Raw genomic sequence first — 72,089 nt, forward strand, 5'->3', positions numbered from 1 at the left:
GGAGAGGAGCAGTGGGTGCGCCGCGCGCTTTTCGGTACATGGGAGAGGACAGTTGTGCGCATGCGCCGTTACCATGGCAACCGGAGAGGAGCAGTGGGTGCGCCGCGCGCTTCGTCGACGCCGTCGCCGCGCTCCCGCTCCATCGTCGAAGGTGAATGTGTCGTCACGAAGATGAGCAGTTGTGCGCATGCTCTGATACTAGAGAGTTTTAGTTTCTCGTACATAGAGGCTTCACGTACGTAGAGCTCTTACGGGTGACCAGTGCGCATGCACAAAACGCAAAGGGTATACGCGAGTCTCACGTACGTACGTGAGATTCGGATTTTTACGTTGCGGTATTTGCGTTGCTTGCGTACGTAGCGTTGACAAACATGGCGGCGCCCTGCCCGCCGCTTCACAGCGATAACAGCTTCGTCGCTAATCCCTCGACGCGATATCGTGTTCTAAACTGTTGTATTCGCCTTCAATTTGCCCATTCTTACCCTCGCATAAGGTTTCAAGCGGCAAAGAGCTTTTGTTTTTCGGACAGAAGGCCGATTTTTCAGCTTTTAAGCCTGACGAAGCAGCGCTCCGACGCAGTTCGACAGGCTTGGCTTTGACTCGTCTTGTCTTAGAGTGGATACAGCAGTGTCTTCATCTGTCATCAGAAGAACGCGCGGCGTATGTCGCCTACGTGCAACTAAAAGGGTTTGAAACTACATGCGTGTATGCTACGTAGACTTCTCACGTTTGCGTACGTGAACTCTGTACGTACGTGAAACTAAAACTCTCTATTATCTCAACCAGAGAGACCCCGCACCTGCGCCGCGTTCGTCAGCACCGCCTCGCCTCACGCCGCTGTATAACTCGAACCGCGCGTCGCCGCATGCGCACCGTTGCATATAAAAGGCGGAGATGTAATCGGCGGCTGTATCGCAACGCTTGATATGGATGCACCGAAGAAGAGTCCAGCCACTGCTAAACGGCGGTGTGGACAAGAGAATAATAACTCTTCCAATCCTGAGGTTGTCACCTGGCAGTTGGCTACTCAACAAACAGAATGAATGTCGGAAAGCGAAGAGAGCAGCGGAGACGCCCGAACAGAGAGAGGAATGCCTCGCCAAACGGAGACGCCAGACTGCCGAGCGTAATAGACGCCGCATAGCCGCCGAGATGGAGTCTATGGAAGGCGTCTGTCAACGGTAGCCAATCGAAGAGGATGTGAAGGCCTGTCGAGTGACTGATCACACCATTCGAGTTTCCAAGAGGGCATCTGTGACCTGGACATTTGAAGCAGACTTCGTGAACAATCCGTTTGTACACATTTGTAGAGTGTGCGACAGACTGCGGCACCAAAAGGACTTTACACCAGTGAGTAATCCAATCGATGACTCTTTGCGTTTGGCATTACCAGAACAACAAACTCAGGCAGGGAATCGTACCATCCCGCTACGTGTATCCTTGCATAGCGGAGCTAAGCCATTGCCAATTTTTTTCAGACTCAACTTTGTTCAATGACACAGACAAAAAAATAAAAGAATTTCCTCGCTCCTACACAGACATAAATACAACTCGCCTCTGTTGGTGTGCTACAGTCGCAGCTTGCTAATTGTTTTCGAAGGCAGAATACAGAAGATTGAAAAGAGCATTTGCTGGGTGGCAAAATGTTCATCTATGCGGGGTACTCTCGCTATGCCGGATAGAGCCAGGAAATCGTAATATACTGATGATATGCATCTGCGTAGTCGTCACATTAGAAAGTGCATCGGCAACGAGTTTCATTACATTCGCTAATTATTCTCAAGTCTTAGAAGGGTATCGTGAATACCCTCCCCCTTCCGAATTTCTGGTAGACGGTGTAGAAGGTCTGTGTTTGTCGATTGCCGATTTGTGCGTGAATCAGCGAGAGGCTTCCAATACGAACAAGTATGCGCGAAGCAGGTTGCCGAAATTTAGACTGAGAAGCTTGCAAACAGTGAAGCAAAGAACAATATACCCTCCGACGTACTGGTAGTTACTGCGTAAGGCAAGCCGTGCCCGCAGATTATAAGCTATCTGAGGGCTCATCCCAGATTATAACCTTCTACTACTGCGTGCACATCACTAGTGTCTGTACACACGTTATTAATTACAGATCACTTTGTGCCGCTATTTTTATAACTAGTCAGTGCAATGGTGCCGTTATCATTTTCGCTTACCTGTCTCAGAGGATTCTCAGAACTGTTTTCAGGCGAAAATCTTCAAAGTCGCTCTGTTTTCTTTTTTTTTGTCTTCTGAGCTCGTGCAGCCGACATAGACCTCGAAAACCTCAACCTCAAAATTTGAGATTGAGGTGATGTTGAGTGAGGTCGCCAGTTGCCTCAGGATAAGTGAGGTGAGGGCGTCTCAGGTGACCTAAAGCTCAACCAATGAGGTGGAGGTGAAGTCGAGACTATTAAGGTCAAATGCCCTCCTCTGAGGGAGAGTATCTGATTCGGCCTGGATTGTTCTGCTGTATTCCACTCCCGTGTGCTATTCGATATCAGCGCGTGAAAATTATTTTTTGGGGGGAAAGGAAATGGCGCAGCATCTGTCTGACATATCGGTGGACACCTGAACCGCGCCGTAACAGAAGGGTAAAAGGAAGGGTGAAAGAAGAAAGGAAGAAACAAGTGCCGTAGTGGAGGGCTCCGGAATAATTTCGAACGCCTGTTAAAATATTTTGGGGGTTGAAATTATTCATGTGTTCTTCACTACAGCAACTCCTTGTGTATTATTTAACTGCCTCCTTTTAAAGCGAAAGCTTTACTGGCCGCGAACTTGTTCTTTCGCAGTGGCGGTGCTCCCAGGAGGCACATGACGTCACAACGCGCGCCTCGCTGCGGATATTTCTCTCTCTCGCTCGTTCGCTCCCTAGTCTCTACTGCGCATGCGCCACTAGTAGCTCCGAGCCACATGTGTTCCGTCGCTGCGCAGCGCTGTGCCTTTCCTAAAAATCCAACTTTCAATTTTCAGTTTTTTTTTCTTCCCTCTCTCCTTTACCACTTCCTTTACGGCGCGGTTCGGGTGTCACCGAGATATGTGAGACGGTTTCTGTGCCATTTCCTTTCCTCATAAACCAAACAAAACAAGTGAGCCAACGGCGTTCACTGCCTTTGACAACTTTGTAAAGGTCGTTCTTTTTCACGAAAGGGAATAATAATAATAATTGGTTTTGGGGGGAAGGAAATGGCGCAGTATCTGCCTCATATATCGTTCGACACCTGAACCGCACCTTAAGGGAAGGGATAAAGGAGGGATTGAAAGAAGAAAGGAAGAAGGAGGTGCCGTAGTGGAGGGTTCCGGAGTAATTCCGACCACCTGGGGATCTTTAACGCTCACTGACATCGCACAGCACACGGGCGCGTTAGCGTTTTTCCTCCATAAAAACACAGCCGCCGCGGTCGGGTTCGAACCCGGGAACTCCGGATCAGTAGTCGAGCGCCCTAACCACTGAGCCACCGCGGCGGGTCCGAAAGGGAAGGCGCAATACCGGCTCCCTGGGTCAGTGGAGACCTCAATCTCGCTTTCATGCACGTGGCGTTGATTTCCAACTGCAAAATCCTGCTTTGACTGCGTTCCGCACACTGGATAGGCAGCGCGCCCTCCCTGCCACCCTAGGAGGTGGCATGCAGTTAATGGTTGATCGCGAGAGATTGGTCCCCAAATGAACGCTGCAGCCTAGCTATTGCTGCAGTGCCTCATGTCAGTCACAACGCTGTCAGCGCGAATGATTTAAGGCCACATATCCCTCTCAGCACCACCACATGTAGCAAAGTACGAATGAGGCGTCTGCATATCCAGGGAGCCAGTTATGCGCCCTTCCTTTCCTCACAGCCATCGCCGTCTAGAACATTGTGAACGCCAGCGCCAATGAACACAGTGAATGCTGACATCTTTCGCTTTGCATATCCTGGATTAAGCGAGCTAATCCACATTAACTTTTTTCTATTCCCTCAAGGAGCGATTGAGCTGTCCACCGTTAAATGACATAGTTACTGCGCTCATTCAATCCAAATAAATGAAACCATTGCAGGCCCACAATCAGTTTTGAGTTTCAAATCAGCTATTTTCTTTCTTTTAGCTGCTCCGATGGCATATTTATTGTACAAGCCTTGGGCAACCAGCGGAGTGTTAGAATTTTTTTAGTTGCCATATATATACCCAAGAAAAAAAATTACCCGATCACCTAAGCCTCCTTACATGGAGGAATGCGAAAGCGTGGAACTTTCTCGAACACGAGTGTTTTCACGAAGGCAGTACGGGAACTATTTTTTGCGTGTTTTTGTTCATTTCTTATTTTTTATTTACATTTTTTTATTTGTTTCTGTTATGATTATTCATTATTTATTTCACTTTTCACGTCCAAGTGTAATGTCGACGTTTCTAGCTATTTTCACGTCCAGGTGCTGTGTCGACGTCCGTGGCGATTGTGTCCTCGAACGCGCAATTAATTAACTACAATTCATCAAACCAAATGTTTCCCAGAGCAAGATCTCAGCGCGCACTAACACGAACTATTGCTCATTTGTCTTCGCAGAAGGCGTAACCGTGCGGAGGAAGTTTTGCTGACACGAAACAAGGGACATAAGCCGGGCTATTTTGACGATAAAAAGAAAATGAGGTGCTTAATTAGGTAATTACAATTCGTCAACCAAAATTTTTTCACAGGAAGATCTCATCAAGCACTATGCATCGTAATCAAACTTTTGCACATATAATTTTGTAGAACGATACAATCGTGCGGAGAAGCTATATCGACGTCCATGGCTATTGCGACGTCGAAGTGTAATTTTCGCGTTTAATTAATGGGCTAATTATAAGACATCAGCCAAATTTTTCCCAAAGCGGTATCTCAGCACACACAAATACAACCAAACTTTTGAACATTTATCTTCACAGAACGACGTAATCGTGCGGAGAAAGTATTACAGACACGAAACTCGGGACAGAGCCATCCAATGCTTTCGCATTAACATTTACAGGAGCCGCCGCGGTGGCTGAGTGGTTACGGCGCTCGGCTGCTGGCCCGAAAGACGGGGGTTCGATCCTGGCCGCGGCGGTCGAATATTGATGGAGGCGAAATTCTAGAGGCCCGTGTACTGTGCGATGCCAGTGCACGTTAAAGAACACCAGGTGGCCGAAATTCCCGGAGCCCTTCTCTACGGCGTCTCTCATAGCATGAGTCGCTTTGGGACGTTAAACGCCCATAAACAAACCAAAACAATTACAGGAACCTCTCCAAGTAACCAGTGTACTGTAGACTGCAGTGTATCTGAACGTCAGAACCCTTCGGTGGATATGGCTGGCTTCAATCGCTGACCTTTGTGTAAACTTTGGTCATTCGGTCTGCATTAACGTACAGGGAATGTTTCCACCGATTTTGAGATTCATCTGAAAAAAGGCAGCCGGGGAAAAAAAGAAAGTCAGAGTAAATACCTCTGCAGACTACGCAAGGAATAAATACAGTGCAAGAGCATAGACTGCCCAGGGTGCACGAAAATCGCGTCACAAATAAGAGAGAAGGAAAAAAAACAGTACTTAAAATATAAGTGAAACCTTCCTGGGAGTCTCCTAACTAAAAAGCCCTAAGCCCTCCCCACCAACTTGCCCTGGTCGGTCATCATGAGCTGTTCGAAATGGGTGGGACAAAGATTGGAAATGAGATGGTAGTGGTAGTGGTTTTATTAAAAATTATAGTAAAAGGGAAGGAAAATATTTTTGCTAGCCCCTGCATCTGCCATCGATACTGAAGCACCTGAGCTGAGGCAGCGGAAATAAAGGATAGCAGGCAGAATGGAGAAATGAAGTGAAAGAGGTGAGGGGACAGGAAGAGAGGATAGGGGAGAAATAATATGTACAGATTATTTACACAATATGAAATGTGTCCAGGTTGTACGCGTGATTAGTTCATTTTAGAGGAATTAAATCATACACGCGCACAGAACTGTGTTAGTTACAACTGGAGTGGGGCTTCCAGTTATTAATCGTTCAAGGTAGAACTCGCGGAGCGTTCGATCACTGCGTGTAACTACCTGACGGAGAACAAACGGGACGTCAAGCCCGTGTGTACGAGTAATGCACAGAGGCTCACCAAAGTTCGCTCACGAGTGCGCGCACTGCCCTGCGGCCACAATAGCGTCTTGATGGAGTCTGGTATTATGCCCTGCGCCCTATAGGCCGCGAGCATATCGCGACGAGCATCTGCGAACGCGGTACAGTGAAGGAGCAGGTGTTCTAGTGTTTCCACTGCATGAAATTGGCTTTTGGGGAAAGGACATAGCTCTGTATCTGTCTCACATATCGGCGGGCACCTGAACGGCACCATAAGGGAAGGGATAAAGGAGGGAGTGAAAGAAGAAAGGAAGAAAGAAGTGCCGTAGTGGAGGGCTCCGGAATAGTTTCGACCACCTGGGAATCTTTAACATGCACTGACATCGCACAGCACATGGGCGCCATAGCGTTTTGCCTCGGGAATACTCATAAATAGTGATAGAGTGTGACGTAACTGCAGGGCTCCACAGGTGGTACCGCAGAAAGCAAAGATGGTGGGGCGGAACAAGTGGTGGCACAGCACATGGGCGCCATAGCGTTTTGCCTCGGGAATACTCATAAATAGTGATAGAGTGTGACGTAACTGCAGGGCTCCACAGGTGGTACCGCGCAAAGCAAAGATGGTGGGGCGGAACAAGTGGGCCAACTGAGGGGATGGGGTTGAGTTGGTTGAGTGGGGAGGAGAGTATCCGATTCGACCGTGATCATTCTGCTGTATTCGACTCCCGTGTGCTCCCCAATATCAGTGGGCGCTAAAATTCTTTGGCGTTTGAAATTATGAGTGCTTCACTATGCACCTGGTTATGGCGCTCGGCTACTGATCCGGAGTTCCCGGGTTCGAACCCGACCTCGGCGTCTGCGATTTTATGGAGGCAATACGCTAAGGCGCCCGTGTGGTGTGCGATGTCCGTGCACGTTAAAGATCCCCAGGTGGTCGAAATTACTCCGGAGCCCTCCACTACCGCACCTCTTTCTTCCTTTCTCTTTTCACTCCATCCTTTATTCGTTCCCTTACGGCGCGGTTCAGGCGCCCAACGATATATGAGAGAGATACTGCGCCATTTCTTTTCGACCAAATCCAAATATTATTATTATTCACTATGGCAGCTCTTCCTTTCTTGTTTAACTACCTCCTTTCTCTCTTCCCTCAATAAGCAATTGACGTCTCCACCGTCAAGTGACACAGTTACTGTGCCGTATACTTTCCTCTAAAACTAATTTTATCACTCGCATTCAATGCAAACAAATGAAACCATTGGAGGCCCCACATTTAGTTTTGAGTTTAAAATCAGCTATTTTTGGCTTTTAAGTGCTCCTACGGCTTATTAATGTGCGTGCGCAGAGCAGTGCTGAACACCAAGTAGAAAGGACCCAGGTGATTGTATAATCCATGTGACCGCACTTGATGCGAACTGCTGGGGATCGAAGAGCAAAAAACGAAGGCGAACAAAGGTAAGGCTGCCGCACCCAGCGGAGGCAAAGCGAGAGGCGGGCCCGCTTCGGCCGGAACTATAGGAGCTCTGACAGATACGTCCGTACGACTCGAACGCTTGCAGTAGAATCCAGAGGCTTGAAACTCCGCCACCTTTCAGGCCATTGGCCCCGGGATATCACGCGCCCACTGGTCATGAGCCCAACAGCAGAAGAAAAAAAAAAGCCTTTTTTTGCGGCGCTCGCCTCCTTTTCCTCTCATTACCGTGGCCGAGTTTTATGTAGAATGCGTCTTGAAGAAATTTGGAACTCGTGTTCTGCATAAAAGTTTGGTAGTGGTTTTTCTTATTAAGATAAGAGTAAAAAGGAAGGAAAAGATTTTTTCTAGCCCCGGCATCTGCCATCGACACTGTAGCGCCTGAGCTGGGGCAGCGGAAATAAAGGATAGCAGGCAGAATGGAGAAATAAAATGAAAGACGTGAGGGGACAGGAAGAGAGGATATGGGGAGAATATGTACAAAGTATTTACACAATAAGAAATGTGTCCAGGTTGTGCGCGTGATTAGATCCTGTTGGAGGAATTAAAACACAGGCGCACAGGCACTGTGTTGGCTACAACTGGAGTGGGGCGTTCAGTTATTAATCGTTCAATGTAGAACTCGCAGAGTGTTCGGTCACTGCGTGTAGCTACCTGACGGAGAACAGACGGGACGTCAAGCCCGTCTGTTTGAGAAAGGCACACAGGCTCACCAAAGTTCGCTCACGAGTGCGCGCACTGCCCTGCGGCCACAATAGCGTCTTGATGGAGTCTGGTAGTATGCCCTGCGCCCTATAGGCCGCGAGCATATCTCGACGAGCATCGGAGAACGTGGCACAGTGAAGGAGCAGGTGTTCTAGTGTTTCCACTGCACCGCATCCGTCACACACATCACTCGTCGCGATTCCGTGCCGCACCCGTCGTTCCCCGGGCCACACGCAGCCAATGCGCGCGCGGAGGATCATTGCACGTTGCGACCGAGTAAGTGTGCGACAGCCGGTGACACTGTCGATGCGCTCACCTCCCGCGATGCGTGGGTCGGGGTGCTGCTTTCGGGGATGGTTGTGGATGGCCGCACGCACGTGCTCCAGCGCAAGGGGCAGATCGCTGGCAGGTAGTTGGTGTGCAGCGGTCGTGATGTCGTCAGCTTTTACATTGCCGGCGATGCCGCAGTGACCGGGCACCCACTGTGCACGCACGGCACATCCTCTCTGCGCGAGGCGCACGGTGCGCGAGCGAATGTCCCGCACTAGTGGGGTACAGCGGCCGTTAGATTGCAGGCGGCGGAGGGCGGGGCGGGAGTCGCACAGCAGAGCACTCCTGGGCGGCGGAGGGCCGAGGGTGAGCAGCAGGTCCAGCCCGAGCCGGATCTCCATCAACTCCGCCGTGGTGGAGGAGCCCGGGAAGGTTGCGTGTTGCTGCTTGTGCAGTCGCAGGGCGGGGATGGTTGCCGCCGCTGCAAGGGAGCAGCTGTCGTGGGCCACTGAGCCGTCGGTGTACACGAGGAGATGGTCCTGGAGCTCCTCGTGTATGACGGCTCTGGCCAGCTGCTGCACAGCACAGATGGGTATGCTCCGCTTTCCCGCAATGCCGACGATCTCTCGCTGTACCTCCGAGGCAGCAGGCCAGGGCGCGCAGGAGCCGTAGGGCGGTGGGCCTTGTGTCAATTGCTCATACTCGAGCAGCGCCGCGCCCATTCGCGAGCGCGGGTTCAAGCCCACACGCTGCAGCAGCGAGCCGCCGTCCGGTGCGCGGTGAAGCTGGTCGATGTGATTCAGTGCCCTGCACGCTGCTTGGAGCTCAAGTGGCCACGCTCCTGCTTCGGCCAACGTTGCGGCGCACTGCGAGTTATTGGGCAGGCCTAGGCACTCGCGCAGGGACTTGCGGTGTTGGATCTCGAGTTTCTCCAGCACGGCTTGCGCACCGTGACGAGCGGCAGCGCATAGAGCACCGCCCCCAAAGCTGCGGCTCTGTATAACCGCAGCGCGGCTTGCTGGGAGATGTCCTGGCCTCGAGCGGTGAGCTTGTACACGGCGGCGGTGATCCTCTTAAATAAACGTTTCAAGGAAAACATTGAGGTGGCTGTTGCAGCAATATAAACGTGTTCCCCAAGTTCTACGTAAAAATGCTAGAAACGGGGTGCAAAAGTGTGTGTTCCACAAGTAAAAGCTAGAACGAGCCTCGATGCAGATCAGATAAGTAGAGCAGAGCTTTTACCCGAGCTTATGTGTGACCACAAGAGTGTATGTGCAACCAAGATTAAGAGAGTACGCACGGTCACAGGAAAGTGGCAGCGGATATATAACATTAGTAGTACAGGGCACAAATGGAATACGATGCCGTACGAGCAAATATTCTGCTCATGGGTGTCAGGGAACGTGGTTTTGCCGAAACAGGACAATTTTTCGGTAGCGCACATTACAATTCTTACACCCATTTAAATTTTCGCCGCGGTGACGGAGTGGTTATGACGCTCTGCACCTGACCCGAAAAAAAGGGCAGTGGCTTAGCTCATCCAAGATATACGTAGCGAGAGCTTCAAACGCGCGTGCGGCACTGGAACTTTCAGTCAATCTGATCACGTTCTCAGTCACGCGCCGTCCCTTCACGTCGTTTTCTTCGGCCGTATCCATCTCGCCCCGATTATCCAGTAGGGCCAGGGCACGCCGCTGATTCCGCTCCACGTCCCGGCGTCTGCGCTTGGCGAAGCGCTCTTTCTGCTCCGATGTCTACCCATCTCTCTTGGCCCTGCGCCGCTCGCTTTTCCTTGCCTGGACGACTAACTGCCAGGCTACAACCTGGAGGTCCGACGACTCGAGTTACTCCTGTCTCCTAGGCCACACAGTGCCGGCCTCGCTCTCCTAGGCCGCCATGACAGTGTTTTTTCCACCGCCACATCACCAATATTTATACACCGCGACCCTCCTCCTCCCCTTGCTGCGCATGCTCAGTAGAGCGCGGCACGCCAGCGGCGGGTAGCGCAAGCGTAGTTTCTCAGTCGGAGGCGAGCGGCGTCGGCGCGCGGCGCCATAGCTGTGTCGTCACTCGGCGGCTCCTCAGTCGGAGGCGCGCGGCGCACCAGCTGCGTGGCTGTGACTTCACTCTGCTCCTCGCGCATGCGGACAAGGGGCGTCGAAGGCCCACAGCTAAACGGCGAGACTGCGGGTAATGTAGCTCTCCCTGTAAAACTCAAGTTCCCGGCCGCGGTGGTCGGGTTTCAATGGAGGCGAAATTCTAGAGACCCGTGTACTGTGCGATGCAGTGCACGTTAAAGATCGAACCCCTGCTGGTCGGAATTTCCGGCGTCCTCTACTACGTCGTCCCCATAGCCTTAGTTGTTTTGGGATGCTAAACCCCCATTACCGAAACCAAACATCAACTTTATCTCCTATATTTTTAGACACTGCGAGAGCTTGTGAGTGTAAGGCGCCACCACAACTTCGCTGAAACCTTTCCCCTTATTTTGTCCCGGTACTTTTTCTTTCTTCTTTTCGTTTCTTTGTCACGCTGACTCATGGCTTCTGTGGTCGTTAATAGACCGTTGCAATAAGGGCTCCCTGGGCTCTCCCACATTGTTCGCTGAACTCTCGCACGTTCCCCCCCCCCCATTTTCCGACAGTCCAGAGAGGAGGCGTTCGGACAGCTCCCTCGCCCGATCGGTATATACAATGTGTCTGGAGTAACCTGCTTCCAGAAGGCGATTGAACTGCTTGTCAAAACATTTCATTAAATATGTACAAGACTTATCCATGGCATTTGAAAGAAGACGCACCTTCGCAAGTATAGTGCAGTTACTTGTTTGTTTTGCGGAACTTGTCCTTCAACGGTTAAGTTAGAATTTTTCTTGTGCATTACTGTAAACTACAGTAGGAAGTTATGACGGCGTCACGTCTTACCGTCTTTGTCCAAGCTTTCTTTTTTTTAGGAAGAAATAAGTCTTTGCATCATGATTAAATGACGAAAGCCACGATTAATCTCTGTTCATGAAGAATGCATACGCCGTTTCTCTGCAAGCTACACGGAATGTTAAAAGCTATGTTAGGACTCGGACTTTGAGGACGGCTAGATTTATTTCTTGCATCAAAGAAGAAAAGAAAGCAAGTTACGTCTGTTCTCAGAAATTGAAGGACTCTTTGTACGCATGCGCTGAGGCCGCTCTTTTCTTCAGCATTCGTAGGCGCATTTGTATGGAGCCTTCAGTATCCTGGAGTACAATGGAGTACGATACGGTATTGTAGCCAGGAGGGTATAATTTAGTGATGAGTAAAACCCAATACTGTAAGGAGCTTTGTGGCACCACGCAAGGACTTTTGAATTTTGATTACAAGCACCGAGGTCGACACAACACCTACATGAATGGATCCGTTCGTACCAGAATATACCTCGTCATAATGGTGAAGACATCTTCCTTGACGTCTTAGGCGGGTGCATAACTCACTGCAGTATGTGTTTTCGTTGAGGTTATTGGCAAAAAGAACGATAAAAATGCTGAATATTATGTTACAGTAAGCATACAATGGCTTGCAAGCTGCACCGAAGCGCTGATTAACGAAAAATATTCTCTTAAATACAAGAGTTGCATTGCGGTGCCATGTGAAAGGATACGGTATATTGTTTCAACGGCTTGTAGCACACTGCGACAATATTGGAAATTACTCGGCAAATGAAGCCTCCCGATCTGCCCCAACGAAGCTAGACACATTACGAAGTCAACGTCCACAACACTTGCAGCCCTGATGCGCCACAGCTACGCGCGGCGCTCAGGGTCAAAGGTTGGACCTCTGACGACTGTACAAACACCTGCCTGCGTACTTTAGACAGTTGTGGCTTCTGCAGGAGCAACGTAGGCAATAAGCGTATATTTTTTCTATGCCCTCGGGTTAGTGCGCAGAATTCAGCGCTGTAAACAGTATTTTCAAATCTTTTACCCGCTCTTACCGAGAACAGGTTTGTTGGACAGTTTCAAAAACGGCAAGCTATCATGTAGAAGGCTTGCGTCCTTGCTCTTCGAGGTACACGGAGACTTAAAAGCTAAGTAAAGATTCATATTTTGAAGGTGGCTGTTTCAAATATCTTGTATCGAAGCCAGAAAGAAAGTTTGCGTCTAGCCAGAAGAACGGAAAAACTGTTCGTACACAATCGCGGAGAGCACTATTTGCTTCGGCATTCGCAGGTTCATTCCCAAGCAACCAGTACCATGGTGTCCACTGGTATATGATTGGGCATTTTCTTATAGGCGCAACTGCGGCATAGAGACGCACAAAGTCCAATACGCAATGAGCGCTGCCTGTAGAGGCGCCATGAAAACCCTCTTGGGCCGGTTCTGAAAACAACGGTGGAGTCCGTTGGCAGCCCTGCCCCGGGCTGGCACGTGTTTGCTGGCCACGCTACCGGCTTGTCGGGGCCACTGTGGCTCAACTTAGTGCCCAAAATTTCCTCGTGTTTTTCAGTGAAAGCCATTTCTAATGCTGCAGAAAGATGTTGAGATGGATCGTTGCTCAGCGAGAGTGGTCGCGTCTTTGACGGCGCTGCAGTATGGCGAGCCCAAAGCGCCTGTGTGCTAAGTGCTTTTGGCAAGGGCAATACTCCAGACTGCGAAGCACACTTGACGCCATTACCTGTTTCTGAAACTTCCCAACAGCACGTATATGCTGCACGTGCTGCGAAGCCCCGACACGTCAAGCCACTGTCGAATACTTCCTTCGTATTGCCCAACAACCATGCGCCATGGAGCGCCTGCTCTGAATACCCGCATGTCGCACTGCTTATAGCAATTGAATGTCTTGCCGGAAAATTACCACGCCAATGCAAAAACCACACCTTTCGGCACAGTTCAAGAGTTTTGACGAAAGAGTCTGATGCGCGATGAAATTATTTCATGTGGCGCCACTGTAACCCGGTCAGTTACTGACACTTGAGCAGACCGAATAAAAATTACAGGATTGCACGTAAGTCAGCTTAGCAGCACTATTACGAAAGTGTTTCCCTGTCCTCGTTGCCCTTCATTTTTCATTTTCTGTATTTTTATTCTTTTTGGTTATGTATTTGTTTTATTTCTTTTTCATTTAACTTTTTTGGTTTTATACCTTTTTATTTTGGGTTATTTCATTACATATACTTTGCTCAAGAACTGTTGCTTAATCAACTTTTATATTTTTGTTTTATTTACCAATCAAATTATGATTGACAGTTCGTGTAGACAACTTCCGTCTATAGCTTCCGTCTAGAACTTCCGTCCACGCCACTTATCAGCCAAGAAAGGCTTTCGCCTTAAAAGGGAGTGAGGGGAAAATGATCCAAGTACAATGATACGGCACCGCAGCGATACAATGTGCAAGGTCAACACTCTCCAGCGCTTTGCAAAGCAGCTGTAGCGTTTGTTTTTATTTATAATTCCCGCACTAGCAATAAGATGCAATATTAAAAAAAACTCATGGTAATAAGCCATACCTTTCAAAATATACTATTTTAGACTGTAACTTTTCGAGCTCCTAACTGCTGCTGTACAGGCGCGTAATGTATGCGTAGCCTTTTTCACTCGGTAATTCTCGGTTGAAAAAAGAAACAACCTACCAACTGCACCGAGTTGTTCATTTACGCCTGATATCTGTCAGCTGTTGTGATTTGGAAGCACTAGTCTACGGGGTCGTAAATGTAACTGGCGGGTACGCTGGGCTCTTGGTGTTAGATTTCTTTCAATTAACAAAATGCTATCTAGAGACCTCGCTGTTTTTCGTTACACTCAGGGACAAACATTGTTTCATAGTCGTCTATGAAACCTGCTAACATTATCCACCTTGGTGGCTCGGCCGTTAGGCCTTTCATTACCGACATCGTCACAATAAAGCGAAAGGGTGACAGAACAAAGCCCTGCGGCACGCACAGTTCAACCGGACGAGGCGCGCCCTGTGCATAACCTGTACTTAGCGCAACAGCCCTGTTCATAGCGCAACAACCGTTTGCTCCCCCGTGGCTAGCGAATGATGTAATCAAATCCCAACCGCTGTGATAAAAAAAGGCAGCGCGCCAGAATAGCATGCTTGTCCGATTATCAAGTGGTACCCTGAAGTGTGCACATGGTGGCACATGCAATTATGCAGTCTTTGTTGGAGACGCGTAAGTGAAAGTCCAGCTGACAGCAGCAAGCCAGCGGGAGCAGCCCTGTCGCTGCTTCGCAATAGCGACAATAGGTGGCGCAGCCGGCGCTGGCCTCTTGGCCACTGTAGGGCTTCACCCCACAGTGGAAAGCAGCAGGGCTGATTTATCCAAGGCATTGAGGTTTAAGTACCGTGAATGGAAAGTAGAGTTTAAACGGGTAGAAGTAACCAAGCGAAGGTTATCTGATTGGTGGCTGAAATCAACAGAGGAGTAAAATTTCATGTCATGGCTACGTGGCTTGAACAACCGCCCGATTTAAAGGGTTCAGCCTTAGCCATCCATCCATCCATCCATCCATCCACCCATCCACCCATCCACCCACCCACCCATCCATCCATCCATCCATCCATCCATCCATCCATCCATCCATCCATCCATCCATCCATCCATCCATCTATCCATCCATCCATCCATCCATCCATCCATCCATCCATCCATCCATCCATCCATCCATCCATCCATCCATCCATCCATCCATCCATCCATACATACATACATACATACATACATACATACATACATACATACATACATACATACATACATACATACATACATACATACATACATACATACATACATACATACATACATACATACATACATACATACATCATACATACATACATCCATCCATCTTGGCGTGTAGTGGGAGGAGCGTTGTTGCAGTCGCACCATGCAGGGCGATTTTAGAGAGAGAAAGAAACAGGAGGACAGCAAGGCGGGGAGGTAAACCAGGCAATGCCCAGTAGGCTACAATACACATGGAGAGGGGTACATAAGGAAAAAAAGGGAAGAAAGAGCGGCAACAAAATTAGTTTTTCACGTGTCCATCGACCACTATGACAAGGGGACAGAGGGCGCACAATTAAAGCTGAAAATTTATAGTCGGGAAATCCGCCAGTGTGATTTTAAATTTGCGCTACATACACTAAGGCTAATGCTCCATTTACATGGATGGATCGCTTCATGCCACAGCCACAATGCCCCTCTTCCTTGGTGTCTGCGACAGATGTCGAACTGACTTCAGTCTGTACATCTGGGTAGTTTATTGGTAAAGACAAACGTCAACAATACTTGATATTCTGTGAAGCTAAGCGCCCCACGGCCCGCAAGCTGCATCGCAATACTGACTCATGCAAATACAGTCGTTCAAATCACAGATCTGCTTCACGATGCCATGTCGCCGGATACGACATCCTGGGTCAGCGGCTGCTAGCGTACTGCTACATCGCTGTAAATTAGGCTGCAAACGAAGCCACCTTATCTGCCCGCCAAGAAGCTATATGTATTACGACGTCGGTCTTCCTAACAGCCGGAGAACGTAAGCGACAGATATACGCGCGTGAACTCAGGTTTACAGCTTGGACTTTGTGAGCGATTATACTAACTCCCGTCTGCGTGTTTTCGGCAGCTGTGGTGCCTGTAACAGCAGCGTAGGCAACAAGCGTGCATTTTGTGAATGCTTTCTGGTTAGTGCGCAAACTTCGGGGTTTTATGTACCGCATTTCAAAAGCTGTGTTACTCGCCCTCATGGAGAACAGGATGCTAAGAGTGTAACTTCCGCGCGCGAGATGCTTAAACGACCGAAATTACTGCTTTGTTCTGCTTTTCGCCCTTACGGCTTAGCGCTTGCGCGACAGTTTTGACAGTTCCGCACTAATCATGAAGCAATATTTTTTTTTCTCTCTAGTGTTTCGCCAAGGACAGAGTGTACAACCGGAATCCCTTTTCGATTAACCGTCTTTCATGTCCTTTCTGTACTATTTTTCCAGACTACAGCCTTATGCAAGTTGCCCCAATTCTTATGACCACCTTTTGTAAGAGAATAGTTATGACCGGCGAATATTACTGGCTCAAACGTCTAGAGAAACTAAGTAACCACTTTTGGGTACAACTTCGTCTACCATTTCTAAGGCGCTCAATCGATCTTTTTTCAGTCTCAACACAACTTTCTGCATGGCGGTGTCGTGACAAGCGGCATATGCATCCGGTGTAATCTCAGCCTGGCCTGCATAGAGGAGCACGGACATATTATGAAGCATACAACCACCCCAGTAGCACAAACGGGGCTCTGAATTGCGGGCCCTTGTGGGCCCGGCACGGGCTGCCCACAGGGGCCCGACGTGGGATATGTGCGGGATTTGCAACTCGGCATCGGGGGGGATCCACAAGGGCAGCCCAGTGGGCTTACTGCATAGCCCCACGCAGCTCCGCGCTGGATCCCCTTGGGCTAGCCCGTCCCGGGCCCACGCGGGCTAGCCCACTCCGGGCCCACGCGAGCTAGCCCGTTCCGGGCCCACGCGGGCTAGCCCGTTCCGGGCCCACGCGGGCTAGCCCGTTCCGGGCCCACGCGGGCTAGCCCGTTCCGGGCCCACGCGGGCTAGCCCGTTCCGGGCCCACGCGGGCTAGCCCACTCCGGGCCCACGTGGGCTAGTCCGTCCCGGGCCCACGTGGGCTAGCCCGTCCCAATCCCCCTTGAGCTAGTCTGTTCTGGTCACAGTAGGCTTCTTAGGAGACACTTGCGGGAAGTCAACAAAGGTAACCCATATAGAACCCATAGCCTTTAAGCCCACCTACCCAATTAGACTTAAGGCCCACCTGCCAACCCAGAGAGGCTTTCTTCACTTCAGTATTTTTTGTGTACATATTACTACTGAAATTACATTCCACATATCTGACAATACAACGCAAGTAAGAATTCTTATTTATTTGTTTTTGCAATGCATATGGTGGGCATTAAAAGAATGCCTCAATTACTGGGGTGAAGGGTCCACCCCCTTCATCCGAGCCCTCCGACCGCCATCCCGGTCTCTCGCCCCACGCAGAAATGCTGCCACTCTGTTATTGATGCCTTCAATGGTGGCTGTAGGTATTCTGCGCTGCACAGCAGCTGTAAAAGTGAACAAATAAACACACATATCAAACTGATATTCGGTATGGTGGATAAAAATCACTTTGCACAGTATAACAGTCATCTTCCAGGAAATGCTTGATAACCATATGCAATGCTACAATGTGCAATGCTTGAAATATCAGCAAATTTCTTTTGCTATTAATATCTGTAGCCATAATAAGCATAAATATCCATAGTAAGAATAACCGATAGGTGCATGAGTCATTAAAGGACAATAGACACCTAAATTTATTGCGTGTTTTCTTCTGTCAAACGACGCGTTAGATAAAAAAATACATGTATTACCGGGTAGTATTTGCCTACAGCCCCGCTAAATAATTTATAATTGAATTTCTTCTCTTATGCGGTTTTGGCTTCATCGACCGAATGACGACTGTCGTCAAGTTGATGTTTTGGTCACATGATGCAACTAGAAAAACTAATACAATCGCTGATATGTAGTTTTAATTCCCCACGACATTTAATCCAGCCTGTTCCGAGACCTGGAAGGACAAAAATTATCTGTCAGCAATAATATAACCGATTTGTTATGTCTCATGTGAATTAAACACCAACTACACGTCGCAATCATCGTTCGACTGATGAAACCAAAACAACGTCAAGAAGAAATTCAATTATAAATTATTTAGTGGTCGTACATGTATATGAATGTCTAATGCATCATTTGAAAGAAGAAAACACACAAGCAAAAATTCAGTACCTATAGTCCTTTATATTTGGATGCCTACTCAGTATTCGATAACGGAAGTGTTGAAAGCCACACCAGGTGGATTGAATGTAGCTTTTTCCTGCAATTAGATGGTGTGTTCACAAAATGTCTATAATCTTCAGAAGATTCCCATGTACTCACCAACAATTGCACTGTACAGCCGAAGATTCTTAAAACTTTGTTTTTCACCCCGCCCCTCCAATGTGTACCTGAGGGCCACGGGAGTTTTTACTAAAGTCTTCATAATAAGTTTTGTTGTCTCATCAGTCGTCTCGCCCCCGATAAGTGCCAGCTTTCTGATCTGAAATAGATTATACACATTATACAAAGCAAACTATATGCCATTAAAACCCTACAATGAATCTTTAATAAAGCTCCATCTTAGAGGAACCATGTGGAAGTCAACAAAAAATCAGAATCATGTAGAACAGGGTCATACAGAGGACTCAAACAGACTTATGATCACAGTGGTGTGATCTATCAGCCTAACGATAACAATTCTCTGTTGTCTTCTATACGCCCATCTTTGCATCATCATATGAACTTCCTTTTATTCATGACTCAATGGCATATGCTTCCCAAACAATAAGATAAGGGGGAAAAAGTGAAGCCATTACTTTAAGGCCACCTTGAACCACGACAAGATTGTAGCCTGGAGCTACATGAGTGATGTAAGCACATAACAGTCAGCTGCAACTATGCACAGCAAGGCTAACACTTGTGCTAATTTCTTGTAGTAGGCTAGGTATTATCTACAGCAAATCCTCATTCAACTACATTTGTACAAAATGAAGCTTTCAGGTCTACAAATCCAAATGCAACATGAGGAAATTTATTTCGAAGTCCCAACTTAATCTGAAGTGGGCTCACCATATGTAGAAGGCTCAAATTAAACTACACCTGAACAAAACACTATGCATCAAAATAATATTAAAAGGAATCAATATGTTGCCAGTAGTTCATAGGCACAATTGAAAGAAATGCAATACTAAGGCAAATATTAATTCAGACTACTATTCTATGCTCACGATGCAAATAACTGTATAGTATTGCCCTCTCCGAAAAAAGAACTCGCATATTTGTGCACTTCTATACGACGACCACGGCTCGAATGGCATGCATATAAGTGTGAAGCGTTCGCAATAAAGAATTGTTAGAAGTTCAAAGCTCGTCCTTGTCTGTCTACTCTGCCGTCTTTTGTGCGCTGCTATGCCTGTAATTCACGTTAACCTGCTGCAACAACAGCAGTGATCCACACGTTAGTAAATCAGCAAAGCGCAGCTGCACACTGCTGTGCTGCACATTTTTTCAACACTCAATGGCAAGTCACTCGTTTACTTTTTTTAAGGCACTTGACTATCCGCACCTGCAGGTTACCCTTGCTTCCACATGCATGGTTCAGTCGTTCTCCTACTGTTCCATATCTGTGCATGCACCACATGCCACTCTTCATAGCTTGTGCAATGCACTCTCCTCTCATGCAAAGCTGCCACCAGTATCGTGCCACACTGAGAAAAAGACCATAGAGGCCCTTCCTATTCTGGAATAATTCTGTTTGGAAGCTTTCAAATTTTTGCCCATAATGAAGCACTTCACAGAGCTCTGGAAAATCATTGCCGTGTACTTTTCATGTCAAAAGCAGGCAACAATGTTTCAGCTCCTTGCAGAACTTTACAAATTGTTTTCTTAGCTTTTCTATTTTCTTTCTGGTGTTTTGCACACCGAAATAATGAGCTTTCACTGCATATTTTTTTGCACAGCACCAAGTTTCTCCTAAACTGCATTTCGGCTTATGCTACAAAGATATGATCTGCAGAACAAATCTGCAGAACAACACTGCAAAAGCTCATTAAATCTTTTGATTTTTTTTATTTTACTATAGATACCTCAAGGGCCTTTGGGTGAGGGCTTTACATGAGGGGACTGTAAAGGGACTGTAAAAAAAACTCAAATTGTCATATGACCCCCCACAAAACTGACAAGAACTACTTGCACCAGAGTAAATTTATACATTGGAAGACTGAGCAATGGCTGCCCTCATTTGGGATGAGAACAACATAAAAATGGCTACTTTTCGCATTTCCATCAATATTTTGTGCGCACTGTTACGAGTAAAATCCGAACTTCTAACTTGTAACGACCTCCCCAGAATCTTTCACGGTGCAATGCTGTAGTGGCGTTGCGTCACGGCTGCGTCTCGTGCGAACAGGCTTCACCACACAACGCACGAAATGACACTTGACGAGTGCACAGTTTGGAATGATGAAGGAACCACACAGATGGAAGCGAGGAAAATGCACAGTGCCGGCAATCAGCGTTTGAAACAGCATTCAGCTGAGCCTGGATAGCTCACTGATGGACGTCTGATAGCTTCTGTTGCCACGGGCTAGCATGAAGCTCATAAATGCAAAACCAAAACTATGAGGTCACCCTATTCTCGGAGATGAGGCCATTCAATTTTTTCATCATGCGTGCAGTTGTGTGCATGTCACAGATGCGTACTGAACTCTGCAGCATGCATTTCAGGTTTAGGGAGGGCCACCTTGATGATTGCTTACCGTGCCGATTATACCTGGATGGAGCTAACCTTTAAGAGCTCGTTCAAATTAACCGTTGCGAGACCCATAGCGTCCAAATTGGCAGGCTTTCAAAGATATGGCCGTTAGCCAGGACCATGCTGGCAGTTCAAATTTTTCGGGTTTATGAATTAATGGGAGTCGAATTAACCAGTAAAAGTTGAAAGTCTCAGATGTTACACGGAAGCAGGCAGCTGCTGCCACAGTCGCTGCCCCCTCTGTCCCTGCCCTCTGGCACTTATGGCTGCCGTGCCGGTCATGGCACTCGTTTTTGTCAAACAGTTTTATGGTTCTACCTTCTCTTTGCATTTTAGAAGAAATGTACCCTTGTGATATGACTGACTAGGCCGCTATATCATGGGGACACTTCTCCGGCCCTGTGCCAGGCGCCAGGCTATTCAGGGTGTGGCAGGGAAGAGTTAGAACTAACCATGGCAGAATTTATTCGCGTTCGAATTAAGAGGCTTTATTATTACATATATGCTGCTACGGAGCTTTGCTGCACCAAGTAGTACAGTTCAAATTATCCAAAAATCTGTTTTAATGACCTATGAACTAACGAGCTTTTACTGGAACTACTTCAACACTTGCCCCCTATATTTCTAACATCACTTGAGAAGACAAAGGACAGCCAATGTTTTCTTACCTGAAGAGCCCTCTGGTCTTTATCTGCCAAAACCTCTTCAATGTCTGCCAGTTTTTCCAGTGACGTCGCTACCATCACTGCATCGCTTCCAGTTTCCATGTCTAGAGTGGCAGAATAGTTTCCCTTTAACTCCTTGATATCGCTACGGATCTCCAGCAGGAGCTTCACGATGTGATGATTAAAGCCTAGAAAAAAAAACACTTGCCTAAATAAGAGTGCATGAATTTAACTGAAAGAATAGCTGGACTGAGCAAATACATCAAAAATGTACATACAGATGACTCAATAATTTTAACTGATCTTATTGAACCTTTCTTGGTACAAACTTCTGGTTTACTCAAGTAGAACCTTTGTTCCCATCGACAAGTGCAATGGTCTTATTAAAACAAAATTTAAAGCAAGAGATCGGTTGCCTTCAAGTTCAAATTATTAAAGGGACCAACAACGGACCAAAATATGTCATGAGATTATGGTGGAAATGAAATATAATAAACTGCAGAGGGCCCCTACTGAAGGTGTGCAACACGGGCTGCACTGTCATGAAACATCCTGCTCAGCAGGGTCTGAACTAAGCGCTTGGCTATTGGCGCAGAATATTTTTCAGGTGGCGACCACTACCACTTGCCTCATTCTTTTTGGCGCCATCATTGTGATGGCTTAACTGTCAATAAAATCCCGTTGTTTTCTCTTGAACAGCTATTTACTTAGCTCCCACATGTGAAGCATTCTGTATGACCAAATAGCTAGACACATGCCTTGCAGGCTTTCTTGGCATACAAATGTCTGCTTAGACGACAAGCCTGCAAAAGATTATGAAGTTGCATTTAAATAATTATTAGTAAAGTTACCGGAATCAAGCACATTGGCCAAGTGAGGCCGACTACTACAGTAAACACCCGCATACAATACGAGGCTTCTTTCCAGAATGTACCATGTCAAACTCTCAGCTCACATCAAATGCAGATCCAAGCAATTTTCAGTTCAAGTTTGTAGATCCAGTTTCATAATATTCAGTGCTAACATCATAAGGCTTCCAATGAACGGAGCCCTTATCTAGTAGTATTTTCGGTACCTGGTTTCTACCAATTTAGACGCTTTGATTTTAATGACTTTTAATCACGTTATCGCAAGCAAGACGATCGCATCTCTCATGATGTCTGGATCACGAAAGCAGTACATGACTGCTTTTAAAAGAAAAATTTCAGCTGGCGCAAGCAAAGGTAACCCGTCATGCACTACTACATGGTATGAATGAGATAGATTCCATTTCATCAAGCTGACCTCGCGATGCCCATGCTATCAAAATAAACTACCGTATCTCGCACAGTGTCGGGATTGCAAAAGCAGTACTAGGCTCCTTTTAAATGGAGAGAAATTTTAGCTGCTGAAAGTATAGGTGCCGCATGAAGCGCTGCTACATGGACTGGATGAGGTAGGGAAAGCCCGTATAGTTGCTGTCACTGAAAAGGAGACACTTGAGTCAGCATTCTCAAGGAGTCCATCAGTTGTGCTTCTGACAAATGTGGGATGTCAAATGTGCTCAATAATGCCAGAGATGAGTTTCTATCAAAAGATATAATTGGTAAGGGACTCTCTGAAGACTACACCTGACGGCCACCACCGCTGAGACACCGAATGCAGAGCAAATAACAAATGCTTTCAGTGAGCTCTTCTTACTCTCATTTTACATGTAAAATTCATTAAAATATAAATTGGTCTACTCACGTTGCTGCTCAGGCGAAATGCCTTCCTGGCCTGCACCTGAAATGTTGACAATTATTGAACCCATCAGTTTACTCACAAGGACGACAGCGGTGGCTCAGTGGTTACGACACTGTGCTGTTTACCCGAAAAACACGGGTTCGATCCCGGCCACAGCAGTAGAATTTCGATGGAGGCGATATTCTAGAGGCCTGTATACCATGTGATGTCAGTGACTCAGTGCATTTTAACCCCAGGTAGCCGAAATCTCCTGAGCCCTTCACTACAGCGTCCCTCATGGCCTGAGTTGCTTTGGGATGTTAATCCCTCAAAAACCACTGTTCATTCACAGCAGGGAAATCACCTTGCCTCGCATTTTGCCAGCAGCTCAAAATTTCTGGTTGGTTTGTTAGTTTGTGGGGTTTGATGTCGCAAAGCGACTCCGGCCATGAGGGACGCTGTAGAGGAGCGCTCTGGATAATTCGACTGCATGGGGTTATTTAGTGTGCACTGACATTGCACAGTACACGGACCTCTAGCATTTCACCTACATCAAAATTCTACTCCCGCGGCCGGGATCAAACCCGTGTTTTTCGGGTCAGCAGCAGAGCACCATAACCACTGAGCCACCGGGCAGCGAATCAAAATCTCTAAATAAACAAAAAGCAGAAATAACACTCTCACATCAGTTACTGCACAAAAGGTACCCTGGGCAAGTGTACACAAATAGTAATAAAACTAAGTTCAACACAGCTGAAACACCAGAATTTGACACTTGGTTGACGGTATGACAGGATGTCTCAGCATCATAACAAATACTGCAATGGCATCATGCTGTTAGGGTGCCGACGCAAGCAGGTTTATCATGCATACGTTTATCATACATGGTTCCCTGTGTGTGCAATTCTGCATCAGTATCGTCATCATCAATATGACTGCAACCTCTGCACGGCAAAGGCCTGCCCATGTCTCTCCAATCAACCCTGTCCTTTGCCAGCTGTGCCCAACGTATCCCGCAAACTTCCTAATCTCATCTGGCCACCTCACTTTCTGCCGCCCCCTGCTATGTTTGTCTTCCATAGGAATCCACTCAGTTACCCTTAAAGACCAGCCGTTAGCTTTCCTTCATATTGTGTGCCCTGCCCAAGCCCGTTTCTTCCTCTTGATTTTGACTATAGACAATTTCATAAATCAGGTGCAATGCTGTCAAACCTAGCGTTCTTCTTAGCACTGCCTGCAGCCGCAACTAAAAAGTAGTGCGTTCCTTGTTGTGAGCGAAACATATATAGTGAATGCTTTGCCTGCAGGCTTACTACATTACACATTTGTCATGAGCTTAAATGCCCTCTTATTTCTGACGACACGCTGTCACTTTCTCCTGACTCAGACCACTCGGCCACAGAAGTGTGGAGTAACACGTCTCCCTTTATTTTCCTATGCGGACTACTTCCGTACCTTTCACAGCGTTGCACCTGATGTATGAAACGGAGTATAGGATGTCACTAATCTATGTTTGTTCCCTCACCCACTCTTCCCGCTTCCGGTCTCTTAACGTTACACCTATCATTTTTCTTTCCATAGCTCACTGCGCTGTCCTTAAACTGCACTAACATTAAACAAGATAAAGCATAAAAAGCAAATCATGGAAAATATGCTAGTGCAATGAATATGGCAGAACTTATGAAGGGTCATTCCTCAATGTAGTGTCCATCCTGGCCTACAAATGGGACATTATGGCAACACTGCAATTGTCAACCCTTTTGGTGCTGCGGGTTTAGTCAGTAACACAGCTGTGATGCAGTCAAAGCACTGTTTGCTAGTTGCTGGTGATGAGTACACTGATGAGAACTTCTTTCTTTAAAGTGTGCATTTCACAGACTACATTGCCAGGTGTGGGTATAGCTGCTACCAGCACATTAACAGAAAATGATACTATTCAACTGTGCTCCCTGTGCCTTGGACAACAGCACCGTACATGAGCAGCAGCCAAAAGTGCCGCATTTCAAAGTGAAAGAATTAAGCAACACAGACTCTGACCATATTGAAGAATTTTGCTTGGAAGTTCCTGGCACTGTGCACAATGAAGCATGACATCTGTAGAAAATAGTGGCAACTGCAGTTTTGATATCAACAGCAGTCACCATTTCTGTTTTCCACCAATTAAATTTACTGTAATGCAAATGTGCTTTTCCAGTTTTTTTTTCTTCACCCATTACTAAACCATTTTTTTCTAAACCTTGGAAGTACAAATGAACAAGCTCACAATAAAGGCTTGTTGATCATTCAATCCACTTACTTCGCTAAACATGCTCCACAATATTAAATAGTATAGCCGTCTACGTGTTTTGTTCTTTGAAATGATGCATAAGGCATTAGCATACATGGATTACCAGGAAGTATTCACCTACAACCGCTAAATATTTTATAATCAAATTTCTCTCTCATGGTGATTCAGTTTCAACAGACAAATGATAGCTGTGATGCCAAAGGTGTGTACAGGTCATACGAGGCATGAAAAGAACTGCGACATAATCATTCTGATTCACTGCCAACAAATGCCAGCCTGTCTCAACAGGCAAAATGTCCACGAATGAAAAAGCGGCAATTACATTGCAGTTTTTAGATTGAAAGCTCTATTTCACAACCAAACTTGCAAAAGCCGTTTGATCGCTGAAGCCTGACCTTGAATAAATAAGTAAGATAATATTGCCACAACTGGGTTTCGAACCCGTGGCAGCGCGAACAGGTCAGTTTCGCTGGCCTGTGCATAAGAGTGCTATGCCATTACTGCAGCCGATCAGGCCTCGTGTTAAAATGCAACACACTCTTGCGCTATGCACTGCATGTCGTCATCATCACCTAATATTACTGTCGAAATAATATTGTGGTCCCATGCATTTGACTGTAACAGTGCCCAGTTGACAATAACGAGCCCAGGTGTGGCTACTTTGGGTTCCACTCATGTGGTAGGGCATGATGAGAACACATTCTAGTGCATACTGATTAGAACCATTTTCCGCTCCTTTGAGTTCACATCACCGAGCTTTTTCTTGTTTTTTAAGCATAGCGAGTGCAAGGCTGCCTTCAATGGCCATTATCTTGGTGTATTCCAATTGAGTGTATGTCAGCAGACACTGGTAGTTGCCATGTGGCACTGGCTGATTCCCATTGAGTGCAATATGTTTCGTGTGATGGTAGTATCAGAAGGTGCCATGAGAAGAGAATTCACTTCATTAGCTTATTTTAAATTACACAAGAATGTCAACAGCAAACCAAGATTATTTTCTGATCATCTGTAGCATTCATCAAGACATATGCCATCATCAGGCCCACTGGGCAGACAATCATGCTTTGGTAGGTACGTTTAAGAAATGCTGCAAGCCAGAAAAAAAAACCTTACGCAGTTCACTCTTGATATTGAAACACATTTTGCCAGTTCTGCAGAGTTCTAAATAATCAAGAACTTTTGAACACTTGCTGTTGACAGGTATAAAGCATCAGTTTGAATTAAACAAGTTTACATTAACGAGAGTCCACTGTAACAATGACTAATAATCACAAATATTCCTACAAAAAAAAAACAACATTATTCCATCCACTGCACTGACCTCCAACTCCAAGTGCATGCTGCGAAGAGAGAAAGCCAGAGGCTCCCATCGGAGTGCGAGTCCTGATAATGGGAATGCCATCTGGAGCATGTTCATCTGCGTGGTGGTGAGGAGCTGCAGGGATGTGTGAAAATATGAGACACTGTAGCATGCGTGTTGAGAAGCAGCACATTTAATGCTGTGCACGTGGCACCTTGAAGCCTACCAAGGATACATGGGGTGACCACAATATCATAACATTACTGCAGTGCCAGCTGCCACATTACACCTGCAGTATTTTTCTAAAACATCAAATAAAGTCGTTTGTCACAAAATCAATTTTCAGGGCTCTATCTCCAACTTCAGGCAGCAGATGCATCTGCCATATACTACTGTACTGCTCCCTTTTGCACTCAACCTCCCCAGCAGCTTGCAATAGCTTCCTTACAATGCTGTGCAATTTTAGAAGGCCATCCAACAAGGACTGGCAACTAGGTCCATGGCACACACACTATTGTACTCAATGTACTCAGTATTTTTTACCGTAATACCTCAATTTAATATTATTTCTCTATTCACATATAACCCAACTATGGAAAGGCAGTGACTAACAAGGTTTCCTAATTCTTGCACACTTCAGTGTGCTTTCATGACTTTGAAAATACAAAGGGGTTTTAATTATTTTTCTAATTAGTGTACACATCGTTTTGCATTCATGGTTTCATTTTAGTTTCAGCCTGGCCCACTCGGGCACACAGTGCAAAGCCTTTAGAAATAAGCTTAATATTTTTTTCATTATGTACAAAACCAGAATGTTTTCTCATTCATCACTAGCCCCGCATGATATTGAAAAACTCTTGCAACATAAATGCAGATCCTATGCAACTGATATTTATATAGGAAACGGTTCTTGAGACTCTGAGTAAACATATTTTCTTTGCATGGAAAAAGTATTTCAAGAAATGCTGCAAGTCAGCACAGAAGCCCAAAAACAGTCCATACTCCCACAGTGTTCTAAGGCATACATTAAAAATTCCATTCAGCTGTCAGCTTACCTGAATCCAGATTCCAAGAGCTGGAGCCGGCACAATCAAGGGCAGCATTGTGGCTCACAGTGTCTTGTGGGGTAGATTCTACATCACTGTTGCAAGCTGTTAATGCAATATGCAATGACATGACACATGAGTGTCACATGAGTGTCATAGTGACAAACAGTTAAAATGATACTGAAAACTAAACATTTCAACAGAATTGCCTGTCTGGTTGGGTCTGACAACTTATAATAAGCTGACACATCTTCAACCAAAAACTTAATTTAAAACCGAAAGTTTCAAAGCAACCTCTGCTCCTTCAGGGGTGACGGGGTGGTGGCTAGCATCTTTTAAGTATGCATGGAGTGGAGCAGAAGGCAGAAAGAAGGAAAGCGGTGATGCGAAAGGTGCTGGCGGAGGGGGCCTGGGGGAGGATGTTTGCACTAATTGTTAAGGCTATTAGTCACATTGCCGGGCTGTGCAGTGAGGGTCAATGGCGACTTTTCTTCTTAGAGCTACAGAGCAATGTCCCTGTGCATATACTGGGGCGAGGTTCCCCTTTGTGCGGTTGATGTTGTTCGGGGTTCTTTGAATCTGCCAAGATTCGAGCAAGAGCCTGTTTTGACAATTTGTTTCGGTTCCGAGGATGCTGGTTTTGTTGAAGTTGATTCTGTGGTCTGAGCCATTGACTGTCACAGCATAGCCTAGCAATGCGACTGTAGCAACCTTTACCCTTAGTGCCAATGTCCTCCCATCTACTGCTCCTAACCACCCCCCCCCCAACACCATTCGCATCACTGCTTTCTTTCTTATTATTTATTTTATTATTTTATTTATTGATACTTGAATCCCGTAGTTGGGATTTTAGCAGGGTGGGGTTTGGCCTTCTGCTAGCCTGAATTATGCAGGCAAGGTATAAGTTCGTGCTAGTCACCTTTATTTTTTTTAGAAATCAGGACTGTTTGGTCACAGCATGAAATGAACATGTAAAGTGCACAGACAATGGCCCTTAAGTCAAATGACTGCACAGGGACCCCTCACATGTTTATTTCCATTGCTGCTATTAAGAAATACAATCTGATCAAAAAAAGCATAAAATCAAGCTCTCAACAACTTTCGTTTAGCCCGTTCTTCAATCGAGGAATAATTACTCATTACCATCCACCTCAACACAGCCACTTGGATACCTGCAGAAAAATAAATTAAAATCTATTCCATTCTGTTTGTTTATTTTGAGGGCTTCAACGTCCCAAAGTGACTCGAGTTGTAAGAAACAATGTAGTGGAGGGCTCCAGGTAATTTCGACCACCTGGGGTTCTTTAGTGCACAGACATCGCACAGTACATGAGCATCTTGCATTTGGCCTCCATCGAAACATGACCGCTGCGTACTGCCAGGGGGAAATGGGGGGGTCCCTATATGCACTGGACAAACAGCCTTCTGTGATGAAGGTGAACTTTTCTCATGGGTCACCTCTCAAAGTAGAATGCAAGGCGAGGAACGAGAAAGAAAACTGGAACGCAGAAATAGTAGTACATGGCAAATTCCTGCACTTTGACCTTCATCAATCCATCCCAGAAAACAGCAAGGGTTAATGACAAATTAGAAAGTAATGCGAGAAATACCCACAAGAATTACAAACTGTTGCACGGGAAATGTGACCGAAATAGGAAACCTGGGGCCCAAGTAAAGGAATGTTCAGTTGGAAAATAGAACATCCTTCAGCCACTTCGCATGCAACGTAACTGTTCTGGGGAGCAAAAACTGCAGAAAAAATGTTACAACACGACCTTTCTGGCAGCTACAGGGAACACGTTGGCAGCTCTGTCTATACGTTGTTCTTACTTTTTGCAGGTCAGTGTCATTTTTCGTTTGCCATTTTGGCAAGTTTTACTTCGTGTGTTCCCTGTTGATGCCGGAAACTGTGTTGTAGGCATGGGTGATGAAATGATATGCTTGATATGTACAACAGAAGTAGACATGGATGATTCTTACTTGATGTGTAGTGACTGCAATTATGCGTATCACTTAGGGAAATGCTCTCGTGTTCGTGAAAGCCAGTTCAATTCCATGGGGGAAACAACAAAAAAGTCATGGTGATACCAGACATGCTGAGCAGGACGATCACGAAGTGGACCGAAGAAACTTAGTGCTTCGGAGGTTGCTGTGCTAGAGAAATCGGCAGATGAAATGCCTCAGATTGGCCTTGTTCTTGTAGATATACATGAAAACTTGCAACGCTTCTCAGCCTGAAGGACACCATTGAAAACATTGAGCAAGCTGTGCAGCTGATGTCTGATAAATAGAACAAGATTCTTGCTGACATTGCACATCATGAGACAGAAATCAAGGAAATTAAGACCAAGGTACAAAGGCTTGAGCAACGGGAAGTAACTGAAGTTCAAACTATGCAGGAACAATTAAATGACCTTGAATGGAGGAACCGTAAACTGAACTTGGAGACTTGGAGTTTCACGGAATTGCACAAACTGAAAAGGAAGATTTGCTTGGTAAAGTCAATGCTCTCGCTAAGACGATAGCTGTTCCAGAATTAGCCCAACATGAAGTTGTCGCCATTCATCGCCTTCCTTCCAAGCCCGGCAAAATCCCTGGCATTATCCTTCGCTTTGCCCGACAAGATTTGTGTGAAGAATGGTTCGAGAAGAGGCATGGCCTAAGTACCCTTCCATCGCAAGTGTACATTCAAGAAAATTTAACAAAGCACTCTAGGGACTTAGTTTTTGAAGTAAAGAAATTGGCTAAAGAACATGACTTTCAATATGTGTGGCACAGGAATGCTAGGATTTTTGTTCGGTGTAGGGACAGAGAGCGTGCATGGCGAATCCAAGCAATGAACGAACTGGATAGGATTGCGACCAGCAGTCCTAATTAGCTTATTTGATTGTTTTTCATTGTTTTCACCAAACAATGTCATGGACAGACAACACTATGTATCTCCAAATGATTTTGACAACTATGTTGGCGGCTACTTTCAGTCTTCCTTCAATGCATTTCACGCTAATATGCAATCTGCTCGGAATAAAAGCACTTCGCTAGAGGTTCTGTTAAATAAGATTAAGACTGATGTTCTGGAAAGCGCAAAAGACACACACACAGGAAAAAAGGGAGATGACACAAAGAGCGCCTACTACCAACTGAGTAGGCGCTCTTTGTGTCATCCCCCTTTTTTCCTGTGTGTGTGTCTTTTGTGCCTTTCAGAACTTCAATCATGAACCAACTAGCCCCAAAGCAAGTTCTTCTGCAACATTAAGACCCAGTTCAGTGTACTCATGTTGAGTGAAACATGGTATCACGATGATAATGATGCACTTAGTATGCGGGGATATCAGACATGTAATCTTAGTCGAAGCAACGGTAGAGGAGGTGGTGTTGCTATGCTGATAAAGAAAGATGTAAAATATGAATTCCTCCCAGCTTTCAGGAAATCAGCAACCGATTTCTAGGTGTTATCTTTACGTTGGAACAAGTTGGTGCTTGTAGTGCTGTGCAGACCCCCTGAAGGAAACTTATCAATTTTCTTTAATTTTCTTGAGTCTCTTTTCACATACATTTATGAGTGCTGTCTTGGGCTTATTTGCGGAGGCGATTTTAATGTAAATACGCTTAGTACAACCCCAGGTCCTGTTAATGAATTTAAGCTGTTGCTTGAATCACAAAACATTACCAATACCATATATCTTCCAACACGTGTTACGTCCAGTTCATCAACATTGCTTGACCAATTTCTAACCAAATATGCAGCCCATAAAGTTAAATCGGGAGTCCTTGCATGCGATCTTAGTGATCACCTTCCTATTTTTGTCTGTGTGAAACCTTTAGATAAAGAAAAACCAGTAAATCGCAGTTACCTACCAGCCAATTTTGCCATCCCAGTTAGACCAATTTCGTTATGATATAAAGAAAACAGACTGGTCAGATGAACAAGAATCAGAAGACCCTAATATCTAATTCTGCTCATTCCCTGATAAATTTACTAATCTTTACAGAAAACATTTTTCTTTCCGAACTATTAGCGTGTCTAGAAAAATCAGGAAACCTTGGATAAATGATTATCTACTGGCCACAATTAGTATAGTCAAGAACGACATGTTTCACAAGTTTATTAAGACACGAGGAATGGCTAAGCTGAAGGAATTTAAGAAATATAGAAGCAGCCTTAATAAGGAAATCAGGAAAGCTAAAAGTGACTACCTTGAAAATTCTTTCAGCACGGTCAAGCGTGATTGCAAGTCTACTTGGCGGAAACTAAATGAGGTTTTGAGCCGTTTATCTATGTCTGACCCAATAAGTGAGCTGAAAATAAATGATCAGCTAGTATCTCGTTCCGCTCTGGCGGATGCTTTTGATGAACACTCCGCAAATTTCTCGGTACCAACATTATCTAATCATGCAAACCCGCTCAGTAATGAAAACCCCTATAGTGTTTTCCTCAGTGCTGTTACCGACAGTGAAGTGTATTTAACAATTATGCAGTTAAAAAATTCCGCCAGCTGTGATGTCAACGACGTGTAAATTAAGCCGGTAAAATATGTTCCCGATGTTACAGCAGCCGTCCTAACACACATACTTAATTTTATTTATTTATTTATTTATTTATTTATTTATTTATTTATTTATTTATTTATTTATTTATTTATTTATTTATTTATTTATTTATTTATTTATTTATTTATTTATTTATTTATTTATTTATACATACTGCAGCGCAATTATATGCGCTGTGGCAGGAGTGGGAAAACACAAAAATGCAAGGAAACAAAATGCAGCAAAATGTACAAAGTGAGCACTACAAAAAGTTAAAATCACAAATGAAATATCAAACAAGAAAGGAACTGTTAACGACAGGGTAAGAATACACAGCTATTATGCGTCTTCAACGGCAGTTACAAAGTTTTGAAATGGACAAGAACGAATGGACCCGGGTAGAGAATTCCAGGCTTCTATTGAACGGGGAAAAAAACTGAATTTGAACAAATTAGCATGCGCAAAATACGGTATCAAATTAAGCTCGTGATGACTTCTTGTAGATGATAATGGTGCAAAGTTAATGTAGTGGTTAGCTGACAGCCTTACTGAGGAATTGACGACACAATGTAAGAATTTTAATGATTCAGTGTGGCGACGGACAGACAGCGTGGTTAAATTCAATGAGAGAAGTGTAGAAGAGGGTGAGAAATCGCCATCATAACGATGACATATAAAACGCACAGCTTTCTTCTGGACTGCTTCTAACATGTTAATTTCGAATTGCTTGTACGGGTTCCACACTACAGCTGCGTAATCAAGAACAGGGCGGATTAGAGATTTATACAACAGTAGCTTTGTGTCTTTTGGTGAATTGGGTAGCGTGCGTCGTAGATAACCTAGTTTTTTAGTGCTTTATTACATACGTAATCAATGTGTTTAGACCAAGACATGTTATGCGTGAATATGACACCAAGATATTTGTACTGCGAGACCCTATCCACCACACGGCCATTGAAAGAGTAACTAAAATTGGAAACGGAAGATTTGTTACAAAAAGACATGAGGACGGTTTTGTCGAAATTAATTCTCATTTGCCAGGTACTACACCAACTACAAAACATAGCAAATGACTCTTGGAGGTGACGATGATCATTAGGCCATTAATTACTTCGTATAAAACGCAGCCATCAGCGTAAAGACGAATGTTAGAAGAAATGTTATGCGGCAAGTCATTTATATATATTAAAAAGAGTAGTGGTCCAAGGACGGAGCCTTGAGGCACACCTGACGTTACATCAACAGCAGTAGAATGAGAAGAATTATAGGATACGAACTGGGAACGAGATGAGAGAAAGCTAGAAATCCAATCAACCAAGTGAGGATTGTTTAGTATAGCATTTAGTTTAGCAAGAAGCTTGGAATGTAGAACAGTATCGAATGCTTTCGAGAAGTCTATAAAAATGGCATCAACTTGGTTACCGACATCGAGGTTATGTAATATATCATGAGCAAATTCTGTTAATTGTGTTACCGTACTAAAACCGCGCCTAAACCCATGCTGAAAGTTAGATAGCAAATTATTTGATTCAAGAAAAAGCATGATGTGTTTATGAATGATGTGTTCCAACATTTTGCATGACTGTGATGTCAATGAAATCGGTCTGTAGTTCGACAAGCACTGTCTATCACCAGATTTGAAAAGAGGGAGCACTTTGGCTAATTTCCAAGAAGAAGGAACTGTAGCGGATGATAAGGACTTGTTGAATATGATGGTCAGATATTTCGAAGACCACATGGAGTAACGAACCAGGAACGCATTATGTATTCCATCTGGGCCGGTAAATTTCTTAACGTTGAGGTTTAATACAAGATTTAGGATGCCATCAGTGTTTATGACAGCATCACCGATTGCTGGAGAAGAAATTATATTAGTGAATGGCGGAATGACGTTGTTATCCGGAACGAACACCGAGTTAAAATATTTGTTGAAAGCATCAGATATTACAGCAGGCTCACTGATGACGTCATTATCTAATCTGAACGAAGTGGATGAAGTGTCACGTGGTAAGATGGATGACCAAAATTTTCGGGGGTTAGTTCTTAACAGATCGCGCAGGTGGACACGAAAAAATAAATCCTTGGCCATGCGCAACTTAAGATTAAGTTCTTTTTTTTTTGTGCATAACCCATCTGGAGTCTTTCCCAAGAGCATGCAAACAGCAAAAGTAAGGGCTATCTATAAGAAAGGTGACCATAATAATCTTAATAACGATCGCCCAGTATCGATTCTTCCTGTTTTTTCAAAGGGTTATAAAAAACTTATGCTTGTGCGCTTTGAATCATTTTTTGGAAAAGCGAACAGTATAACCGATGCCCAGTATTGTTTTAGAAAATTCAGATCTACACAACTTGCTTTGCTGTTCCAAAAAGAATACATTTTAACAAATATAGATAGTAAGAAATATGTATACGTATATTTCTAGATTTTACAAAGGCTTTTGGTTATCTGAACCGCAATCTCCTTCTTGTAAAATTAAAAAAACTATGGTGTTCGTGGATTACCGTTAGAGCAAATTAAATCATACCTTTCACATCACGTCCAATATGTTCAGATTAACGAGTACTCTTCAGATTTAACTTGTACACACTCGGGGGTTCCGCAGGGAAGTATTTTAGGGCCATTTTTATTCAATATCTACTTAAACAACATTGTCAATGTGGACTCGCAAGCTAAGTTTGTTATCTACGCTGATGACACCAGCATTTTTTGTGTTTCGCAAAATTGTACAGAACTTTTTAGCATTGGAAACTCTGTATTATCAAAGTAGGTGAATGGACAAAGCAGAATGGTTTAATAATAAACGATTCCAAAACAAAAGCAATTGTTTTTCGCGAAAACAAGGATGGTTTCGTCAGAGTTAAAACTTAAGATTATGGTTCGGAGGTTGCAATTGTGTGTGAATTTAAAATGCTAGGTGTCTTTTTTACGGAAAAAATGTCCTGGGACCGGCACACTGACTACATATCATCAAAACTTTCATCAGTAGTTGGCATTCTGTACCGAAACAAGTATTTCCTACCCAAGAATATTATGACACTCTTATGTAACTCACTTTTTCTGTCTTAATTAAGTTATTGCATACTCGTGTGGGGTACAAACACAGTGACCAATATGGAGAAACTCAGTAGATTACAGAGAAAGGTGGTTAGAATTATTACATGTATTCAATATGACTCCAATGTACAGCCATTGTTTCAAAACCTTGGGCTATTACATGTGAAAGTTATGTACAATTACAATCTATGTCTGGCACTAATCAGAGAAAGGAAGCAAAACTTTAACATACTCACAAATTTAGGGAAATTAACTGCTAAAATTTCGTCAGGTCATTTCACACGTAAACCCGAAATCTGGAAAGTTGATTTCTGCAGAACAAACTACGCGACACAAACACTAAACCACTGCATTCCCACCCTTTTAAGTTCCTATTTATCTAATAATACCGACATTTTACAGTTGAATACTAGGCAGCTTAAGAAATTTTTTCTTCAATAATACCCGTATCATATGCTACTGGATATAGCACTCTACAATTCATGAAATGACATCTCATTTTGGCATTGTTCTTTTCTTTTTGTTCTTGGGACGGGGGAGGGTGAGTGCTGTATGTGCTTAGAATGTATTAACACACTCCTCATTTGCACACTGTTTGAATACGACTGCACGGTAATTTTAAATGCGCAAGAGATGTATGCTGTTTCACCACTTTCCATGGTTTTGAAAATTTTGATACCTTAATCCCCACTACTGACTGATTTTTTCTCATTCTATATCTCCCTCTCTCCATTGTACGTACATTACCATGTAAACAATTTTGAGTTTTTCATGTTTAATGAGCTTCACATTTTGTTCGTACTTATAAGCCACTATTCAAACTGCACGTTCCCATGTTAAATGCTGTGTCTATGATGCTCTCTCTTGTATGTTATTGCTCTCTAGTGTCACATATTGTTTTTATGTAGGTGGGCGAGGACCAGTAAAGCCGCGGTTGCAGCTTTTAGCCATTTCTTCCCCCATCGTTGATGGAAAATAAAACTTATCTTTCTATCTAACCTGTACTGTCTTGAGCTGCTGCAAAAATTTTGTTGGAGCTCATTCGGTGCCTTATGACACCCAGAGTGTGTCTAACGACTTCATATTGCAGTTGTTATGACTTCACACTTAAAGTGGATGTCTCAGAAAATATGAAAAAGGTACTTTGGTCTTGCTTTGAATATTTACAGCACTGCGTTTTGGGCAAGATATGAGTCTGTCACATTCACCTGAGTTGAGATGGTGGTAGTCCACATGTTTACCTGAATGAAGTGTAGGCATTGCAAGTACCCCATCTGCAACAGAAGATAGGCGGAAGGGTATTGCGTTGCTCAGATAACAGCACTTGCAGTTGCACTTAAAATCTCAGCTGTTCAGTGACTAAGGGCTTTTGACTCCACAGCACACAAATCTTAATTGCAAAAACCCTCTGGCAAACCTATTACCAATCTGCCATGTGGGCCAAAAGTTAAATTCTAACATCTGCGAAATGAGTTCGTTTGATTACTGAGTAATTGTCTTACTATGCCACACACATGTAACATACAACAGTTCAGGACCTTTCCGTTTTGAACTTTCGCCCTTCATGTTTGTAATGAAATTTTTGCACGCACAGATTATAACACAGGTTAATGCTCACAAGCATTTTTAGCTTTTCAAGGACCAGACACAAAGTGCCTGTTCTATCTGACTGCTTGGTTCTTCCCTGTGCAGATTACCAGATTTCTGTTCCCTTTTCAAAATATCCAGGTAAAGTGATAGAACCTGTCCATATTTTAGCTGCCTGACTTCCCTTCTTCCTGATAACAGAAATAGTAAACTAATCTACAGCACCAGCATGGCTCACTTTCCTCCCACAAATCAAGGATTAAGCACTTGAGTTTGAAATCATTTTGGCATGATTGGACATAAACTGTCTTTTCAATAAGGATAGCTCTTTCGCCCGGAAAAGTTCTGTAGTTGCTGAGACACTGACGACAACCCCATTCAAATTTTGTGCTAAATAAACATTGATTACGTGGCTCATTCATGCTATGCTGATGTTTATCTAGCCAAAAAGAATGCATTTATAGCAGAGTAGTTTTATAAGTTTTTAAGCTTATCAATTCCGACTCATAACATCAATCACAAAACTTGGTGATCATCATCTGGGAGTGAACAGTGGTTTATTCCAGCCTCAGTGGTCAGTGCATGATTAACTGTTTTGACACAGCAGTTTCACAAAAGTGACCAGCTGTGGTACCACCTGTATTTGATTCATTTCTTTTCCCCTTTTTCATTTATAAAAGCTTCATTTCATAAAAAAATTTGTTTCTTCATTAGAACACAGTAATCTATCAATGCAGGCAAACTTCAAATTGTCCTTATAATGTCCAGTTAGAAGCTATTGCACTCAAAGGTCACTACTCACCTGGAATGCATAGCCCAAAATTTAGTTTCTCCTACAATTGACAAGTTCTGGAATACTGAAGCAATGAAAGGTGCACACTCAGTTTCAGAAATGCCAAAACTTCACTATTTTGATGAGATGGAAGGAATTTTAGCAAACAGCTACAAAATTAAAAATTCAGTTTCTATTAAGATATCACATCAAGGAATTGCGCATGAGCGTGCAATTCCTTGAACATGCCCAGTTTAGCAACATCTTGTGTGCTGACAAAATGTTTCATTATGTGCATTTGCTTTCGAATGACATATAACGTATCGTAAACATGGATCACCAAGTTGAATTCCTCCGTGCTCAGCAAAAAATTATGGTTCAGTTTGTTCCATATTTTAGGCTGTGGCCCTAGTAGCCAAACAGTGGTTGCCCCATAATGAGTAGATGTTGCACAAGGCACACAAAAACAATTTAATCGCTGTTTCATTATTTCAGTTTGCACCACATCTTTGCTAACACCAGAAGCTAGAATGACCGCAAGTGAACAAAGAGCTATGATATTGCAGTCTTTGTTTGCACCACATAATCTCATACTTGTTCGACTTCGCAACTGCCATTAAACTTCTGAAATTGAAACCCGAACTATATGAAAAAAAATTTGGTTATAAATTATTTGTCAAGCACAGGCAAATTTTAGGTAGTGACTTGTTTACTGATGTCTTTTGTATCATTTCAAAGCGGTGCCTGTTAACCATTGCAAGGTCCTGAAATATGACCAAAATGTCCTCTCTGGCTTGTATAGAAAGGGCTGTATTAAAACAAAACCGTTCTCTCACCATGCCCTTTTACTGCCTCATCTTCACTTTCTTCCGATGAATCAAGATGAGACGTTTGCTCTGCAATTGCAGCTTTTTGGCGGGCTTCCCCATATGTATCTAATAAGGAGGATTGAAATGAAAGAGTTAGGCAAACAAACAAAGAGGCTCAATACATTGTAAGTGTAATTAATATGATATCTTCACTTATTTCAAAGTTCATGTTGCTTCTTTGCTCTAAACAACTCAAAGTATCAGACCTTATCAGATGGCAAAACCTGTCAATGAAGTTTTATTACACATTGGGCAAATCAACATGCCTTAATATGCATTCACGCCAAGCTTACAATTTTAATCTCAAGTAGGCAGAGTTAAATTATAACTGGTCAGTACCTATTTTGAAATTGATTGCAAAGTATACAGCCATCACATAAATTAGAAAACAATAACACGTAATGAGTATCAGTGATGTCCTTGCCTGCATACACCAATACCCTGCACGGGCAGACCCTCCACTCGTCGGTTGGTTTGGCAAGTCTCCGCACTAGTTGTTTTACAGAGTAGGAGCCGAAGCCCTTCGGTGGCCACATGCAGGTATCTTTCGACCTCGACAGCCATTTAGTGGGCACTGCAGCCACCGAGTCGCCTTCATCAACAAAAGCCACTACACAGAAAGGTGATCTTTCCTTTCGGCTCCTTTTTCTGAAATGAAAAATGCAGACAATTTAAGAAGCATGCAGACCATGAAATATGTAATTAATAAACACTATCTGTAATAGTGTTTATTAATTACTGGATTAGAAAAGGAGCAGAAAAAGGAAGTGTAGAATAAATACGCAAATATACAAGTCAGTGGCACACCGGAGAAAACAGGAGTTAAGAATTTTGCCGATTCAAAGATACTTCAATTTCAACCAGTAAAATGACTACCATACAGATGATATGTAACATTTTGCTGATATAAAATGACAAGAGTGTGCAAGATAAATAGGGGCAAGGTACACAGGCAGGATGCTGACAAGCCCTTCCAGGAAGCAAAGGGTGTGGTTATGATACACCACAGCACTTCAAGTCTTGAGTTCAAAAGATGCGACAGAAATAGCAGAACTGCCAAATTAATAAGCATGACATATGAAACATACAGAGCACATGAGGAATACACTAGCAATAAAGTGCATAGGCAGCAAAAAAGAAGTCAGGCATAGTCAGAAATCAAAAGTACGTTATACAGGTAAAAAATATCAATGTCATTAGCAATTTAATATAGCATAAGTTACAAAGGAATTCCGTACTAATTCATACAGTGCGTAAAGCATTGATCACTGCAATGATAGAGGAAGTCTAAGCATAAGGTGTTGGAAGTGACCAGAAAGTACCATCAGGGGCAAAAGTAACAGACCTCCCCCCTCCTCCAAGTTCTGCCCCGTGCCACTCTGCATAGGGGCACCAGCTGACAGAGACCTTTCACATTTTCTCTATTTTTCACCCTCTTCTTCGCTTCTTTCACCCTCACCTGGAGTAGCATGCTAGGCTATCAACCAAGCAGACCTCTTCTGTATTCATTAAAGTCTCTCCTCCTCCTCCCCACCAAGCACTTCTGGTGCAGGAGCACAAAAACTTGCACAGAATTATTGCCGCTCATTCAGCAGGCACACTTAACTTTAGGCCAGCAGCTTATCGATATACCCAATATGAAAATATTACCACTAACAACTGGGTAAGCATTGTGACCTATAAGGCCAAAATAGACTGAGGAATAAATTGAGGAGAGCACAGAATGCTATCTAGGAAGAACAAAGGAAGAAATCATATGAATAAATGGAGAGAGGTTGAATGTGTAATCCAGGAGAACAAAGTCCATTTTCTCATGGGTAACAAAATGAATTCGATGCAAAGAAAAAATACTGGGGAAGAATGACAGCTATGTAGAGAGTACAAAAGTGATGGGCTATTTGCTGCTCCATTGTGGCAACACAATGCAAAGAACAAAGGTAGTAGAGATGGAGAGCACAGGCATCCGCAATGTGTTTTCTGCATTCACAGAGAAAAAAATCCCTTAAGTCGGGTGAATTAGGCAGGCATAGAACAAGTAACAGCAGCATTAGAGGAGGTGTTTAGCCTCCAGTGAATGTATTACGGACGAGGATTCGATACCCCAATTTTGACAGTGCATATCCTACAAATCTCAGCAAGGTGAATAAACTTCGAAAAATGATTTTGTACGAAACAACACAACTTAGCAATACATTGCTTTAAACTGTATAACATTCAAAAGATGGAAACAAGACAAAAGATCTAATGAGCACTGACAATCATTTGGGTTTTGAACAAGTCTTTCGTGGTGCTATGTTTGTGTGGTTTAAACCGAGAATAATGGTCAAAACTAGCCTCCAAAGCATACTGTTCGGCAGTGAATGGCATGGCACCACAGCCAAATATACAGGTTTGCAGGTAACAGTTTGTAACATAGCTGCAATATAAGATATTGCCTAGCTTAAAAACTATATTGGTTCTAAGTGGAATCTAACTGAATCTGTTGGAACCAGTTATGTTGCTGACTTTTCCAGCTGGTTCCAATTCGATTTAATGATTTTTCTGGTTGGTTACGTGCACGCGGAGGCTCTTCAAGGACAAGCAAAAATGAGAAAACAGTTGGAGGAACTGAGAGAACAAAAGAAGAAAGAGGTGCCGTAGTGGAGGTCTCCGGGTAAATTTCGGCCACCTTGGAATCTTAAAACGTGCACCGACGTCGCACAGCACACGGGCGCCTTTTGCGTTTCGCCTCCATCGAAACGCTGCCGCCGCGGTCGGGCTCGAACCTGGGCACACCGGCTTAGTAGACGAGAGCCTTAACCGCTGATCCACCGCGGCGGGAGCGAAAGGCATCGCCCAACGGAATTCGGTAACAGTGCTAGATTTCGGCTGCTGACCCGAAAGACGCGAGTTCGATTCCGGCCGCGGCGGTCGAATTTCGATGGAGGCGATATGCTAGAGGCCTGTGCACCGCGCGATGTCAGTGGCACGTGGTTTCGAAATTTTCGCTACGGCATCCCTCATAGCCGGAGTCGCTTTGAATGTTAAACCGCCATAAACCATAAAGAGAATTTATTCTCCGTAGTACACGTGCTATATACTACTTTCAGGTAATAACCATTCACACGCTGAAATAGTGCACAAGGAGTGGCGAACAACATGTATATAATAGCCTGCTCTTAATAACACTTACCCATTTCTTCCACGGCGCTCCATCGTCGGGCAGAGATGAGCGTGCGGTGGCCAACAGGCGACTGAAATAGCCGAAATCAAGCGACCGCGTGCTGTCTCGTGCACCGCACTTACGCACAGAGAGCTAAAACAGCGCACGGCCGGCTGGTGTCGAGGGATGCAAGGGAAGCGCGCGCTTTTCTTCTTAAGCGCCCGCGTTGGTTGACAGGTGGCGCCACGGTGCTTCTCCCCCCCGCCCCCCCCTATTTTTTTACACCTGGCTTTTTTTTCAGACAGGAGTAACAGTACGCACAAACAGGCGTATGAGTGTAATCTGTATAAAATTATACTTAACTGCTCTGAAGACACTCGAAGGCATTCTTTTTTCTTCACCTAAAAGCAATACAAGAATCAGGTCAGGCAACAATACAAAAAATGTAAACAAATATGGCGGAAGATGAAAATGGTTTTGGGGGGAAGAAAATGGCGCAGTGTCTGTGTAACATCTCGGCGTACATCTGGACGCATAAAGTCAGAACGGCGCCATAAGGGAATGAATAAAGGAGGGACTGAGGGAAGGAAGAGGTGTCGTATTGGAGGGATCCTAAATAATTTCAACCTCCTGTGAATATTTAACGTGCACTGACATCGCACAGCACACGGGCGCCTTTGCGTTTCGCCATCGAAACGCTACCGCCGCAGTGGGGTTCGAACACGGGTACTCCGGATGTGTAGCCGCGCGCCCTAACCACTGAGCCATCGCGATGGGTCAGAGCAAAATCAACGCGTTCTTCGCCGTTCAAAAAATCGCGTTCTTCACCGCTCGCTGTGTGTGTGTGTGTGTGCGCGCGTGCGTGTGTGTGTGTGTGTGTGTGTGTGTGTGTGTGTGTGTGTGTGTGTGTGTGTGTGTGTGTGTGTGTGTGTGTGTGTGTGTGTGTGTGTGTGTGTGTGTGTGTGTGTGTGTGTGTGTGTGTGTGTGTGTGTGTGTGTGTGTGTGTGTGTGTGTGTGTGTGTGTGTGTGTGTGTGTGTGTGTGTGTGTGTGTGTGTGTGTGTGTGTGTGTGTGTGTGTGTGTGTGTGTGTGTGTGTGTGTGTGTGTGTGTGTGTGTGTGTGTGTGTGTGTGTGTGTGTGTGTGTGTGTGTGTGTGTGTGTGTGTGTGTGTGTGTGTGTGTGTGTGTGTGTGTGTGTGTGTGTGTGTGTGTGTGTGTGTGTGTGTGTGTGTGTGTGTGTGTGTGTGTGTGTGTGTGTGTGTGTGTGTGTGTGTGTGTGTGTGTGTGTGTGAAGGAAACCAACAGTCACCGAAACCAAGGTGATTATATATATAGTTTCAGAGGATCTGCGCCATGCAATAAACCTAGGTGCAAACTCTGTTCGATGATGACAACTGCTAGTGCTAAAAGCACAGCGTCATCCTCCTCATTTCAAATTAAATGTAACTTCTCATGCAACAGCGCTAATGTTGTCTGCCTCCTGGAATGTGGCACCTGTAAAGCTCAGTGCATGGAAAACAGCCACACTGTTCAGAATTACCATCATCAACCACAGATCACACAGCCAAATCTCCCACTTTAAAAACACATCAACAACCTTGGACACCTATTCGATAACTTTCCAACTATTGCACTCCAATCGGGGTTGAAAACACATTATGACCGCGAGAGCTGTGAATCGTGCCTCATTCACAAATGTAACACAGTCTCGAGCGGCATCAACGAAACAGTAGGCCGCCTATCATGCTTACACATTTAATAGATGTAACGAATCATTATACCAGACTTGCCGGGAGTAGAGACTGATATAACGGGCGGCAGAACGCGTGGCAAGCATAAAATGATGATGATGATGATGATGATGGTGGTGGTGATGATGATGATGATGTCCTCAGACTGAATGGGGATTGAACGGCGGGGGATTGCCCAGGGTGCATTGCTGATGCAAAACGCACACATGGGTAAGGAGTGGGGGAATCGGATAATTTTGTGATATTTTTGAGGCATTCGGAAATTTTGTTGTGCACTAACAGCGGCATTTCCAGATGCTGAATGAAAACGATCGCAAGGTTTTGCATTTAAAAACGATTTTTCAGTGCTAAAACCTAGTTCAAGCGTTTCATGGTTCAAGCTTGCCGCCTCGGGCTTGCTCGCCCGTGGCGCCTCCGCTACCTCCGCTGCTTCCCGCCGCCTCAACTACCGTTACATTTTTTTTTCATTCAAACGTTCTTCCTTTTCACTCCATGCTCCACTTGCATTAGAACCGACGTACCGGTGTTCCACCCCCGCGTGCGTGTCGTCAAGGTGAATAAAAATGCCATCTTTTGTAAGGTCTAAGGTCAACAACTACTTTCGCCGGCTTTCGCGCAACTACAGCAGCAGTCGCTACCTGTGGTCTCTACAGTGTTACGCAACATTGCAAAAGCCTAGCCGCCAAAATGCATGCAAGCTTCCATCATTGTGCTGGACGGTTTTAGATCCTGAAGACCATGATCGCGGCGTCTAATTCAGCATCCAATATTAATGTGCTTCGATGTCAAGGCTCATACCCGCTGATCTCCTCTCTTATGCGCAACCAACTTTTACTTCAGCTCCAAAGCCTCCCCTGGCGTCCACTGTGCAAACAGCGCCGAGGCTGTTGAGAGAAATATTGGTGCTTCAGAGGCTTACTACCACAATTTTGCCACAGCACCTGCCATCGCTTCAGAACTCGGCTACCGCTTATGTGGGCGGTTACATTGCACGAGTTGTCGGCGAGCATATAGAATGCGAGAACTGCCTTACTTTGTGACCCCGCCGCGGTGGCTCAGTGGTTAGGGCGCTGCGTTTTTATGGAGGAAAAACGCTAAGGCGCCCGTGTGCTGTGCGATGTCAGTGCACGTTAAAGATCCCCAGGTGGTCGAAATTATTCCGGAGCCCTCCACTACGGACCTATTTGTTCCTCTCTTCTTTCAGTCCCTCCTTTATCCCTTCCCTTACGGCGCGGTTCAGGTGTCCAACGATATATGAGACAGATACTGCACCATTTCCTTTCCACCAAAAACCAATGATTATTATTATTATTACTTTGTGTACGAAGCAGGTTAGCAACCAGCCACTCTTTCAGTTCACCCGCAGCCAAGACCGAGATGGGCTGCTCTACACGTCAGATCAACTTCTCTTCGTTCTCGACACAATAAGAGCTTTTGCTGACCGCACCCCGCAAGAAGATGAGACCTTGCAAAAACCTCTCGCTACATTAGTAGAGCACGCTGTCCCAGCTCTTTGTGCTTCACAGTTAATTGCTAAGTGCAAGAGCGATGGCAGCAACGAGCACAGGCTTAAGCTCATGAATAGGTTCTTTTCCTGAGGCCACTCCTCTGCAACTACGCATTCATTGTTACTGACAAGGACGTAGCTAAACATTTTGCAAAAAATCCCCTTTCGCGAAAGTATGCGAAAATGAAACCACTACCACCGTTCGCTTTACTGCCATGAGGAAGTGGGACTCCACAATAAATGCTTTCCTTTTCGAGTTGGAGTAAGTTTTGGGTCACAACGCACCGTTATTGAATACATGAACTCCTATATCTTCTTTTTTTTTATTCGAAAAGTGTGCCATGAGGTATAAGTTGAAAAAAAGGGAAGGAATGCGGGAGATAGAAAGTTAAAAGAAGGATTGAAGACCCGTTGCGCTGAGGTACTCCGCGCAGTGCTATCTTCAGGCAGATGGTGCAGCGCCTCACGTTACTTAACTGATGGCACTGACAGCAGGGCGCATTTTTCGCGCGTACCGCTCAAGTTGAGCGTCAACACTGCGACTCGCGAAACGGTGCTGCAGGAAAATGCACGGCCGATCAAATGATGAAACCACATGGCACAGCTCCACATTTTCTCGCGCCAACTGTGGCTTCGGTGGCGACAATGGTAACTCTCAAAAACTTTACGAAGAAAACGTGGGATCAGGTATCGCTTTGGAAGCAGTCTAACGGCTTTACGTGCTACTTAGCGCATGCCCTTCCGGCTTGCGTCGTCTGTTACATGAGCAAACAGCACGCAACAGAGCTTTTTCAGCGCCCAAGCTTTCAGTATTAGCTGCAGCCAAACACTGTTTTCAAATAACGACCCTCAGACAAACGAACTTAAAGGTGACAGAACAATTTTTCACGAATTGAATTCAAGCAGGCGCGCGCTGTCATATCAGCGCAGCAGACGACGCGCGAGCGCATTGCATAGCAATAGCCGAAAACGACACGACTGAAATGGGCCGGTTACCCTTAGCGACAAGAGCTTCCGAGCTCCCTTTAAAAAAAAAGTTTTGATTGTACTTGAAACAGCATGAACGCAGTCAACGACACAACAGCTGCGAACGGCTCGGCGTGGCGGCGAAAGGCTGGTTGGACCAAAGCTTCCTCTATTTTTTTCCATTCCTGGCCGAAGGCTGCTGCAGCGCCCTCTGACTCCGCCGTGTTTCTCCGCGGGCGGCGCTGCCTTTGATGGATGGGCGTGCGCGTAGTTGCGGCCGCCTGCAGGGGCTTCGGCGGCCGCGGAATAAACGAGGGCTTTGCCTACTTCGCAAATGACCAACTCGTCCTAAGCCATTGCCAATCCATGGCTAAAACAAAGAGCTAGGAGCGCTCTTTTATATCATCCGGAAAATAAACGCTAGTTAATTGTGAGTCAGCATGCGCCGAGCGCCTCGACATCAATTTTTTTTTCTTGTGTCTTAATTCTTCTTTCAAATTTTTGCAATACTTCTCTCGAAACCAACCTTGTTCATATGCCTCGCAGTATTCTGCCCTGTTCATTAACAGGGAAAGGAGCGCGATGGCAGAACACTCCCTGGCTGTCTCTGAGGGATCATGCATTGTGCTCACTGCCGAGAAATCTACGCATAACTGTCAACGCCACCACAAAAAAAAAAACGTCACTCTGCCTTATGCCTAAGTGCCAGCAAAACCATCGCCCGAATCCTGAGCAAAGGGTGGTCTCCAGGTTGCGCCCAAGCCTACAAGCACTGCTGTGCTTGCTTACTAGGTGTTCCAAAATCGGCCACGGAGAAAAAGAGCCCAAGGCATTATCTACAAAATTCATTGCGCCGACTGCGACGCAAGCTACATCGGTGAAACCAACAATATATAAAAGAAAGAATTCGGCAACAAAAAAACGACGTCCGCAACTATGCAAGGGAGCGCAGTCCTGTAATTGAACATTCATAAGACACACAAAAAACTTCGATGAAACCAGCATACTCGGTGACGGAACAAGTTAGCAAAAACGCGCTTCCTCGAACCCTGGCACATTAAAACAACCCCGAGCACAAAGGGAAACCTCCCCAAGACAGACAATCAACTTGCAGCAGCTGCACTGCTCTTCTTACTCGATCAGCCTCATCAGCGCCCAGTGACAGTTTGATCCGTCATCAGGACAGAGGAGGCCTCCTTTATCCTTCAATGCAGTTTGTGTACGTTCTGTACGCCCTGAAGAACTACGTCGAGGTGTTGCTCAACAAAAGATTTTTAGCAAAACCCCTGCAAGCTGCAGTCAACAATGCAGTTGATGCTCTTGCAGAACATGGAGCACTCAAATGTGAGCTTGCTTGCAGTGATCACCACGGCCAGCTTCTGAAGCTCATCTGCACAAAGTTTTTTCGGCCTGTTTTTGTGAACTATGCGTTATCAGTGACTGACAGGAACTACGTAGTGAAACTGCTCACTTCAAAGCCTCTATCTAAAAAGCTGTTAAAGTTGTGAAAACTTTTTTGCGCATGTATGTTTTATTCTCACTACGACAGTAAATTTTTTCCATTCACTTATCGCTCACAAAAATGCTTCCTTAATGTTTCTGCTTATATATTGGTTCAGATACGACTTGTGCTGAGAATGCGTGTTCTGTACAAAGAAGCACACTGATAATTACCGTCGATAAAGCTGAAAACTGAGAAGTTCATTTCGGTACTGCAGCAACGTTCGATCTGTGTGCCTGGCCGCCGCTTTCATAATTTCCTTGATGAGCACATGGCTTAACAATAACAACTTAGCACTACTTTAACGATCGTGCCCGCATATCACTCTTACCAAAATAAGAGGAGTATACACAGTAGCAGAATTGCGCGCCGCGTTTTACGCTGCGTGCAACTCCTGCCGCGTCGTCTGCTTCATCTAGGGTTGCGCGCGCCACTCGTCGGCAGCTTCGCGTACTAGCGCGAACGGCGCCTAAAAACGGCGTTCCCCGCGGTTGAGTGGGCATGAAAAAAATAGAGGCTATGGTTGGACCGGTCGAGCAATCGTACGTGCATTGAAATATCTGACAACCGGCAGCGCTAGCTCTCTTCTTAACAAATAAGGGAATTTATATGCGCGCTTCAATTGGCTGCAATGGCAAGTAAATGGCAGAAATACCGACGGCTCAACCGTGAAGTTGACAAATTTTTCCAGGCTGTTTCTTTCCCCGTTGAAGACGAACGTCACGGGTCTCCTACGACGACACGCGAAGGCCGCGATACGAGTGCCGGAAGTGCAGAGAGAGGCAAAAGGCCTCAGGAATGCTTTGAAGCTTCGAGAGGACGGCTCAGCCCTCCATATGTGCCACCCAGTCTTAATGTGGACTCAGAATCCACCACTTCTGCGGAATGCCTGGACGCTTCTGAGGGTTCGTGGTTATCCGAGGAGCATTCAGATGACCGCGACCACCGAGTATTTGAGGAGCATTCCATGACCACTGATGGAGAAGCCACCCCTTCGGTGATAGATGCGGCGCGAGAGCTAGCAAACATAGCACTCAGGCACTGTCTTTCACATGTGGCCATTAATGACCTGTGCCTTCTTTTGCGCCGACTAGGGCATTCAGTGCCTCGTGACGCTCGCACTTTACTCAAGACCGAGCGGAAAGTGAATGTGCAGAACAACAGTGTGCATTTTGGCCTTGGAGGTCAAGTGGCTGAAAGAGTTGAAAAAGGCCTTCGGGATCATGCAGGTGCCAAGGTAGACCTCCACATCAACATCGATGGACTGCCCATATTCAAAAGTTCCTCGGTGAGCTTCTGGGTCCTGCTCTGTGCTGTGGCTAATGCGATTGACAGTAGGCCCTTTGTTGTCGCCATTCACTGTGGGAAAAAGAAGCCATCAAATATTGAACAGTTTTTGAGGCCATTTCTGGATGAAATGAAAAGCCTGGAGGCCTTCGGCATGGTCATCAAGGGCGTGCGCCACAGTGTTTCTCTTGCTGCTGTAATATGCGATGCTCCGGCACGCTCATATGTCAAGTGCGCAAAGGGACATACTGGCTATTACGGATGCGATCGCTGCACTCAGAAAGGTGAAAGGATTGAACGGAGACAAACATTTCCAGTGTGTGCTGCTTTTGTAAGCCGCACAGATGAGTCTTTTCGCGCAATGGCTGAGGCAGGCCATCACCACGCCACAAGTCCTCTGCTTGAGCTAGGCGTCCACATGATCAAACACTTTCCCTTGGACTACATGCATACAGTGTGTTTGGGAGTCGTCCGGAAGCTGCTGCAGACTTGGGTGTCTGGTCCATTACCTTATCGCCTCAGTGCACAGCAGCGTAGCATTCTGAGTGCAAGACTTGAGGAAACTAGCCTGCCATCAGAATTTGCTCGCCAGCCTAGAACCCTGGAGGAACTGGATCGATGGAAGGCAGTAGAATTCAGGTCTTTTCTTCTTTACACCGGTCCTGTGCTGTTAAGGGATTTGTTAAAAAGTGACCGCTACAAGCACTTTCTATGTCTTCATGTGGCTGTTCGAATTCTCCTCAGTGACAATCTTTGCATAGAAATGAACAGGTTTGCTTCAGACTTGCTGCAATATTTTGCACAGCATTCTGGAAAGCTGTATGGACCAGAGTTTCTGGTGTACAATGTACACATGATGTGCCACATTGCTGATGATTGTCTGATTTATGGGCCGCTGGACAATGTCAGCGCCTTTCCGTTTGAGAACTGCTTGGGGCAAATTAAGAGGTTGTTGCGCAGCAACAAAAATCCTCTTGAACAGGTGAGCCGGAGGCTATCAGAATTGGGTAATTCACCCAGAGAATTGCCATTGAGAGCGCCTCCAACAGACGTATCTTCTTTGAAAGCTGGTGCGGAGAAAGACTCATGCTGTTTATTAAGCAATGGCCGCATCATCAGTGTGACAAAGCTGACCCCACAATTTATTTTTGGCCATGAGCATCTTCGCTCCCGGAGCTTCTTCTCTCTTCCACTTTCGTCAGAAAAGTTACAGATTTTCCGCACAGACAGTGCTTCACCTGACATTAGGATGTGGTCTGTGGACTGTTTTCAGTCCAAATGTGTGAAAATTGTGTGGAAGTCAGGGTTTGTTGTATTGCCGCTCCTTCATCACAATCAGTAAAAGTCAATCATTGTTATCTGTTTTGAGTTAGCGTGCCATATTTAGTAAAAGCTTATTTTTCAGCACTGCATTCCCTCTCAATGATAGCTACAAGTGTATCATATGGTAGAAGTGTGTGAATATTCTCTCCTTCATAGCGAGTAGAAATGTAATTAGTAGAAATGTATTTTGAGCACTGTTTTTCCTCTCCATCATAGCTGTAAGTGTGTCACAGTAGCAGTGCATTTTAAGGTATATTTTCTCTCCTTAATAGTGATTAGAAACGTGGTTAGGAGAAGTATATTTTGAGTCATACTCCTGCAATATATTTAGTAAAAATGTATTTTTGAGTATTGTATTTCCTCACCATCATGGTTTGCATTTTTTAATGTTGTATTTCCTCTCCATCATAAATAGTATAGGCAGCAAACCCCATGTTTATGGTTCTGGTCAAACACTATGGCTTCTTGCGTGCACCTTCTTGACGACCTGCTCTGATGATGGTGGCGACAAAATGTTGTAAGACACTCTAAATCTTGAACAACACCCTCTCCCCTCTTAGACGGGGTCTCTGTATTTCATTGGCTTCAGTATGTGCAGCTGTGGTATGCCTAGCTCCTGCTCCTCCAACATCATTATAGAAGTGCCTTGGGTTATATAAGACATCTCTGTTTTGGATAACCCATGTCCAAACAATATGTTCCAATGCCTCAAAAGTTAGGTTATCTCCAGTATAGCCTCAAATCGGTACTTCCCGAAGTGCAAAACTGGTTTGTCAAATGTTCATACGCCGTAAACTTGATTTTGCATCATCTATGAATCCTACATTTCAAGCATACACTGCATTTTGGAACTTGAGGCCATCCAACATCACGCAGGCAGTTTTATCACTTCAGAACACTTGAGAGAAATCAGTATCACTGCACTTCAGTGCTCCATCTCTCGCCCCACACTGGGGTCATGTCGCATCATCTCTTGGCTCTGCCTGCTGCACAGCCCCTTCTACCACCAGCTACAAGAGACCCACTGCTAGAACCACTGATAAAAACGTCGTCACCTTAGCCACAGCCACCCCATAGCCAGCATCAAGTGCCACACTTTAGCAATGAACAGTTCTTTTTTTCCAGAAGTGATAACTCTCTGGAGCATGTGAAGCTATCCAGTCATTTCCAAAAAGTGGATATTTCATCGGCCTTACCATGAATCATTCATTGACTTTCAACTGCATATACTGCCGTGCATATTTTCCTGTGTTTTTGTTTTGTTTCTTGATGCCTTTTTGTGTGTTCATTTTTTTAGATCTTATAGTCTGTAGTGTTCGTCTTCACTGTTCCTGCCTATACTATATACGGATTTGCACCAGTTGTAGCCCCTTGTGTAATATATGCCTTTGGGCCTTTAAGAATGAAAAAAATAAGATTAAACTTATGCCCTGAGGACAGCAGCACAAAATGACAAGTGCTGATATAGCCCACACCTTTGCTACCTTCTTTTGCTTTATGTGTCCTTGCTTAGAAGTAAACATTCTATAAAAAATAGACTGTTGCAAGCAACGGTTTGCAAACAGTCGCCAGCCCTCATTCGTTATGTTCACACCCATGAGTTGATTTTTACTGCCTGATCTTATTTGACTGTGCTGTGCAGCTCAACGAGTGAAATTATGCATCATTTTTATTGCATCCAGCAGTATCAACGTATGTGTCAACCAGCACTAACAAAGTCTTTTCTTTTACTCCAACCTTTACGTGGCCTTTTCTTTTAATGTATGCCAAGGTATAGAGATCATGACAACAAGGAACACAAAAAAAAGAAAATAAAGTGTAAATTGTGGGGGTTAACATCCTAGCATGACACGTTAATGAACCGGAGGTGGCCTAAATTAATCCACTGCCACGTCTGTCACAGCCCATGTATTTCTTTGAGTCATTAAACCCCAGAATTTACTTTTTGCTTTCTTTACTTTCCTTTCTTGTTCTCACGATCTGCATATCGTAACATAATCTGAGCTACACAATTTGGCAGCCCACTTCCCGTAATCTGGATGGTATGAACCAGGCTACCCATAGCAAAGACAGACAATTCTAACTGAAATCATGGTCAGGAAAGTATGCAGCAAGGTATAATCTATAGGTTGTTCATTAACAGCAGCTGTTAAAAAAGGGAGAAATAGCTGTGTTTTTGCGTTTTGTCAACAAGGATTTATTAATGACCAACTCTAAATGCTCTTTTCGAGCTCTCCCTCAGCCACCACTTCCTTAAGGTTTCGAAAGTGCACATCAAGCAGTGTAGAAAGATATAAATAAACCAAATAGCGTGAAATCCTTCAACTGAAATCCTTCAGTTGCGCACACTCGCAGTGTTTGTCGGGTATTTTAATATTCTGCTAAAAAAAATTAAGTACAAATAAGCAAATGTAGTGAAAAAAATAACTGCAGAATGAAACCCTCCTAATAATGAGTACTGTGCAAATAGGCTTATCTGCTAATTATTGTTCAGATTGAGGGTTGCGCTACTCCTTGCTACATGTGCTGTTTCATGAGCACATGTTTCAAGGAAAAAAGATGAGGCTACACAGGAATTATTGAAGGCAGAAAGAGTGGTGGGGTCTTGGTTACTTGCTTTTGCCAGCACTGAAATATCTTTCAACTGAAACTTCAATTCTTATGGATGTAATCTTGATAGTACATGTAATGTGTCGCAATGAACTAAGTTTTAGTACGTTACATATGTTTTCAAGCGCAACGTGCAAGGCATGGCAGTAACTGCACCTACTATCTCAAACTGCTGTAATGTATGGTGTAGTGGTGTGGGTTATGGGTACCGATATATTATGTTAGTTTTTATTGTCTCTCATATGCTTCACAGCAATAATAGTGGCCAAATTATGTGTTTTTGGGCTGCTTTGTTCATAAGATTTCCTGAGAAAAATATGTAATGGCTTTCTTAGTGCACACTTTGAGTCTGAGATGCTGTATCCAGTGTCATGCAGCATACTTAACACTGGAAAGTACATCTCGAAGACTAATGCAAGGGTGGGAAGGTCCTGAAGGCACCTTTGTGTTTTGGGGCACTTCTTATTCCTGTTCTTTGCAGTTACTATGCTGTATAATGTTGTGGCAAAATGTATAAGGTAAGGAAATAGATGTGATGTTTTTGCTGTCAGATTAAAAAAAAATAAAACTGATATAAAAATAACTGCCTCCTGGGCAGGATAAGCATTTTGAGCTCGTATAGAACATTGAACACGACTTATATATGTATCACCTTAACAGCAGTCATAGATAAAGCAGCGAAAAAGAAACGAAGCTCTTGAGACAATGCGTAGAAGCCTCCTGGTGTACAGCTCGGAGATCTCGTGGTGATCGAAAGTCATTTTCAGGCATGCTTTGAACTTGCATATAGAAAACACTGTTCATCACTAATGAGCACACAGTGAATGCTCTGCAGTGCCAGAAAAATTATAGCCAACAGGTGTAGTCATCACTCATTGCTGGCCGTTGCCATCCGAGAGCACGTGGTGTACCCTCTAGCTGAGCTAGAATGCTTGTGATGTTTCATTGGAAGCCTGAAAGAGTATGACCAGGTCACCATATGCTTGACTGCTGTCCTTGTGTATGGCTGTCATCAATGACTCATCATCCAACACATATATGCCTGATGACTGTGGTGTGAAAAAAAAGGCAGATCTCCCAAGCAACTTTTGGAGCCAATTAATGCTTGACAGCGCACTTAACCACAGCATTATTCTCAAAGGTTTAATGAATTCCATGGCTTGACTCAACTACTGACAAGCACGCCTTAAAGTGAAAGAGCAGACAACCAGGAATGAGCCGTTTCAAAACATCCATTCGCTTCATCACTACTCGAACTTTGACTATACTGTGAGTTTGCAATATGCATGCATTTGTAGGCACTGTTCCTGCATCCAACATTATTTTTTAAGCACATCAAGCAGTTATTTTCATATCAGTGTTTACTTGTGCTGTGTGATGTCGTAATAAGCAAGAACTTTTTGGTTGCTTTGTGGCTTTAACCCATTTTAAAACTTAAGACAAAATTTTTTATGGATTCAAAAATGCTCTATTATGATGAAGTGAGCATGACTAAATTGTTTTAGGTAGGGTAATGAAATGAAAATGAAATGCAGTTTGTTAATGTGTTTTTCGATTGACCCTTGCATATCTGTGCTAGCTCTCAAAGCCATTGATTGTGGGTTGAGAATATGGTATGCACAAGTATCAGAGTACAGTGCTGCAACCGATGCAACTAATTATGTTCATGCCCTACCTAATACACTTATGGCCTATGTCTTCTGAGTTTTAGCTGCTTAGAGTAACTGTCATTTATCAAGAAGCATTTGTAAGTGGCATTTGTAAGGAGGGTATGCTATATATGGTAGAGATTTTCTGTGTCGCCACAGGTAGCACCCTATATGCATCTATTCATCTGGTACTTCACTCATTTGATGTGCTATCACCGTGATAAAGGCAGGCTTGATGGAATGTTAACTTTGCATGCCCTCCGTGAAGCTTATCAAATCAAAGCCCTTTTCTACCTGCAGCAGATATATAGGCGGGGAAGATGTGGGAATGGCAGATATGTGCCCATGTGCAGCCCATGTATTTTCTACGCAGTACCCTTATAGGCGGTAGGTGGCAATATTGGATGTTTGTCCACACGCAGCTAGCCTCCTTGGATCCTTGAGGGTGCTGCAGGGACAGCCCCTATCCGGGTTGCCCGCAGGGAACCATCATGTAACCCCATCTTTTATGCACACGAACTGCATGCAGCCCATGCTTAGCCCTTTCATACCCTGTTTAGGATACAGGCGGGGAAGATGCGGGAATGACAAATGCGCCCACGCCTAGCCCATGCGGGACCAACGTAGGTGTTGCTCAGGCAGCCAAAATTGCATGCCTACAACGCTTCGCCACTGTGAAGCCCAAAGTTTAGCCCCTGTATTTTCCACGTGGGACCCATGTAGGCCGAAGGCGGGAATACTATTTCTCTGCCCACACAAAACCACCGTGGCTCCCTCAAGGTGCTGAACGGGCAGCCTCAAGAGGGGCTGCCAACACTGAACCATGCTAGAGCCCACACTGTTGCCCGCATGTATCTGTGCTGGCATGCATACAGCCCATGCTCAGCCCTTTCATACCCTGTTCAGGATAGAGGCGGGGAAGATGCGGGAATGACAAACGTGCCCACGCCTAGCCCATGCGGCACCAACGTCGGTGTTGCTCAGGCAGCCCAAACTGCATGCCTACAACGCTTCGCCACTGTGAAGCCCAAAGTTTAGCCCCTGTATTTTACACGTGGGACCCATGTAGGCCGAAGGCGGGAATACTATTTCTCTGCCCACACAAAACCACCGTGGCTCCCTCAAGGTGCTGTACGGGCAGCCTCAAGAGGGGCTGCCCACACTGAACCCTGCTAGAGCCCGCACTGTTGCCCGCATGTATCTGTGGTTGCATGCATACAGCCCATGCTTAGCCCTTTCATACCCTGTTCAGGATAGAGGCGGGGAAGATGGGGAATGACAAACGTGCCCACGCCTAGCCCATGCGGGACCAACGTAGGCGTTGCTCAGACAGCCCAAACTGCATGCCTACAACGCTTCGCCGCTGTGCAGCCCAAAGTTTAGCCCCTGTATTTTCCACACAGGACCCATGTAGGCCGAAGGCGGGAATACTATCTCTCTACCCACACAAAACCACCGTGGCTCCCTCAAGGCGCTGCACGGGCAGCCCTAAGAGGGGCTGCCCACACTGAACCATGATAGAGCCCGCACTGTTGCCCGCATGTATCTGTGGTTGCATGCATACAGCCCATGCTTAGCCCTTTCATACCCTGTTCAGGATAGAGGCGGGGAAGATGCGGGAATGACAACTGTGCCCACGCCTAGCCCATGCGGGACCAACGTCGGTGTTGCTCAGGCAGCCCAAACTGCATGCCTACAACGCTTCGCCACTGTGAAGCCCAAAGTTTAGCCCCTGTATTTTACACGTGGGACCCATGTAGGCCGAAGGCGGGAATACTATTTCTCTGCCCACACAAAACCACCGTGGCTCCCTCAAGGCGCTGCACGGGCAGCCCCAAGAGGGGCTGCCCACACTTCGCCATGATAGAGCCCGCACTGTTACCCGCATGTATCTGTGGTGGGACCCAGGTGGGCTGGCCGCTCTTTTTCAGCCCATGCGTAGCTGACGAGGGGCCCACTCAGGCATAAAATGGGCAGCCCAAACCTTTTTTGCCAGTACTGCGCCCACGAGGGACCCATGTAGGTTAATTGCGGGCAGCCACCAGCCCTCATCGCCCATGTCGGACCCGCATGGGCCCGCCACCTTGTGCTACTGGGGCATGGCTTAAAAATAAAAATAATGTCGTTTCTTTGATATTCTTTTTTCTTGTTGTTTACTCCCATTTGCAGTAATCATAAAATGACTTAACAGATTTGTGGAGTACGCGATCGTCGATTAAGTCTGTCTTTTCGCCACTTTAATAAAATAAAACGCCTCTTGATTGTTCACAAAAATCAAAAAAGCTAACATTCCTGTATATTTACGGTGTATTCGGCGTTAACAGAAGCACTGATCCAATGAAATCTTGGTTTAAGCAGCGCAAAAGACGTGGACGTAGAAAGGACACACAAGACACATACAGCGCTGGCTCTCAACTATGTTTATTCATGAAATTTACATGTATATATACACATGGCTTGATGCGCGACAGGTGAAAAACAAATACAGTGCAAAAAACTGAAAGAAGAAATGAATGCTAATTGCGTTTCGCGCGCTTATGCAAGTACGCTCGTTCTTTTCCGGATAGGGCAAGAGAAGGTGCGCGAACGCAAAGGTCACCCAAAGCTAAAATCCTTTGAGCTTCAATTTTTTCTCTCGTAGTTCGGTCCTTGCTTTTTTTGAATGCTCAGCACTTATCAAACATCGTTTTGCAGACTTTCTTATTTTTTTTTTGTAATCGAAGCAGCGAAGCGCCAGGCTGCGGTCATTAGAGTTAGTCAAATCCCTTTTGTGTTCTCTTAATCTGTCATTCAGGCAGCGCCCTGTTTGCCCCACGTATATTTTGCCGCAAGATAGTGGAAGTTCACAAACGAGCTCTTCAATACAATCTACAAACCTACTTTGATACTTTATTTTACATGCATCCCTTGGCTTAGTCACAGGACTGCTGATGCGGCTTAGCATAGACAACTTGCATGAAGCGGGAAAGGCTACACGAACAACGAAACGTTGCGCTAACTTCTTTAGGTTGTGTAAAAATGCATGCATGTAGGGTATTACTGCAGTCTTTTTCTGCTTCCTTGATGATTCACTGTCTCTGCCACGTTCCCGTTCTTGTTCGTGCTTGAGCACACCCTCTGCAACAGATAGCCGTGTATGCTTCGGGTAGCCTGCTGCCGATAGTCTGTACGATTGCGGAATGAAACTAATCAAGTGGGTGCTCACCTGATTTCTTGAGGGCTTTCTTGAAACATGAACTCACAAAAGCTCTCTTAACTAGTCTGGAATGAGCCGAATTAAATTGAAGTAGTGGCTTGTTGGAGCGGGATTCATATGCCCAACAAACGTGGTTCACAGTAAATAATATCTTTAAATCTAAAAAACGAATAGTTCTATCTCGCGGAAGTTCGTGCGCCAAGGTTAGTGGTTTAAGACCCTCACGAAAAATGCTGAGTGTATTAAAAACATCGTGCTCGTAAAACCAAGAGCCGACATTAAAAATCGCTAAAAAGTAATCTACAAATCTAAAACTTTTAAAAACATTGGTCCCCCTCAAGATTGTCTCGCAGTAGACGGTCGTATTTAGCTAGAAGTAAATCGCAAAAAATGGGAGCAATGCAGGAGCCAATGCAAATTCCTTCTTTTGAGAGATAAAAGCTGTTTTTCCACTTAGCAAAAGTTGAATTTAGATAAAGACTTAAAAGTTCTAAAAACTCACTAACAGATATACCTGCAGAATTCAGAAAAGCCACCACTCCAAGTTATTCAATGCATTCCTTAATGCACTCTACCAGCTTACCCTTAGGAATGGAATAATCTGAGTGTTTGATGTCAATGATGTCCCACAGCAGGCTTTTGACCAATGGCCAGTGTAAAGGAAAGAGGAGGAATGACTGAAAAGAGAAAGAGGCAGGAAAAGGAAGATAGTTATAGAAGGACTTAGGATATGATACGCAAATAAGGTGGTTTAGACAGTGAGCACAAAATAAACATTACCACACAAGTAAAGACATACAAGACCAACCATATATATTATTGGCAGAGTGGAAAACGACCTCATTTACCCCAAAATATGTTTTCAATATACATGTGCAACAAAATGATTATAATAGGTCATAGCATAACTGACAGAGTGGAGCCAAAACAGGGATGAACAGGGAAGTTGTCAATATTCTGGCAGAATTGAAAAGTAGAAAATGTACCTGGCCAGGGCATACGAGGCAGAGAATGAATCACCAATGGTCTTTTAGGGCAACAGAATGGCTTTTATGTTAGATTTTAATGACACACGGGCATCTGTGGCCAAATAGTGCCCTAGCGCAAGTTAATTTCGTCTACACAAGGTGAGGTCAGAGAGCCATTTCCCAAGCCTTTTATTCCAGATAAGCCGAGCCCCAGGCCAGGAAACAGCTTGTACGCACACTGTATCGCAACAAAAGGAATTTCAAACGAAGAAAAATATAGCAGGAGATAGCCGATTGCCCGCTAGATAAGAGTAGGACATTTCGTAGGATAATGTGGCATGCAGCTGGTGCAAGACACACATACTTAAACTGGAAGAAGCCATTGTCCTGCGGTGAATGTAAACTAAGCGATGAGGATAATGAAATTCGCTGCACTCTTGCTCGAGCTCTTCAGAATCAGCTCAGGTTTCATGCTTTAAAAAGAGGAAAGTTGCTCAGTGTGACAAAGAAAAATCATATAAGTTCACCCAAGAATTGGTATCATGGTGGTATCAGGATGCAGGTGCAGGTGAATTATTCCTGCCTCAGAGAAGAGCTACATAGAGCACAAAGCATTTTAGGCGAGTCCTACATTGACAGCTGTTAACAAATATTTTAAAACTGTATCTCATTGCACAAACAATAATACCCAGATTGTGTTGGTCATGTGAATATGTTAATAAGGCTCACCTAAAAATTCTAGCCAGAGCTAAACTACAAGTTGTCTCAACTTAGTTTCTATAGTAACAATGAAGAAATTAAATCCATGCAGATTAATCTAGTAGAAGTTTTATTCTTCATGATGTGCCCTACAAATTTTAAATTATATTCAAATGTACTAGAGTGGAGTGCTTGTGCCACCAAAACTAAACCTGAACAACAAAGACCACACAAGATAAAGGTAACCACATATTGCCCAAAACTTGAATGTCTGACGGAACAAAAACGAAAAGAAACCCTCTCGACAACTGGTACAGAACAGAGTGATACCGACCACACATTTGAAGATTGTTTCATCCAAATCCCCAGTCTGGTGCTCCAGCACTCGTCAGCCAGCATGTTATAAAATGTACCTTAGTTCTGGTAGCTGTAAAGAGTATATAGCTGATCCGGCATTTTGATACGTGAACAGTAACCCTCAATGACCACCAGGCTGAATACTTTCAAGAGGCTGTTCTAGTAACAAGACTGCAGTGAAACACTTAGCAAGTTATGCAGGTGTAATAATGCAAACCTTTAATCTGAGAGTTTGCTAGCCCGCAACTCTGAGATAACTCCTAAAGTGTTGCAATAGGATGTAAAAAAGAACTGCCTATTTTATAAACAAAAGTCAGGAGGCTGCAATGCAATGCCACGACGGAAGTGCTGCAATACAGCAATAGCGATACAATGTACACTTTAAGCAACACAATAAAACATGATCGTTTATCCTTAATTATCAGAATTTAAGTATCCTTGTTTTTCTTGCTCTCTTGCAAAATTAAGTGTATATCGTGAAAGCGCTCAAAAAGACAAGGATACAGAAAGAGATTGCCACACAGTACGCTTACTTCCATTGTCTTTTTGAGCGCGTCCACGATTTAAACATGGTTAACCAACTAGCCTAAACGCTGCCGTTATTTCAAAATTAAGCCTTTCACAAAGTGGGAGGTCCTTTCACCATACAAGTTGCATTATAACTAATCCAACACATTTTTCATCATATGTTTTCTCTAAGAAGGTTTTGCAGTAATACTTGTTTGTTTGTTTGTTTTATTCTACGAGTGTAACATGCAAGTGTTCCATGAAATAACCATCTGCCCATCTCAATCATTGCTCTAAATGAGGGTTTAATGCACTATGAAGGCCAGGCTCTGCTTTATTTTTGTTTTGCTAATGAAGCATGTATGTGCAACCCTTCTGCTGGCTTGTATGCAACAGGTTTGTCCCGCTAGGTGAACTGTGGGTTTGCTATAAAGATGAAATGGTACTTGAATGGCTTTCTGAAATGCATTTAACATACATAGAGGGGTTTTAACAGCACCTGGTGTAAGCAACATCAGTGGGAGGACCGCAGCAGTGGCCTAGTGGTCTGAGCATCCGCCTCGCAAGCGGGAGGTGTGGGTTTCGATCCCCAGTGCCACCGGGTACCAAGCGGGGATACAATATGTACAAGCTTTCCCCTGATCTGGTGCTCGGCTTAATTAGGGTTAAATATCTTGAGAAATGGGTCGTTTAAATCTGGAAATAAACAAGGTACAATATATACAAAAAATTATTTGTGTGCTCCCTCTTACATGACATCAATTAATCATATCACAGTTTATTAGTACAGAAAATGCATGTTCGGAACATACACATGCACTTTTTGTTAATATCTTCCCCTCTATGGGCTGTTATACCCTGTTATGTGCTGGGAAAGAAACAGGTTGACAGCAATGTTGTGTTGCAGCCTTTCTTCTGATGGAATTCTGATCATGTGAAGTGCAGCTGAAATTGTTTCATACATGAGTATATTTCATGCAACACAACAAAAAGTGCACAGCCCCATTATGAGTTGTGGTTTAAACTATTAGCGAGCATTTTACTACTCTATGTAACATATGATGCAAGTCGGTGATGCTGGAGGCACAAAACTAAATATTGTGAGGTAGCAAGGGCTAATATGAGCAATCATGCCTTTAACAGATATTGTCATATACATTTTCCTGATTGAACTAAAGTTATCCTTATGAGCATTCAGAGGAAGACAATTTTGCTAAATGCCATTCGCCAAAATAGGCCTTTTATGAACCAGTTGGAAATGTAAAAAAACTGACTTTAAGTCCTATGCATGCTCTAACGCAAAAGTAGTTGCATACAAGCAATTTGTATACTATACCCATAGATTTATGGTGGGTCTTTACTGCACAATTTTCACGCAAGGTAATGAAAACTATGTGCCAAAAAAAATACCTCTGCTTGCTGGAACCGAAAAATAAATACTAGGTTTTTAATTCAGGAAAGAAGTTACAAACTTACTTGGGCAGGTTTTGAACTTCAGGCTAGTTAGTTGAAAAACATCAATCCCTGACCTGCAATTATTGAAGTTTCAGCAAATAACATTTCCATTGTAAAAGTGGAAACGCTCTTTTTAAGGAACGACTTTTCAAAAGCCTGCGTTTCATGGCAGCTGTCAAGTAGCCCCGATAAAGAGAAGCCAGTCACGACATACAACCAAGCCCCCGTAGCCGGAAGACGTCCCATTTTCAACTATATCCTCATGATGAAGCTTTAAAGTAAGTGTTAAGCAATACAAATCCCTTGATTTCCTTCATGATTAATCACTGGTGTATACCTACAAAGATAACCATAAAAGATGTGGTTATCTGCACATAGTAAGGGCTTAGTTGAAAGGTAACTCGCCGTACAAGGAGTGCATGGTAGAGAGAGATCAGGCAGATGGTTTCTTGACACTCACAAAGTGAACAAGAGAAGTAAAAATCTCAGGGTGCTTGCTAACGTTTCGACAAGAGGACTTGTTTTTGTCTGGGGTCAACATATCTAAAGGAAGCTTAGAAGCTCTGAAGTACAGGGTTTCCCACTCTTAGTGCGAACACCCGAGCACATGGCTGTGCTCTTTGGAGGGCCACTGCGTCTGACATTGCCCCACATCGAAGTCAAGTGACAGATGACACGAAGCACCCATCGAGGTGCATCTCATCCTGCGCAATTTTGCAGCGATGAGTGGCTGTGTCACGCGCAGTGGACCTCTAAAGAGTGCAGCCACGCGCTCACATGTTTGCACAAAAAGTGGCCAGCTCTGTACATTCCGGCATTGGCGTAATTATTTAAAAAGGCCTTGCACATAGCGAGAGGTTCCCAACCCATATTATTCCCCTCAATTCCCCTTCCCCCTCCTTTCCTGCTTCCTTTATTTTATCGTTATACGTTAACTTATGTACGCCCTGCATCTCCTGATGTCACTTTTCGGAACCTTAGCTTCCACTCTCCTCCCCTTCTTCTTTTTGACTTTTCTCCGAACCTGCCCTCATTTTCTCTTTTTCCTTCAAAATATTTTGCCCCCTCCCCCCTGGTATTTTATTCCGCCATGCTGCTTATTCCTTTATCCTAGTTTTTCAGGCAAAGGCAGCCAGCCATACCAAGCCACCTGTTGCGGCTGGACACAAAGCCTTTCAACCCCACTATTTCTCCACGCTCCACACCTCGGGATTCCTTTCTACTGAGCTGGCCTTTTCACAGTTTTGCAGGTCAACCGGTTAATCTTCATTAGCAGCCATCAGGCCTGGACAAGGTTCACGCTCCCCATCCTAACGCCCTTCCTATATCGCACCCTCGTCCCACGCACCAGGCCTTTCTCCTCGAAGTGAAAAACTTATTTAAACCCCACCAATGATGAACGCTTTGCCGAAGACAAGTCCTCTTGTCGAAACGTCGGCAAGCACCCTGAGTCTTTTCCGTCTCTTATTCAGTTTCTGAGATGCCAGGGATAGGTGTTCAAGCAGCCATAAAACACAAAAGCACATTTTTATTGACACGAAAGACTCCGTGCCTTTAGTTGACCACATTCTGAAACATGCTAAAGTGGCTTAGTATATCAAAATACTGGACATGACAAAACAGCTAATTAGTGAGGGCTAATATTTGCTATAGGTGAAAATTATAACATTCTCCTAAACTATTGAAAAGAAACCACCAGCACTGACAGCAATGTAAAATTTGGCTGTAACATACGGCCTTAACCTGGCAATCTAGTTAAACACAAATTCCCTTTTCGCACTTGAAAACTGCATGCATTATTTCTAGAAAGCACGAGAACAGAAGCTGATACATAGTGCCAAAGAAAAGAGTGCATAATAGTACAACTATGAGGTGTTTATCGGCGACTGCAATTATTAAGGCTATCTAAATGACAATCCAGAGTTGCAGAAAATCAGTAATAAGCGCAATTCAATTGATACTTAGTCTGGGATTTGAGTGGGATGGCTGCCATTAATTTAGCAATAAAATGATACTGTACCAATCATACCTGAAGCAGAATAGCTTTACCCCTTGCAAGTCCCGCACTATACCCAGTACCACGGTAGTGCTAAAAGTAGCCTGAATCTTCCAACCAGCAGTAAGCATGTGAAGTAAAATAACACAAGTTTGATGGTTGCATTGTTTCTCTTCTTAAGGGACTATAAACATCAAATTTTTCCTTGCGTCTTTTCTTTTTTCAAATGATGCGTTAGGAATTCGTATACATGGAGTACCCTTTGTTATTCGTGTACGACTGAGAAGTAATTTATAATTGAAATTGTTCTGAACACTGTTTCAGTTTAATCAGTCGAACAATAACTGTGACGCGTAGTTAGTTGGTGTTTTGGTCACATGGGGCATAAAAAATGAGCTATTTAATTGCTGGCACGTTTTTGTCATTCCATGTATAGGAAGAGGCTGGTTTAAATGCCGTATAGAATCAAAACTACATATTAGCGATTATATTAGTTTTCTAGTGCATCACGTGGCCAAAATATCAACTTGACGTCACAGTCGTCGTTCAGTTGACGAAAGCGAAACAGCATAGGAGAAGAAATTGAATTATAAATTATTTAGCAATTGCAGGCAAATACCACCCAGTAATCCATGTATTCTAATGTCTAACAAACCTTTTGATAGAAGAAAATGCTCAATAAAGTTAGGTGTCTATAGTACTTCCAGCACCCTATGATAAAGCATCAGTTTATTATTGAATTTTTTTGCCATGCTGTGATACTGGGTCAGTTGAGTGATTTTCACAATTTCTGACAGTTCATTCTTCTTGCTCATTCCACTCACCCGATATCAATTTTGTGCAGACAACTTTTCTGGCCACTGCCTGTGCACAAACATCAAGGCATCAGTCACCAACAAAGATGGGTGTTAAAAACTGATTGATAACAGAAGGAAAATTTTAAAAAAGCACAAGCCTTTTGTTCTCAGAAGACTAAAGAATTCGTTTATGGTTTATGGGTGTTTAACGTCCCAAATATTTGTGTGTGTGTGTGTGTGTGTGTGTGTGTGTGTGTGTGTGTGTGTGTGTGTGTGTGTGTGTGTGTGTGTGTGTGTGTGTGTGTGTGTGTGTGTGTGTGTGTGTGTGTGTGTGTGTGTGTGTGTGTGTGTGTGTGTGTGTGTGTGTGTGTGTGTGTGTGCGTGCGTGCGTGCGTGCGTGCGCGCGCGGCCCGAACACTGCATTGGAGTGTACAACCGCTGGCTGTCCCGTGCGGCAATCGGTGCGTAGTACAACGATCATGCACAATGTGCGTTACAAAGGCAAAGGCCCTGCACAGAAGAGGAGGCTTGAAGCTGACGGAAACGCTGCTCTCCCTCGTGGGACTGCAAGAATCTGGCGAGGAACAGTCGACACGCGTTTCCGTGGAAGATTCTGTTTATCCCGCCAAAAAATTCAGCACTGTCCAACAGCACTGATGAGCTGCTACTGCATCATGATAAACACCTGTGTGATGTTTGTTACAAGCTTGTTGGGTGTGAACGTGGCCATCAGTGTTATTCGTCGAGCAGCGGCGCTCAGGGCATGGCACCAGTGGATACCTGGAGACGATTACTGTTTGCCCGCGCCCTGGCGCGTCGCATTGAACCGCATGCTTTCGCGTTAATTATTTATATCTGAATTTCCCACGTAGTTGAACTGCCGCAAATATTACAGCTGCATCAATCAAACGTACCGTCTGAAGAGCACACTCTTTCATCTTTCTAGGGAAGGGGGGGGGGGAAATGAGTGGCTGCTCAAATTTAATGTCACAATTATTTTGAGCTTAATTTCTAAATATGTGCCGTGGTGGCCCACTCTCGCCCGTTGGTTCCACTGTAAGCAATGCATTTATTGGGCAGAAGATTATTTGCTCTTCTGTTGCCACAAGGTTAATGATTGTAGTTGTACTGTGGGGTCATGTTCATACAAAACACATCATTTAAACCTTCCTTGCAGAATGTCTATTGAGGTAATAAATTGCTGAGCAGCGAGTTGCACTGTGGTAAATGCGAGGAACGTTACTGAATTACTTCACACTTTGCATGTTCTGTTGTCGTTAGTGGTTACGTATGCCTTGGTGCCTACTGCTTTCCAGTGTAGGAGGGAGAGCCATGTCGAGCTCCACTTAGCAGCTTTTTTCCCTCCACACTCTACTGGTCAACATTGTAAAATAAACTGAACTTGTAAAATAAGCTGCTTGCTCAGACCTAGCTTAGACTATATTTTACTTATTTACTCTAGGGACCGATAGGCGTCGCAGAAAGGAGTGGGCGCAACATAAATGCATGTGTAGGCAGCTGAATTAAGGTGATTATACACAGGAAGGCGTCGGATGAAGTTATGAAAACGACAAAGGCAGAGAAGATGTGACAGTTGGAAACGTAAAAAAGTAGTGATTTGCGTGAATTTGTACACGACTTAAGGTGAACACTAGCATAAAATTGAGAAGGCGCAGAGGACTGAGGCCAGAGTTAAAAATGTAGTTTAACAAAGGAATGCCCCTCCCAGCAATCCAAAATGAGCACATGCAAGCAGTTAGGTGAACACAGAACATCGAAAATGAAAGTCTTTTTTGGACAGAAGGAAAGCTAAGGCACGTTGCTTATTGTGATGTTGCTTAAAAAGTTGGTGTCTAGTTCTTCCCCTTCATACCTGGTCCTTCTACACCCAGCAACTGAAATGCCATAAAAAGGAGCATCTCCAATTGCACGGGAGGTACACATATCCAGATGTCAGAGGCTTGGTGTCTCATCTCACTGACTAGCTAGTTTGGCAGATACAAACTTTACATCATGTAGGAGGCATGCGGTAGCCTTCTAGGGGGAGGATTTCGTAAGTGTTACAGCATATTTGACAGTGCTGCCATGTTTCATTGCTTTCACCGAAAGTAATATGCTAGCACAGGCTAGAAAGTTTGTAAATGAACAGAAAAAAAGAATGTTCATGCCATGTCTTAGCCTCGTTCTTAGTACCATATAAAATATAGTGTAAATAAGAAATTCCTCATTTTTTACAGCTTCTTCTTTCTGCGCATTGAACTTTTGCAATTTAGCAAGGTTCTACAGTCTTCTGTGGCTATCGGCTGGCCCACTTGTTTGTCAAAGCTGCCGAGTATACAATGGGTCGTGTCAGTGCAAGCTAAGTAAAAGATGGATAGAAAATTCATGCTTTCAGAGTATTTCCAGAACAAACTGCTGTTATTTCCTACTCAGGATGGGGGAACAGCATCAATGGTGCACATCCTACTTGTCAATGCAGCAATTATGGCTGCTCGCTGCTTTTTGGCTGCGTTTCATTTATCTGCAAGAACAGGTATGAATGGGCCGCCATAGGTACCTACTAAATTAAACATTGCAATGAGCAATATTTTGTTGTGCCTGTGCTTTTGTTATCCGTGAAGGAGTTAGCGTTTTTTATTCATGGTTGTGTAGCAAAGATGCAACTGCTACATTGCACTGCATTCACAGAGTTGTTTGCCTATGCTTTTGGTTTTCTCAGTGTTCGTTTCCTTACCAAACGGCAGATAGAAATTCGGCTTTCAACTTGTGCACTTTCATCATGTTTGGATTGTAGTTTCAGCTGGTATTCAATTCCACTTTGTAGAAGTTGTCTAACCATTGTCTGTGTAAATGTTTTCTAACAGTTGACATCATTACGCAGCATTTCTAATTTAAAGAAAATGTTGCAGTAACATTTTTGTTAAACGTTATCCTGTGATGTGGCTAGCAACGTAGCGAAAACAATTTTTATCAAGTCAGCATTCTTCTTTTAACTTTATAGCAAAGCAAGGCCTTTGTTATTTAAAGTTACAATTTGTACCAATCAATCAAGCTTGAAGCAACATTATGCGTTACTTGGCTCTAATTCGATTATCACCCTTCCTCGGATCTTCACCTTTGCACATGGTGTTAATCATGCTGATAGTCATTCGCCATGCAAGTTCGCGGACATTGTTGGCTAAGAGTAAACCAAACAGATCAGAAATGGGACGTCATGTGACGCCTACAGCCCGCGGGCCAATGGTTCGTAGTGTAAAAGTGGCGTCACATCATAAGCATCTTCTGTTTTTGCTGCCTTTTAGCAAGTCATTAGTGCGTTTGGTGGCACACAACGTCGATAGGGTCAACGGTCTTGTCTTGTTAAGATTTGATCCCTAAAATAGAATGTTTAGGTTTTTTCTCCTGCAACGACTACGGAGGAACACGGACGTTTCCTTCATCACTGGACAGAAGTACGGTTATTCCCTACAGTTCATTCAAAGCAGAAGTGGTTCCATTTTTAAAACGTACAGAGTGTACGTCATAGGTACGGAATTTTTTTGGCGGTGTAGAGCACCGGACGATATTCGGCGGTCGTGGGTTCAAATCACACCAGTAGCATGGTTGTTTTTTCTGCTGCTTTATAAGTAATTTTCTTTATGTGACATATTAACCGAAGTTATATTCTACCAGAGATCGGCACTACAAATCAAAAAGGAACATTCCCCTATGCACCTTGGTTTTGGTGATGGTAGGCTTCCTTCATATGTTAGTCAAACAAGGCCCTAATTTCCTTTGCCTTGTTTCCTATATATATATATATATATATATATATATATATATATATATATATATATATATATATATATATATATATATATATATATATATATATATATATATATATATATATATGCATAGAGGGTGTTCAGGATAACCTTAGCGAAGAGTTAAAAAAGATTTTTGTGGTAGGCCAGGGAAACCACTTACGTACACCTATCAACCGGCTTGCGCATCATTGAGAATTTGTTTCGCAATTCATTAATTATTATTTAGGATAAGTTTTCCAAATGCGTAAATACCGTCTTTAGACAGCTGATGTGAATAGAAAAGTTGGAGAGGGCCTTGAGAAATGCCGCTACTATTTATTTGTGATAAAGAAAGCCTCACGTGCATCTTTATTCTGCGCTCCAAAGAAAGCCCGCGATATAGAAAAAAAGATCAGGTGACTAGCGCATTCGCGCGCCACGATTGTGCTTCTCTCAATCCTGGCTTGAGTGAACGAAATCAGCTGCTGGCAAGGCGCGACGATCCCATTGCTCCGGCAGGCCTATACGTCGACGGGGGTTACGACACCGGTGCGAGCCAGTCTGCAAGCGTGACGGTGCAACCAACGTCGATATATCGGCCTGCCAAAGCAATGGGGTCGTCGCGCCTTGCCAGCAGCTGATTTCGTTTACTCAATCTAGGATTGAGAGCAGCGCAATCATGGCGCGCGAATGCACTAGTCACGTGAGGGTCTTTCCCACTCCCGTGTACAAGAACCTCCAGCCTCGCAGCTAGCCGAAGTCACAGACGTTTGGTGGAAGAGAGTGAGACGTCATCTCGCCTCCGCACACACCTGCTGCGCTCTAGCTTGCTTTGAGGTAGCCTGCTGTATTGCAAGGAGCTCGCTAACGCGGGAGGCCTGCATCTGGGAGACGTCGTCCACGGAGAAGGCGGCGGTGAGAGTCTCGGCCGTCCGACACACCTACCGGAAGATCCCCGGCTGCTGTTCGGCTGAAGGACCTACTACATAACCAAAGAAGAGGCGCCGCGACGTCCCGAGAAGGTATGCGAGAAGCCTTCTCCCGGAGTAGTCGTCGATGGCGTTGACTACGTCCCGGACAGCGAGGACGCTGCACATTATGCACATGTTGGGCAGGCTCAACCAGCCCATGCGCGTGGGAAGACGGACGAGCCCGTGTGCGACGGTCTCCGTCTTTCTTGCTCAGAAAAAAGCGCCACAAAGTGTGACCAAGCGACGCGTGCAAGTGCGCGCCGTACCAGCAACGCAGGCGATGTAAAAGAGCGACGCGCACACTGAAGATCTGATGATAAATGCGTACTCCGTCAGCGATATGCGAAAACGGGCTGCCACTGCCAGACGTCGCTCTGCGGTTGCTCTCAATTGTGTCCACGGCTCGTGGGCTACCTCCCCTGAAGAGAGGAACACCACTCATAGCACCTTCACTGTTGAGACCCACTCCACATAAGCCAGCAGGTGTGACGCAAAAGCGCCAAAGCGCAGAGCTTTGCTCTTGCCCCTGTTAAGCAGGGCGCCGGACAGCTCGCTGTCACGCGCAAAAACGCTACATAGCTGTCCTCGTACCGCAAATCCAGGGATACGTCGTCAGCCTACGCGGAAACCTTCATCTGGCCTTGGCCCGGCAAAGGGTATCCGCTCATTGATGGACTCCCTGGTATGCGACGTCGGACTGGGTCTAAATATAAACAACATTGGCGACAGGGGACAGGCCTGTCTAATGCAGCGCTCTATACTAAATGGCTCGCTCAACTCCCCGTTAAAAAGGAGCCTAGCCATAAGGCCGGAGTATAGCTGCTCTAGGCGCTCTAGAAACTCCGGCTTAAAGCCGAAAGCCCCGAAAACGCCAAGAAGGTAGCGGTGCTCAACCCGATCGAAGGCATTTGCCTGATTGAGTGAGACGAAACAACCTGGTATTCCCGTTCTCGAAGTGAACGTGAACAAGTGTCACGTGTTATTACGAGAGACGGGAATATTGAGCGTCCGGGCACGCTGTAGGGCTTCGCATGGCTAATGAGCACCGCCAAAACCTTGCTCAACTTTTTAGCCACCAGTGACGCCGTGATCTTGTAATCTGCATTAACCGGAGTGATCGGGCGCCATACTTGCGGGTCAGGCCAACACCCGCCAGGCTTCAGGATGAGCACTACACGGCCCTCTCTAATTGACTCCGGCCTCTCGCCGTCCCTGACGAAGGCGTTCACCATTCGGAGACGGAATTTCTCCAGGGCAGTGCAGAGCTTGGCATAAAAGCTGGTGGGAATGCCGTCAGGGTGTGGAGCTGAGGCGGCGTTCATGCCTTTAACGGTGGCGAATTGTTCGTTGGAGCTGACCGGGGCGCAAAGCTGAGCGCCTAGATCGTTCGGCGCCTGTAGCAACAGGCCGCAAAAACTATGAACGGCGTCCGTGAAAGAGGCGCAGCCCCACTGTCCGGCCTTAGAATTAAACAGCAGCGAAAAGTGACACGTAAGAGCGTCAGAGATGACAGCCACACAGCTGCTCCTGGTACCGTCTGGCAAAACCACCTCCTCCACGCGGACATGTCGCGTCTCGTCGAGGCTGCCTGCACCCACATGACGTAATGCGGTGAGGTCTGACACTGGTCTACCCTGCACTAGCGCCTGACTTGCTGCCCACGAGGACTGCGCAGTAGCGTGTGGTAGCGTGCCTTTAATAATCCGAGATAATCGCGCATGGTGAAAGTGAACTGCGCGCCGCGCTGCACGGCGCGACTACAGGCGAGGGTGGTGTTTAGCTCGTCGGAGATACGCTTCCTGCGCTGGCGCCCTTCGCGAACTAAAAGCGCCCGCCATGCCGATTTTCGCTCGCCCGATTTTCGCTCGTCCCAGCGCGCGTTTATTGGCTGTCACGCTCCACCAATCTGTCAGCAGACATGGATCCATACACCACGCGTCTAAACGTGGGGCACCCCTGCCCAGCACCCTCTCAATACTTAAGGCCTCTCCACCAGTCGCATGACGTCACGCCAAGTGAACGTGCCGGCGCTGCGCTCAGCGATTTCAGCGCGCCGCGCCCATCTGCATACTCGGGTACTGCTGCACGTAGCTGCTAAGAAGCTCCTAGCTGTCTTATATAAGTGATTCCTTCATTTTAATTTTTTTTCCTTGCTGTAGAAAAGAAATGCGCGAGTTTGTGCACGCTTTAGGCTATCAATTTATCTGCTTTATATATATATATATATATATATATATATATATATATATATATATATATATATATATATATATATAACAATCTTGACAGCTTACTGTCAAGATTGTTCGTGCTTCGAGCTGCTAATCCAGTTTTTTTCATAATAAACAATTTAGCATAGAGCCGCAAATTTCGCAATATAATATTGTCATTATAATAAAAAAAAACTGATTAGTGAATTTCAAAAAAATTATCTCATTATTACACTCTATCACGTACGTCATGTCCTCATTGCGGTAAATCCGAATTGCACAGAACGCACGTGCGTATATCTAGTGTTTAAACTAAAGGTTCCTGAAAGGTGAAAAAACACCGTCTTCTTCGCATTGTGGCAGCTTTATTACGTATTGTTTCGCTTAAAACTTTAACACACAGGTATAATGACACTCACAATAATGTTGCGCTGTTAAGTTCTACCACGTGTGTTATCATTTGCCTGCATAAGTGAATTATTTGTACAGCTAGTCTGATCGTAACAATAACAAACGCCGAGACACCAGCAATGAAGTGTTCGCAAAGCATTTTTATTGCTTTGGGAATAAAATTTACTTCTTAACCGTTGCTGATTTCCGGGCTGCGGCCTTCTGCTGCGCATTGTCCTGTATGGTGTCATTTCTTAGTTTGCAAAAGTTTAAAACAACGTTGGTTGCAACGCGAACTACCAAGCGCAAGGGAGTATGTGCAGTGTGGCCATTTTCACATGTCTCA

At 44.7% G+C, this 72,089-nt stretch overlaps 1 protein-coding gene and 1 long non-coding RNA gene across 2 annotated transcripts; both read right to left on the reverse strand.

Moving 5' to 3' along the window:
- Positions 1-17,372: 17,372 nt before the first annotated feature.
- Positions 17,373-18,535, reverse strand: LOC144105149 (uncharacterized). Its single transcript, XR_013308711.1, has 2 exons — positions 18,445-18,535; positions 17,373-17,570 (listed from the first exon to the last, which is right to left on the reverse strand). It is a non-coding gene; the product is annotated as an uncharacterized LOC144105149 (long non-coding RNA).
- Positions 18,536-21,650: 3,115 nt separating this feature from the next.
- LOC144127450 (uncharacterized) lies at positions 21,651-38,737 on the reverse strand. The gene is made up of 7 exons (XM_077660474.1): positions 38,643-38,737; positions 36,656-36,721; positions 27,869-27,964; positions 26,835-26,948; positions 23,251-23,286; positions 21,689-21,710; positions 21,651-21,657 (listed from the first exon to the last, which is right to left on the reverse strand). The coding sequence occupies exons 2-7, from the start codon at positions 36,705-36,707 to the stop codon at positions 21,651-21,653; spliced, it is 327 nt and encodes a 108-aa protein (XP_077516600.1). The 5' UTR covers positions 36,708-36,721; positions 38,643-38,737.
- Between the last annotated feature and the right edge of the window lie 33,352 nt (positions 38,738-72,089).

Source organism: Amblyomma americanum, chromosome 1 (genome assembly GCF_052857255.1).
Source record: "Amblyomma americanum isolate KBUSLIRL-KWMA chromosome 1, ASM5285725v1, whole genome shotgun sequence".
Lineage (NCBI taxonomy): Eukaryota > Metazoa > Arthropoda > Arachnida > Ixodida > Ixodidae > Amblyomma > Amblyomma americanum.

Excerpts from the sequence above, each read along its gene's own strand:
- LOC144127450 (XM_077660474.1), bottom strand. The coding sequence starts at position 36,707 with ATGCCTACACTTCATTCAGGTAAACATGTGGACTACCACCATCTCAAC. Across the intron at positions 26,949-27,868 it reads CTCTTGGAATCTGGATTCAG|CTCCTCACCACCACGCAGAT; the intron begins GTAAGCTGACAG and ends ACATCCCTGCAG. Across the intron at positions 21,711-23,250 it reads CATTTCGCCTGAGCAGCAAC|GCTTTAATCATCACATCGTG; the intron begins GTGAGTAGACCA and ends TTTTTTTTCTAG.